General features: G+C 42.2%; 1 protein-coding gene across 2 annotated transcripts; it reads left to right on the top strand.

Annotated features, from left to right (window-relative positions):
• Positions 1-34,106: 34,106 nt before the first annotated feature.
• nrip1b (nuclear receptor interacting protein 1b) lies at positions 34,107-68,263 on the top strand. 2 transcript variants are annotated; one of them, XM_017711912.2, is made up of 2 exons: positions 34,107-34,337; positions 64,215-68,263. In XM_017711912.2, the coding sequence occupies exon 2, from the start codon at positions 64,612-64,614 to the stop codon at positions 67,906-67,908; it is 3,297 nt and encodes a 1,098-aa protein (XP_017567401.2). In that variant the 5' UTR covers positions 34,107-34,337; positions 64,215-64,611; the 3' UTR covers positions 67,909-68,263. The 2 variants fall into 2 exon arrangements, with proteins under 2 accessions (XP_017567401.2, XP_017567402.2); XM_017711913.2 differs by lacking the exon at positions 34,107-34,337 and adding an exon at positions 56,219-56,305.
• Positions 68,264-72,089: the final 3,826 nt, after the last annotated feature.

The following is a 72,089-nucleotide window of genomic DNA, read 5'->3' as shown; positions in this document are numbered from 1 at the left end:
CAGAAAGGGTGACTACCTCCCTTGGTGCCCCCATGGTTGAAAAAGTGACAAAAATGAGAGGAAGTGCCCTATTGGCTGCCCTTCACATGGGAAAAAACTGATTGAGTGCCCCCTTAGGGTGCAAGAATTTATGATATTTGCCTTCTACAGCAAGAAAATTCAATAATGTGTCTTAATGAGTGCCCTTCTAGTGGAAAAATGTGATGCACTGCTGTAAAGGGTGTCCCTACATGCATGAGAATGTGGGGAAGTTTCCCAAAGCATGCACCTCCAGTAGAGAAGATGTGATGCAGAGCCATACAGGTGCCCTCACAATAGGATAAACTTGATGTTCTCTACAGGTGCCTTTCTGATGGTAAAACCCCATGAAGTGCCCTTGTAGATGCCCTTCCAAGTGAGAAAACACAATGAAGTGCTCTTGCAGTGGAGAGAAAACAATCCCACTGAAGAGAAGGAGATGGTGTGCCCTACAGTCTCCCCTCTAGGGCAGGCTTTCCCAAAGTGCCTCTGTGTTGACAGCCTAGGGGTGCTGCCAAATACTTTGATAAGATTTTGAATTCACCTCTCAAGCCCTGCTTACGTTGCATGGCTGTTAACAAATCCTTTCTGCGTTTTTGCAAGGGATAAATTAGGCTAATATCTAGTTAGGATTTTGATGTTATCTCATCTGTATGGTTTATTTTTCAATGTACCCCTGAACCATTAATTGAATTTGATAGTAAAAGACTTATTGGTCAAATAAAAGTAAACTGTTCTCATCAAAGACACAAAGTTTAAAATATTAATTTCCATTGTTAAAAATGTTCATCAATTCCATTCATTTAAGTTTTCTGTTTTAGCCACATCCCCTCTAGAATGTTCAGATGTCAGAGGGGCTCAATACAGCCTGAGCTGTATCACTGACATCCCACTACAGTGTGTGAGGGAGGTAGTACAGCAATTCTTTCTTTGAGGTTGAAAAGATTGAGCTTTGCAAATGATGCATTCTATGCTAACCTGTAGACTCAATTTGAAAAATCAAGCAGAAGTGACAAAATGCTCCCCCACTCTCAGAAAACAGGTGCAAAACTGTCACTAGGGCATTCCACATAAAAGCTCAATACACAGGTGTAGGTTTCTCAGCAATGAGCCATTTCATATCTAACCACTCCAAATGACTTACAGAAGAAATTTGTAAGATCGGTAAAAATAAGGTGGCGTAGTCAGCAGGTTTTCAAAGGCATTCAAAGCTTTAAGGGGAAAATCCTGCAATTTTTCCAAAATTTCTTCATAATTCAGTGCTTGAGAGGAAACAAAGTCATTCTGAGTGTTTTGATGAGAAATTGAGAGAGAAACTTACCAAAATTTTGTTATGATGGTGGTGATAGAGGGCAGCACGGTGGCGCGCTGTCGCCTTACAGCAAGAAGGGCCTGAGTTTGATTCCCCGGCCCGGGCAACCAAGGTCCTTTCTGTGTGTAGTTTGCATGTTCTCCCCATGTCTGTGTGTCTGTTCTCCCACAGCCCAAAGACATGCAGTCACTGGACACGTTAAATTGCCCCTAGGTGATGGATTGGGACCTGTCCAGGGTGTTTCCTGCTTTTCACCTGATGATTGTTGGGATAGGCTCCAGAACCCCCCCCAACCGCCCCCCCCCCTTGACCCGGAAGGATAAGTGCCTTAGAAGGTATTTGTGTGGTGGTGACTGAAACCAGGGGTTGTGATGTCTACAGCACAAACATAGCCATTTCATTTACAATTCAAAATGACCAGTGAACCTACAGGTGTCTTCTTTTTAATACTGAAAAATCTGAAAAATAACTATGATTTCAGGACTATTTTACTTGCGTGTACTCCTCCACCATGGATAGATTTTAGGCCAAAACCTTCTCAAAACTATCATGAACAATGTGTCAGGAACAAGCCAGCATATTCATACCCATTCCATGTAATACCTTTCTGTGAGGGAGCTTTTAAAAACATTAAACTTTAAAGGCATTAACCTTCAGATGTCTGGTTCACCACAGTGAGCACTTTTGTCTCAGTAAGTTTCTCTAGAACTGAGCATTTCAAACCAACCATTCTTATTGACTTTCTCTACGTCTCAACCATTTAACTATGCAGACATTTTGAAAAATGCATGGAATTCACCTTTAAGTGAATTAAGCCTGTGAGCAGCTATACAGTGGAGATAAAAGAGGCATTGGTTTGCAGTTAAATAAAGTGAAGGATGTATCCGTCACCCAGTTCGGAGATGGCAGACGGTCAGTGAGTGGAGAGTCGGTCCAGCGCTCAGTGACAGTCCCTCCACGGGGCTCCTGACCTTTTCTTTTCAGGCTTCACTGAGACTGGATCAATCTTCCCCCAAGGAGATCCACGCACTGCAGTGCTGTGAAGTCTGCCAGAAGAGAATCTACAGCTCGGAGACGTGTGTGTGTGTGTGTGTGTGTGTGTGTGTGTATGTGTGTCTGTCAAAGCCCCACGTCTCGTGTGAGAAAACGACATGGGAAAGACAAAACAAGCCATGACCCTGACAACGCTCTTCTCTCCAGCTGCAACCCATCTGCAAGGCTGAGCGTGACGTCATTGTTCTTTATATCACAAATATTTTGAGCATAAATCTATATTTAATCTGTTTTTGATGTCATTTTGCTGTTGCACAATGAAGCCTGATTTGGTCAGTTGCTGTGCGCAAGTTATTCAGGCGCTTGTTAAGCATGAGCTGTGCAGAGAAAATGAGCTGCAGACGCAACATATTGCGGTTTCTCTCCGTCTCGGCCCAGAGCCGGCCGTCTAAAATTTCGTTCAGATTGATTTGTTGTATTTTTAGTTCCTCTTCAACGTCTCTTAAAGCAATAGTTTGGCTAAAAGCCATTCTCTATTGCATCTAATATACAGTACTATGCACCACCCTTTCATTTATTTCGCTGGCAGTGAATGAAACTTTGTGCCTGCTTGCTGTTCATTTAAAGGGTCAATGCTCAATAAAAAAAGAAGAAAACATAACATAAAAGCTAAAATATAAAATAGCAGGGATAATTTTCCACACCTTCGAAGTTTGGTCTTAGAGGTTGGTTGCACTTTCTTTTTCTCACCATTCATTTAATCCTAAACACATTCAGAGATGTTGAGAGAAACCATGTTGTTCTGAGCACAAGGGACGTTAGAAAAGGTTTTATGAGTCTTGTACAATCTGACAAAATCTGCTTTTCACAACTCAGCTTCCACCTTGAGGAGGCATCCAAGCAGTTAGCTGGCTGGCTATTCGTAGCTCTGTACTGTGGTCTAACACTGAGTGTGATGGCTATTCATTAAACTTAAAGCCTGTTGTGTGTATGTGTATGTGAGTGACTGCTAGCTAGCTACTTTAGTTATTGTACGCTATGTCAGTTAAATTTGCGAACTAATCCTAGTGAAACAGGTACTATGCACTTTTACTACTTTTCTCTTATTTTGTTGTGTTAGAATGACAGTGTAAGGCTCCTGAGTGGATAAGCGTTGGCTCTATCATCAGGAGATCATGAGTTCGATCCCTGGTTGATCCCTGGTGATCCCTGGTGATCCCTGGTGCTAAAGCCGTCCATAGCCGGGAGTCCAAGAGAGCACAGTTGGCCTCGCTCTCTCTGGGTGGGTAGGATGGCCTCCTATTCTCCCCCATTACTGAAGCGATGCTAGTCAGCACAGGCGTCTGTTAGCTGACGTAACAGATCTGGCGGTTCAGCTCGGTTCATCTGGCGGTTTCAACATCGAAAAGAAGCGGTGGCTGGTTTCACAGGTCTCGGAGGAAGCCTGTGCTGCCTTCACCCTCCCAGCATTGGTAGCATCGTGTGATTGGGGGAGTCCTAAGTAGCAGGTGGAATTGTAAACGACTAAATTGGGAGAAAATTGGGTAAAAAAAGAAGAATGACAGTGTAAAAGCCAGTTATTAAACTTAAAAGCTGTTGTGTATATGTTATCGTGAGTGCCTGTAAGCTAACTTAGCTTACTTCAGCTAAATTGGCTAACTAATCTTCACTAAACAGGTGCTGTGCTCTTTTATAATTTCCTTCTTATTTTGCTGTAGTAGAATGACAGTGTGATAAATATTTATTAAACTGTTGCGTACATGTTACTGAGTAGCGGCTAGCTAGCTAAACCAGCTTATGTTAGCTAAATTTGCGAACTGATCCTGGCTAAAAAGGTACTGTGTTTTACTGCCCTTATCGAATTTTGTTATTTCAGAATATATGATACATGATAATTATTTATTAAACTTAAGCTGTTGCATATATGTTATTGTGAGTACCTGCTAGCTAGCTAATTTAGCTAATGGAAGCTAACTTCTGTCAGCTAAATTAAACTAATCCTAACTTCATAGGTACTGGGTTCTTCTAGGATTTTCTTCTTATTTTGTTTTTGTAACAATATTAGTTGCTAATGTTAAATAATATAAGTGTTCAAGATGAGATCATGTGTTATTAGATCAAGATTTTTTCCACTCGTTTGGCTGTTAACACAGTAATATGGTTATTTTAAAGGCCACTGCAGTAACAGTACTCTTACTTATGCAGGGTGTAGTCAGTACTCTTTCCATCCTTGTGTAAGCCTGATCCTTGGTGTCACGTGGGCTGTTAAAGATCGCCTTGCCCCCATGCAGATCATCTCCATCAGTGCGAGAATGAAGGACAAACAGGATGTGACCCGCCCTGTCTGTGTCATTTCTTCACCAGCCCCCCACACCACCAAGACTTTCCATTATCAGTGTGTTTAATATAATGAAATCAATAATGTAGCACTTTGCTCCCAAATGGCCTTAAAGATTTAAGCCCTTTCCGCACCAACCTAATTACAATACCGCCTTGCAAAATATTAGCTAACCCAACATAATGCTTTTTTTTTCACCTCCCCCCCCTTCCAATACATTCATTACTCATCCGTGCTTTCTTTCGAAGAAGCTGCACCTCCTTCTTCCAAAACAGTGTTAATAAGGCTCAATAGCTTTCGTAGATGATTATTTGTGACAGCTTGGTCAGGAATTAGCCCCGCTCTCACCCCTGCGGGGAAGCGCGCCCATGACACTTCCAAACGGAGACGCTCCTGGGGCCCGCGCCGATGTGTTTGTTCAGCAGACACTTTAACCTTCATCTCTGAACAATAAAACAAGAATAGAGAGAGAGTGAGAGTGAGAGAGAGAGAGAAAGTGAGAGAGAGAGAGAGAGAGAGAGAGATGGTGGGGGGACATTTGACACGTCTCCTTAAGCCAACGTCTACTTTATCATCTTTGGCAGGCCTTATTGGTCGCCGCTAATCAAGTGGAAGCGAGGCGCGCCACCCTAATACACAGCGGGTGACAAATATATTATTAACCGGAGGGGGGACGTGCGACCTTGCCCATGTCACCTGAGGACCCGCTGGCACCCGCTCAGCCAGCAGGAAACGACCTTCATATTAAATCCCCACAGAGGTCAATAAACTAAATAATTCACAAAGGTCATTCACTTTGCGCTGAAAACGGTTGAAAGAAAAAAGAGAAGAGTGATACACGCACAATAACACACTCCTTGGCAGCCAACTCGTAGTTTCAGCCTTTAAAGAGGAATCCCACTGAATTTTCTAAATTTCTGCACAATTCGGTTGTTGAGACGTAAACAAAGTCGTTCGGAGTTGTTTGATGTGAAATGTTTAGTTGTAAAGAAACTTTCCAGTCAGCAAAATTTGCCACATCCTTGGGTTTGTCCTCAGCCCAGATCTGGCCTCATGCTGTAAAGAAAAACTAATGGATGTGGCCCAAATTTGGCCCAACTGCATTGTTGGCCCACAACATGCATGCCAGCACTGTCCCAGAAATATAGACACAAAGCAAATATATATGAAGTTGGGTTTCTTCGAGCCCAATTTATGGCTGGGTCCTCAGACCTGATCTAGCTCACATGCTGTAGAGTAGAACTAATGGATGTGGCCTAAATCCAAGATGTGCACCAGTGTTGTCCCACAAATATAGACACAAAACAAAAATGTATGAAGCTGTCCAGCATTGGGCTTGATTCTGGTCTGCATGCCTAATAGTCAACTAACACAACACAACACTCACTTAGGAAAGCCAGAGCTGGCCCAAAACTGTTAACAACTTGGATTTCTTTACAGTGGTAGTGATAAGAACCAGGGGCCACCACATCCACAACACAAATATAGCCATTGTTTTTGTAATCCAAAACCACCAGTGAACCTTGTTGGAAAAGGTTTTATGTAATGTTGATGGTAGAACGTGTTGCATTGATGAAGGTGAAATAGTGGCCAGTTTGTTCACATAAGATTTCTTTTTGGAACTTTTTGCCTTACAACACCCTGCATATACCTCTCCACCATGACTAGCTTTTAAAAAGTACATTTTACACAAACACCTGTCTCAATACAATGTCTTAGATATCAAGCAATGTATTTATAACCATTTCATATAATAACTTTTTGTGAGGGATCTTTTAGAGGCATTAAACTCTTCACATGTCTGGTTCCAATCACCACCACTGTGAACAATTCTGGCTTGGTTTCTGGTGAGTATTTCACCAAACCACTTTGAATGACTTTGTTTACATCTTAACCATTTAATCACACAAACATTTTCAAAAAATCCCCTTTAAAGAAATACCCCACTGATTCTTTAACTCATCTCTATCTGCTACTTCTGTGTCATATCATCTGTTGAGGCTAATTTCATCTCTTTTTCCTGTACTTACATAATAACAGAAATGCTCCTGACTTGAAATCCACTTGTAATAGAAGCCAGTGGACAGTTGATAAATTCCACAAATTAAAGTTTAGGCATGGTGGCGTGGTGGGTAGCGCTGTCGCCTCACAGCAAAGAGGGCCTGGGTTCGATTCCCCGGCCGGGCGACCGGGGTCCTCTCTGTGTGGAGTTTGCATGTTCTCCCTGTGTCTGCGTGGGTTTCCTCCGGGTTCTCCGGTTTCCTCCCACAGTTCAAAGACATGCAGTCAGGCAAAATTGTGTAAAATGATCAAATTGTAAGTCGCTCTGGATAAGAGCGTCAGCCAAATGTAAATATGTGACTAAATAATGCAAATTTGACCAATACACTCTGAGACAAAAGGCAGAGGCCACTCTTCATTTCTTTAATTTCCAACCAAAACAGACATTAACAGATAATTCACTTGCACACAGAAGGGAAAAGTCAAAGGAATAAGGGTTTCCAAAACTTAACTTCAAAAAATATTAAAGATACAGAGATAATGGGACTCTTAACAACCACCTACAAGACCTGGTGGACACCAACACAGTCCCCATCAGATAAACAGCACTAAAGGTGTCCTCTTTACAGAGGGAAGAAAATCAAACTCCACTCTTGATTCAGATGTGGAAACATCCACAGGTGTTTCTGTCCATCCTTCCACTGTGAGAAGGCGACTCAGTCCTGTCCTCAGCATCACTGAATGTGTTTGGAAACAGCAACCGACTTCTAAGACTGAGCTTTGGTGGCGGTGTGGAAAAATATCCCTGTAGATGTTTTATTTGTAAATGATTAATGAGTATGTTGAATAGTTTGTACTTAATTGCTGCTGATTGTTGGTTAAATAAAGCAAAGGTGGTCTCTGACTTCTGCACAGTACTGTAACTTACACATTCATTTCACAGCTTCATAATTTATAGATCTGAGTGACACATCTTAAGGTTAATACCTGAATAATAAGCCTGCAGTTTAAGGTGTTAATCATCCAGCTTTCATTCCCGTGGGTTTCAGATCACAGTGTTCTTACTCCAGCTATAGGAAGGCCGCCCACCAACACAGTCTATTTATGCTGTGGTAAAGCAGAGATGCTGTCCACTAATTGCATCCTACATTATGTAACCTTCAGAAGCTTATGAGTACGGAAGCCAGTGATCATTACTCAATAACAACAACCGTATGTAAGGGAAAACTTGCAGCAGTGTTGCGTTAAAACTTTGATTTGTGTGGGTTATAATCAAAATCCTGACCCTGTGGCTTCAAGCTGTTAATAATGTATGAACTCAAATATTAATGATGTGCATCTCTAAGCGGAGAAGCTTTGCAGCCCACATGTTACCTCCATCTGCATGAGGTAGACACATCAGTGTGAGCTGAAAGGTCGCGGTTAGGGAGTGGAACATCAACACAGACAACAGGGGAAATGCATTCTGGGAAAAGGCCCTGTTGATCATGTTGGAGACCAATAAGTGGAACTGTATCTGGACACTTGGGTAATAGTTGTGTCTGTGTGGTTAATGCTTTCTGGTACAAGTGTTAATATTCTGTGGAATCTACACACAAGGTCAATCTGTTACTATAATGGCTTTTATTTTTCTATTATTCTTAGATGTGAAAAAGTTTGGGCCAAGGGTGCCATGGTTGTCGAACAGCTGCATTCAAGCCTTTATAATCAGAATATGCAATGCCAAGCATCGGCTAGAGAGGTGTAAAGTGTGTTACCTACCGGAATGCATAGCGCCAACAGTAAAGTTTGGTAGAGGAGGGATAATGGTCTTGGGCTGTTTTTCAGGGTTTAGGCCCCTTATTTCCAGTGATGGGTAATGTTAATGCTACAGCATAGAAAATCATTTTAGACCAAATGTAAGGCAAAGTGAGGTGGAGGAATTCCAGTGATCTGCACAGAGCCCTGACCTCAACCTCATCATTCAGCTTTACCTTTAAGATGAACCTTTAAGATGAACTGGAAAATTGATGACAAGACAGGCCTCATTCACCATTACTGCCTAACCTCAAAAATAATCCTTTAACTGAATGGGCACAAATTCCCACACACACTCCACAATCTTGTGGAAAGCTTTCCCAGAAGAGTGGAGGCTTTTATTATTGCCTCAAAGGGTGGCTAATTTCATATTAATGCCTATGGTTTTGGAATGGGATGTCCAACAAGCTCATATGTGTGATGGTCAGTATGTCCACATAGTTTTGGCCATATAGTTTAGCAGTGTTGCTGGGGTTTACAGCTACTAGACCGGGCTATACATAATACCTTGGCCTTTGATCCAGCCAAAAGGGGCTTATTAGTCAGAAACTGATCCCTGATAAAGGGCAAGACGATGTCGAAAGATGAGCATTAACAGATGGATTGCAGTCTCTAACTGTACCCCAGCAAGGTGGAGGATTCTAATAAAGTGGTCGGATGTCTGGATAATCCCCACCATCCAAAGCAGTTTTTCTACGGTAGCAATTCTAGGGATTAACTATTGCAAAACATGTTTACGCTTGCTGTCTAAACTCGTTAGTTGTGCCTACAGAAACACACACTAATGTCATTGATTTGCCCTGGCCGACCACAGCAGGTGTGTCTGGCCTGGAGATTAGAGGACACATGCTGTAATCCATATGGCAATGAAATGGAGAAAAAAAACAGATATGTTTATGTACCCTTGAACAAGGCAAGACTTAGCTAATAATACGTTTATGGGACCAGACTAGACGGTGGTTCCGCTGTTCGCTCTCTTATATTTGGACTTGCTCCTCATTGTGCAAGCACCTGAGAGGATGTAAAACAAGGTTCACATTAGAGTATGTGAAATATGCAGTAATACAAGTCTTATTTGCGTAAATATTTTGCCCTAATTTAAATATGTAATCCTTTAAAATCAGATTTCAGTTACTTTTGCATGTTGTCCTTGAACAGATACAGTCTTATGTGAAATTTTGGTAGCCCCTGATCAAATGTTTTTGTTGATTTTCAACTTAAAAATATGTTAACACATCCTCTACAAAGAAAACACTGCTGCACTTTTCAGTGCACAATTACCATTTATTTGCTGAATTTAACATATTGGGAAAAAAACGACACATATTGTAGCCTGTGCAAAAGTTATGGTACATTTTATATGTTATGTTTTGTTTTTTCCATTATGTAAAACAGATAATTAGAAACTTTAGACTAAAATTTAGAAAAAAAATTAAGTTTGTTTGCTATAGAGGATGTAGAACTTAGTATTACTTAGGAAATCAACTGTACATACCTGATACTTGGCTGTAGTCCAAACCTGATTATAAACCTGACAAAATTATATCTGAACCTGAATGTACTCTGAATAAATTCTGCCAGAATCTCAAAGAATTCTATCTAAACTCAACTTTGGGCCAGCAAAATTCTATTCAAAGCTGACTGTATCCAAACAAAATTCTGCTGTACCCCACTGTATCTTGACAAAAATATGTCTAAATCTGAATGTAGCGTGACAAAATTCAGTCTTAACTCAACTGTACCTGAATAAAGTTCTGTCCACCTCTGATTGTATCTTGGCAAAATTGTACATGAATCTAATTGTATCTAGACAAAATTCTGTCCAGTTGCAACTGTAGCCTAAACAAAATTTTATCTGAACTCAACTGTAGCCTGAGAAAATGATGTGCAGATTCAACTGTAGTTCGACAAAATTGTCAAAATCCAACTGTAGCCTGACAAAATTCTGTCTGAAATCAACAAAATTGTGTCCAAATCAACTGTAGTCCGGCAAAATTCTGTTCAAACTCATGTGTAGCCCAGCAAAATTCTGTCAAAAACCCAACAGCAGTCCAACAAATTTCTTTTTTGTTGGACTACAGTTGGGTTCCTTCCAAACCTGATTGTATCCTGGCAAAAGTCTGTCCAAACTTGACTGCAGCCTGACAAAATAAATTTTTGATAGTGCTTGTTGACTTTGTAAAAGGAACCTTGCAACAAAGACAACCATGATCACAGCATAATAATAAAATAATAAGCCTAATAAAATAAAAGCCTAATCATCAGCTATTTCAACCAATACCTTTAAACAACATTGCAAAAGTTTTTAGTTTGGACAAAGTCATAGATTCGATACAAGTTTCACAGACCTCAGTGGTTAAGTGTCAGACTGAAAACCGTTACGGTAATAAAAGTAATAAAAATAGGGTGCAAAGATAAAGTATGAGAAAAAGTGAAGCACTGGTAAATGCAAGCCAAAATCCATAAAGGTGGGAGAGGGGCTAATACAAACCTGTACAACAATCTGAGAAATGATGTCTGAGCCAGAACAAACCCTGATGTGAAAAATCAGGTCCCATCAGGTTCAGACATATATTTCAAGCTCTGCAACACTCTGATCAGTGGAGTTGCCTTTTCAGATGGATGTGGGTTCTTGAGTGTGCATCACCACCTCTTGTCCAAAGTTGTCGCGCCCATTCCTTCTGCTCTTGCGCCAAGCTGTAATTAGACATTGCATAACTGACATCTCCAAGTTGCTGACGCTTAGCTGTTTTTCAGCCAAGGCAGCAAGTCTTGAGGCATCCTATACATCAAGGGCTCGGCTCACCTGGCAACATGATGCACGTTATTTTGCATAAAGCGTTTCACAGCTCAGTGGAGCTGGTGTGACTGCAATAACTGCTGCACAACTGGATCGAGCGGCTGGCGGCAGCAGCCGGCCCGCAGTAAACATTAATGTTGTAGCAGCTGCCACGGGCCTCTGAACGAGCAAATCTGAGCAAGTGTGCGCAGAAAGGAATATGCTAGAGTTTCCAGCTGGCTCTGCTGAAGAGCTGTCGTGGTGCAGGGAAGTTCTTGGAAAACGTGTGTGGATGTGTGCGTGCAAATGAAAATGTCAGAGCATGCCGGGGTTGGTGGAGGCGGGGGGTGACTGGTTATAGGAGATAGACTTTAATTGCATGAAGGACAAAGTTACTGACCCGCAGCGCATTCAGAGGATTGTATTTCAGCTCCATCCCAAGGTCAGAGTGCTTATTTTACCTCTCTGCTTTCCATAATGCGCTTTCTGTTAGGAACTTCAGAGCAGTTAGAGGATGTTTATATCCAGGCACTGCTGAAAAGACAGAAAGTCATTCTTTATAGAGCTGAAGGTTTTCTCTTGGACTTCGGACCTGAGTGGAGAGAAGGTATCATGTTTAATGATAAAAATAACAGCAACAATAATAATAATACAACTTAATTATTTATTATTTATTTTAAGCACAATTGTTTGAAATTGGACAACAACTGAAACATCAGTCATGGTTTAAATGAAATAGCTGCACTGCATCAACACACGCAATATGCTCAGGAAATGCCAGCCAAAACCTATAATAAAACAGTTTCCTAATGATCTCTGGAATGCTCTGGAATTTAGGAGCTATATAAGAAATCTATATTCCACCAACTGAGCTGTACATGATCCTAGTAGTCTGCATTCGCTAGTCTCTCTTTTATTGAGCTAAATTTTCAATTGAGTTTAAGTTCAGTGGGGCGCTCCCGAGGGACAAAACCAGCTAAGCAATCTCAATCCCCCGCGATGCCACAGCCATCTGCGAGTCGCAAGGATGGCCCTCCCTCTGCTTCCTTCTCAGCCATAGGCGTCTGTTAGGTGACACGACAGAAGTGGCTGTTCTCCTCCAAACATGATGAGCTGTCCAATTGTACTGTGTTAGTTGCTGTATACATGAGTAAACAATAGGGTACAAAGCAAAATGCCACAATATTCAACAGCAAGTTCAGGTTAGCTAGTGTGCAATGTGATTCCTGATGTATTCAGTTGGGCTTAGTCATTGGTGAGCTGTGACTAGGTTGGGCCTTTGGTTTAGACCATAAATGCCATAAACATGTCAAAAATAAATAAAAACTCCAAGTGGATGTATTGTTAATTTCTCCTAGCGTCCCTTTGGGACTATATAGGTACATTAGTGCTAAGCTAATGGTGATTCACATGAACATTTTTTGGCTGTTCAAGATTGAACACAGACATTTGAAGCTAGAAAATGACATTCCATGTTGTATTTGAAGCTTGCAGCAGACTTTAACATGCAATTTAGTTTTGTAGTGCCTAGCTGTCTTGGCCATGTCTTCCATGACTAACAACTAACTAAAACACATTGGTCAGGCTACCACTCATACCCACAATCAGCGACATATAGGACTTCCAGAAGGACTGAAGTGATAATTGTTCACAAAAAATGGTCCCCTACATTGAAAATGAAGGATTTGTTGATTCCATAGTCACTTCATAATTATGTTGCTTAATATGATACATTAGGCCTTTAGTTCAGCTCCTGAAGTCCTGACCAAGTCCTGATAGTCACTTGGCTATATCTATATCCTGATTGGACAATTTTCTATGAAGGCCTCAAAGGTCCAAGTATAGCGCAGATGTATGTGGAGGTGACCAGCATACAGTACACAGCACTAAATGAGATGTGCACTATATTGACATCACATGCATATGAACTTGAGTGACATCCCATTCTTAACCCATAGGGTTTAATATGATGTCGGCCCACCTTTGCAGCTACAACAGCTTCAACTCTTCTGGGAAGGCCTGGCTTGCAGTCTCCGCTGTAATTAATCCCAAAGGTGTTCTATCGGGTTGAGGTCAGGACTCAGGACTCTTGACCGTGCAGGCTAGTCAAGTTCTTTCACACCAAACTCGCTCATCCATGTCTTTATGGACCTTGCTTTGTGCACTGGAGCGCAGTCATGTTGGAACAGGAAGGCATGAAATTGTCCAAAATCTCTTGGTGCTGAAGCATTAAGAGTTCCTTTCACTGGAACGAAGGGGCCGAGCACAACTCCTGAAAAACAACCCCACACCATAATCCCCCCTCCACCAAACTTTACACTTGACACAATGCAGTCAGACAAGTACCGTTCTCCTGGTAACCACCAAACCCAGGCTCATCCATCCATGCCAGATAAAGAAGCGTGATTCATCACTCCACAGAACACATCTCCACTGCTCTAGGCCAGTGGCTGCGCTTTACATTATTGCATTCTATGCTTTGTATTGCGCTTGCATTGCGCTTGCTTGGATGCAACTGCTCAGCCATGGAAACCCATTCCATGAAGCTCTCTACATGGTTCTTGAGCTGATCTGAAGGCTACATGAAGTTTGGAGGTCGGTAGCAATTTGACTCTGCAGAAAATTGGCGACCTCTGAGCACTAAGTGCCTCAGCATCCGCTGACCCCACATTGTCATTCTTTTTACGTCACTGAGAGTTGATTGTGGAATATTTAGTAGTGAGGAAATTTCATGACTGGACTTGTTCCACAGGTGGTGTCCGATCACGGTACAACACTGGAATTCACTGAGCTCCTGAGAGCGACCCATTCTTTCACTAATGTTTGCAGAAGCAGTCAACATGCCTAGAGGCTTGGTTTTAAACACCTGTGGCCATGGAAGTGAACACCTGGGAAATTTCATAAGTACCGTCTTCATAATGGACAGATCATATCAACTTAACTTATTATTAATTTAATTTAAATATAAACACAAAGTGCACAGCAGGATGTAAACAAGGGCTGATAGTTATACAGTGCTAGTAGCTATACATTAAGTGAGTGTTTCTACATTTTTTTCCCTTTACTCCGGCCCAGAAAGGCTAAATGAGGTAATTGCAGCTCAGGACTTTTTGCTATGAAGGAGAAAGTGTCTGTAAGCGGCTGTAGAAGGCCCTTTCATCATTGACACACTTTATGAAACGCTCTGCCCATTGACTCGCTTCAGTGTGAGGGATAAATATGCTAAATCTGCTCCCAGGACGGAGATAAGAGTGGGGCAACTAAGAGATCCAAGGGCATCTCTCTCTGGCTAATGCGGGTCAGGACTGCTATTGACTGGTGCATGGCAAGGCTGATGTCTCTAATTTAAACTCCATTTGTATCTGTAATGTCACTCCACCCACTCCTCACGTTACAGGATAACTCTGCTAATGTTTAGCCTACGCACAGACAGTGGACAGTTATCTGGTTTAACGCATACGTAAACACAAATGCAAGCCATGGACACTGGTATGGTAGTGACATGAAAGACCTGTGGTCAGCAATTATTGATCCCTGGTATATTATACATGCTACTTTAGCTTTTTTTCAGTGAGATGGATGTTTTGACTATTTTTTCTCTTCACATCAGCTTTTTTTAAATGAATTGTGTTCAAAAATCTTAAGAAAATGTTATACTGTCATACCCCTGGTCAAATTCCATGTTTTGTTGATCGATTACATGAAAATAAACACATCCTCCACAGAGAACACACTTCTGTACATTTTAATGCACAGTAACTGTTTGCTGAATTTAACATATTGGACAGAAATAAAACATAAAATTTAGCCTGTGCAAAATTTATAGTAAATGTTCTATTTCAAGGTGCCATAAAATGCATTTATTCAGCATTTTAAATTGTTCTCTAGAAGGTATGTGACTCTGACTGGTGCAAAAATTGCCCAGATGTAGTTTTACAAGCTCATTCACACCCCTTTGGTTTAGCCTGTCTTGGTGGGTTCATAAATAATTTGATGAGCTCTGCTTCAATTTGCTGTTACCACAATGGCTCACAACTTCGAATTAAAGTTGATCCTCTTAGACATGCAGGAGCTGACATAGGCTTCCTATTCACCAGCTTCCGTTCCACCTTAAATGGTGGCGTAGTTACATTCTGGCAAGCTGTAGCATTTAAAATGGATCATGATGTTTGATTAAGAAGTTGGCAAATAGGAAGTCAACCTTAGCTTTCAAATACATGTCCTAACTTTACAAAAAAGGGTGGTAAAAGGGGCCAATCCCAAAATCTATTATGTAACAGTCTTGACTCAATATTTATGCCCCCAAAATTGACATACACCAGCCTCATTCTAGCTCAGCAGAAACAACAACAGAGCAACAGCAATGGAAATGGCAGACTATGTGCAGAAATGTACCATTCTAGGCTGTGAAGGGAATATCAGCCGTTTTTATACCCTTCGTAAGGATCAAGAACTGTCAATGGGTATGAGTGGTGTTCATCTTTAGACATGGTTTTGTGTACTGGGCCATTCTACAGAAACATCCATTTTTGTGTCCCTAGCATTTAGAGATATATTACACTTAGAAAACATGTTAGGGTTATAATTTATTTATAGTGTAAAATAAAACAATACATTATTTTAACAATTACACCTTTTTCAGCCATAAATGTAGCAATGTTGTTTTTTTTTAATCAATTATATAGAATTCCAGTCAACACAGATGCGCTTGTCCCCAAAGCCATGTGTGAAAGGTGAGAGCATATGTTGATGAAAATAACACAATTTTAACTACAATAATCTATACATGACTATAGAATATATGAATTAAATGACATAAAGAAAACAAATATATAATGAAAGTTGTTGTCCCCAGGAGTCGTGTCACTGGTGTTACTGTGTAACAAAAAATCTCTTATTTTGAAGTAAAAATGACACTGATGACACCACTTTAGTTCCTTTAACCTATTTTCTGAGGATCTATGAAGAAAAGCACATGGTAAGTCCAATTTCAGTGATCAGAGATTTTCTCATTTAGCTCATGACTTCATATGAAGCCTTTAGTAGAGGTCACTGGTGTGACCCACTTTATTCTTAGGTCATTGTGAAAAAATAGATTACAAATGGATTCAATTGCATGTTTTAGTGGATATTCCATGATTGACAGCATGTGGTTTGATGCTTTGTAGCAGCCATCAGAATGTCACTGGTGTTACCTTCCTTACGTGCAACACCAATGAGGATTGACAACACCACTGACACCTATGGATAGATAGAAAAGTGGACGTTTCTGTAGAATGACCCTACTATATATATTAGTTCCTGCAAACAGATCCCCCTAAACCTCATACGCTGCACTTGTGTTTGCACTGAGTCACATATGGGCAGAAATCATAAAGAAATGTCATAACACAGCAATGTCCAATGCAGAAGTCTTTTTTTTCCAGCGCTTTGATAAGGCTCCTGGTATGTTCACCATGGTATGTTAGCATCAAGCTAGTGTGGTTAGCTCAGCATGAAACTGGATCTGGATCTTTATCTCAGCTCTAGTTTAAATATGGACATTTTAAGCTTCCAACAGACGTGTCAGTAGCTTCATTTTACTTCGTATGTCTCAGTTTTAAGATAACTTGAACAGGGGGTTCAGGACTTCAGCTGACCTCTGAACTGACTGCGCTAGCAAACTTACAAAATCACATCTGTCAAAATGCGACCCATGGCATTCAGTCTGACATCTAATGTTCATCTTTCTTCACTCAAATGTCATTTAAATCTCCAGAAACAGAGCAGTAAAGTTAAACCCGGCTGTTTGCAGCTCCGTTAGGGGGACATCTGTTTATCTCTCGGCTGTTAACATTAGCAAAAGGCTAAAGGCTAGCATTGTTCACATCTGTGTTGATTAGCTGATGTCGCCTTATCCTTCCTATGATGACAAGGAGTTTTTTCTCCTCTTTATGCAACACCATGGGATCCTTTACCCACCCTGATGTGAAGGGCCGGTGGACTTCTGTGCTTTTCAATGCTTTGAGAGACTCTCAGAACAGGGAGAGGGGTTGTTTATGAGATAAATATAAACATCAGGAAAAGACAAATTTGGTAGATTTCCGCTTGTTTAAGTTGGACCACGAGTTCAGGGGAAACTGTATAAGGATCTCAGCCAAGTTTCCAAAGTAAGGTGAGTAATTTTATCCATCTTTCACCACAAATGTGGTTCATGCGGATCAGCAAAGCCAGAAATTTGGTCCCAAATATGGCAGTCACAACAGAAAGATCATGTGACTGAAATCCTAACATAGCATATATATAAATAATTTGCTTTTCGTGATGTTACAGAACCAATGAAATCGAAACAGGCTGTTTTTGCAGTTTAGTGTCCATTTATGGACTAGACAGTGAATGGTACATTTTAAATCATTAACAATGTTTATATACTGTGTTTAACTCTATCAAATTCAAGGGAAATTAGTTTTTTCATGACATGCACCCTTTAAATTAAGGTGTTTAAGGGGTTACATAGAGATTAAGGGGTTGAATACACAAACCAAAAGAGCTAATATGTCGATATTGTTTGAATAACAACGCCCAGTCCTAATAATGTCCTGTCTGTATGTCCATTGGAGTATCCTTTATAGATCATTTCTAGTGGCCGGGAGGGATTGGAAGCACAGCTGGGACTGCAGTCCTGCCCTCTCCTGTGGGTTAGCCTGAGCTGATGGTGTTTTGAGCTGCAGACTGTCGCTGAGGTCCCGTCCTGTCCACCCCCTCCCACCCCACCCCCCCACCCCCCCACCACCACCACCTCCCTCTCAAACGGCGGGTTTTATCAGCGCGTTGTATGGCCTGTTAAAACGCCTCGGACTGTTCCATGCTGATCTGATAATGAGTAAACAGGGGCGATTGAATGTCAATGGCCCCGTGGGAACTGAGGGAACGTGCCTGGGGGCCAGGGACGCCCCCACATCGCACACACACATGCCCCTCCCACCTCCCCCTAGCTTGCCAGCCCAAAGAGAGAGAGAAAGAGAGAGATAGATAGATAGATAGATAGTGAAAGAGAGAGAGAGTGAGGGAGAAGCAGCCAGAGTGTATAACCTTGTGGAGCTGTCTTTTTGTCCTCCAACTGGATCGCTACGTGCTGGGTGAGGGGGGACTTCTGAGCGTCCCCCACAGGTAGGCCTCAGTCACACAATGCAGATAGAGTTGCTGTAAATGGATATGCTGCACTTTGCTCCCACGATTGCAGCAACTTTAAACAAAGACATTTTTGTGTAATTGTCACTTTAATGTTATAATTTTGGGTATTTGCATCCATGTTAGGCCTGTACATTATTCCATATTGTCATTATATATATATTGTGACTACAAAATGCTGTTGTATATAGACTTTTAAAACACTTTGGTCAACCTGTGATGTAACATAGTTAACAATAGACCTGTCATTAAAACTTGATGATTAATATGATGATGATTAACAGTTGAATTGTCTTTTTTGTTTGCTGTATTCATGTGGTTAAACTGGCTGATTAGCTAGAATAGTTGCTATGCTAGCTCTCAAGTTTAATTTATTTATTTATTTTTACAGTTTTTCTCCAGTTTAGTGCCTAAATCCCATCTGTTAGACGACACTACACAATACCTGGCTGTATTTATTAGCATATAGATCAGCGGTCATGCTAGCAGTCAGGATTAGTTGTTTTTTTTTCCTTCAATGTAGTCATAGCTAATTCTCATATTCACTAGCAGTTAAGGTAAGAATTACACTCAACCTAGCCTTGTATTTAATAGCATGTGAATCAGTTGCCTGACGATTCTAGACTAAAGCTAGCTTGGTTGTATTTATTAGCCTATAGATCAGTGACGATGCTAGCGCTCAGGATTGATCGTTTTTTGGATATTCAACTTTTCCTTAAATTTAATCATACACTATCCATCCATCCCGCGACCCTGACGGAGAAGCGGCTTAGAAAATGGATGGATGGATGGACTATCCATCCATCCATTTTGTAAGCCGCTTCTCCGTCAGGGTCGCGGGGGGGTGCTGGAGCCTATCCCAGCAGTCTTCGGGCGAAAGGCAGGATACACCCTGGACAGGTCGCCAGTCCATCGCAGGGCAGACAGACAGACACAGACAATCACTCACACCTAGGGGCAATTTAGCATGTCCAATTGGCCTGACTGCATGTCTTTGGACTGTGGGAGGAAACCGGAGAACCCGGAGGAAACCCACGCAGACACGGGGAGAACATGCAAACTCCACACAGAGAGGACCCCGGTCACCTGGCAGGGGAATCGAACCCGGGCCCTCCTTGCTGTGAGGCGACAGCACACCACTGTGCCACCTAATCATACACTATATTTCCATAAGTATTCGGTCGTCTGCGTTCACATGATGTAAACTTGAGTGACATCCCATTCTTAATCCATAGGGTTTAATATGATGTCGGCCCACCCTTTGTAGCTATAACAGCTTCAACTCTTCTGGGAAGGCTTTACACAAGGGTTAGGAGTGTGTTTATGGGAATTTTTGACTGTTCTTCCAGAAGCGCACCAAACTCGCTCATCCATGTCTTTATAGACCTTGCTTTGTGCACTGGTGCGCAGTTATGTTGGAACAGGAAGGGGCTGTCCACAAACTGTTCCCACAAAGTTGGGAGCATGAAATTGTCCAAAATCTCTTGGTGCTGAAGCATTAAGAGTTCCTTTCACTGGAACTAAGGGGCTTAGTCCAACTCCAACTCCAACTCCATCTCCACTGCTCTAGAGTCCATTGGCGGCGCTTTACACCACTGCATTCCAAGCTGTGCTGAGCACTTGGTGATGTAAGGCTTGGATGCAGCTGCTCCGCCATGGAAACCCATTCCATGAAGCTCTCTATGCTGTTCTTGAGCTAATCTGAAGGCCACATGAAGTTTGGAGGTCTGTAGTGTTTGACTCTGCAGAAAGTTGGCGACCTCTGTGCTCTATGCGCCTCAGCATCCGCTGACCCCGCTCTGTCATTTTACGTGCCCGACCACTTCGTGGCTGAGTTGCTGTCGTTCCCAATCGCTTCCACTTTGTTATAATACCACTGACAGTGGTATATTTAGTAGCGAGGAAATTTCACGAATGGACTTGCACAGGTGGCAAAGCTCTCTTGGTTTCATACACCTGTGGCCATGGAAGTGATTGCAACACCTGATGAGTGACTGAATACTTTTGGAAATATAGTGTAGCTAATTCCCATCTGCTAGCATTTAAGGTGTAAATTACACTAAAGCTAGCCTTCTTGTATTTATTAGCCTATATATCAGTTGCTCAACTACAACCCCAATTCCAGTGAAGTTGGGATGTTGTGTAAAACATAAATAAAAACAGAATATGATGATTTGCAAATCCTTTTCAACCTATATTCAGTTGAATACACTACAAAGACAAGATATTTAATGTTCAAATGGATAAACTTTGTTTTTTGCAAATATTCACTCATTCCAAAGAAGTTGGGACAGGGGCGTGTTTACCACTGTGTTACATCACCTTTCCTTTTAACAACACTCAATAAGCGTTTGGGAACTGAGGACACTAATTGTTGAAGCTTTGTAGGTGGAATTCTTTCCCATTCAGGACATCCCTGAAAAAGACGCTGCTTGGATGGCAGCATATGTTGCTCCAAAACCTGTATGTACCTTTCAGCAGTAATGGTGCCTTCACAGATGTTCGTTACCCATGCCATCAGAGATGCTGGCTTTTGAACTTTGCGCTGATAATAATCCGGACAGTCCTTTTCCTCTTTGGCCCGGAGGACACGACGTCCATGATTTCGAAAAACAATATGAAATGTGGACTCGTCAGACCACAGGACACTTTTCCACTTTGCATCAGTCCATCTCAGATGAGCTCGGGCCCAGAGAAGCCGGCGGCGTTTCTGGGTGTTGTTGATTTATGGCTTTTGCTTTGCATGGCAGAGTTTTAACTTGCACTTGTAGATGGAGCGACGAACACTGACAGTGGTTTTCTGAAGTGTTCCTGAGCCCATGTGGGAATATCCCTTACAGAATGATGTCGGTTTTTATTGCAGTGCCGCCTGAGGGATCGAAGGTCATGGGCATTCAATGTTGGTTTTCTGCCTTGCCGCTTACTTCCAGAGATTTCTCCAGAATCTCTGAATCTTTTGATGATATTATGGACTGTAGAGAATGAAATGCACGCTGAGAAACGTTGTTCTTAAACTGTTGGACTATTTGCACATGCAGTTGTTCACAAAGTGGTGAACCTCGCGCCATCCTTGCTTGTGAACGATAGAGCCTTGCAGGGATGCTCCCTTTATACCCAGTCATGACACTCACCTGTTTCCAATTAACCTGTTCACCTGTGGAATGTTCCAAACAGGTGTTTTTGAGCATTCCTCAATTTTCCCAGTCTTTTGTTGCCCCTGTTCCAACTTCTTTGGAACGTGTTGCAAGCATCAAATTCAAAATGAGTAAATATTTGCAAAAAACAATGAAGTTTATCAGTGTGAACATTAAATATCTTGTCTTTGTAATGTATTCAATTGAATATAGGTTGAAAAGTATTTGCAAATCATCATATTCTGTTTTTATTTATGTTTTACACAGCGTCCCAACTTCATTGGAATTGGGGTTGTAGTAATCAGGATTGGTTTGCTTTGGGGATTTTTATCCAATTTCTCCTCCAACTAAGTCATAGCTAATTTCCACCCATAAGCTGGTCACCCAACATCACGTGATGCTACCAAGATAAAGGCAGATACACGTCTGCCATCTTTTTGAACTGTGGTTAATGCAACACCGTTGGATAGCTTTACATGGTTTGATGTCATCACTAACTGCTAATTATGTTACATTAGCTAACATAGTTTTTCAACAGGCCAAAATCATGATGTCAATTTATAAAACAACATATTGTGCAGCTTTAACCCACATTCTGTCTTTCGAGGTCCAGACTCCACTCCAGTCCATGACTCTACTTCATGTGTCACTCGTATTTTCAGTTCAAACCCCCTTGAGGGAAAAATCTCGCAATGTATGCAACATTATGCATACATAGTAGATAAATGAGTTATGTGTTAGCCATAATGCTAGCAATTTGACAGGGATGACTAGGCTCGAAGGCTGTAAAACACATGCAGTGAGTGAGTGAGTAACGGGATCGCTCCGACATTAGTAATAAAATCTCACCCAAGACACTTTCTCAACTGTGTCAATTAGAAAACCCTATTGTTCTTGTAAGCCAACACTGTATATTTTATAGCCGGTTTATCTAGATTGGGATCTGAAGGTTGTGATGCGTGACAAGCTCCACAAGGAAATGTGTGCTGCTCGTACTAAAGCTGGCCTACAAAGAAAAAAAAAACACAACAGTATCTCAAGAGAGTGGCGTGTGAAGCTAGAAACAAGGCCAGTGAGAAGCATGGCAGGAAATCAAGTCACAGTTTGTTTAGTCACCTCCAGTGAACTGAGCTTTCAGTATCAGTAGCTGCTGAATTCCAGGAGAGGCAGGACTAGTTTTAGCGTCATGTGACCTGGCCGTCACAAAAAGAGAGCGACGTCGGACTGAAGAGAAAGAATAACAACAGCCGAGGATGTTGTGATGGGAGGATGCATGGCATTCAAATCCCCTCTGCGGGGTGGAAAGTGTTTTTCCAAGTGGCTCTGTCTTTGCTATCTGATATTCAAATGAGACTGTAAAGGAATGGGGTGTGAAGTGGAGGGGGGGTGGGGGGGCTTCACCCAGACCACCCACAGAACACTCAGGGATTAGTCAAAGAGCATGAAGTAGGTCAACGAGATGTGCTGGCAAAGCACACGAAAAAGCCCACCGTGACCCACTTGTCTGTAGCATGCCCGTGCCCACCTCTCTGCTTTTCTGCATGCTCGCTTAAGTGGGCAGTCACACAGATTGGGCAAAAAAAAATCTAATTTTTCCACTTTCCTCAGTTGTCATTGATCAGTCAAAGGCAGGTTTGATGTCTTAAGTTTGCTTGCACTGGAGCTACCAGGCTAATATAGCTAGCACATAATGGAAGCTAGTCCAACTACTAGCATAATAGCAGTCAAGTCACAAGTACCTGAGTGAGAGTTTCTAGTTTTAAGACTAGGAAAACTCTCTTCTGATGATGTATCTTGAAGGTGGTAGGAACCTTTTAAAGAACTATAACTGCGTTAGGGTGAAATTTTAGGATCTGACTATTTTTGAAATGTTTTTCCAGTGAATGCAGAAGGAAGGCTAGTATTACTGCTAGCAAGCTGATTATCTTATCAAAGCCGTGAAACTCTGATAACTGTCTTCAAATCATCATTACAGTGGAGAGAATGGACAACAGAAGTTACTTGAGACAGCAAGCTGAAAGACAAAGTTAGCCAAGCTACCCAGCTATCTAACTAGATACCTAACAGTACTTGTCCATTTGTACTACCGTGATAGATCCCCCTGCTCATCACTGCACAACGTGGTTATTGTTATTGGAAATTAGAAATGAAGGAATATTGAACATATATGGGGCAGTTTCTAATATTCTAATAATCTTTTTATATTTTTCTAAATTTCACAATGAAAAAGTCAGCGACAAAAGCTAGACAATTAGCTCGCTCAATCTCACTAGCCAGCTAGCTACCTCAACAAGTAATCTATGAGCTCTGTACGGTTTAAGTTTTTTTTATTTATCGCTTGAATAATGTAAAAGTCGTCCATTCAGACATCTTCTCTCCAAAGTTTCTCAGAACAGGTAAATGTAAATCTGAATATTTTATTATTATGTTAAACTGTCATATGTTCGAAGTTGCGAGTGGACGTGAAGCTGCAGGTGGACACTTGACATCACTTTTGTGATAAACAGATTTTTCATGGTTTTGTTTAAAGATTAAGGTAAGGGTTTTATTAAGCTCGCTTGGTTAGTTAATATTCTAGGCTAGCAGTCAGGATTGGATGACACCACAGGGAAAGCGATATTGTGAATCCTGTTACATCAGTATGACTGAGGGATACAGTGCTGTTCTACAGAATACTACACAACACAACAAATAATGTATTAAACTAGTTTTATCAGCAGAAATGGGTACAAATGCAAAAACAATGCTGCCATCCACCTTGAATTTTGCTCATTTTAGATAGATAGATAACAGATCATAAAGTGCCAGAAAGCACACATGCAAGTCTATGTGCTCTCAAATGCTGAATCGCAATGGGATCAGCTCCAACCCAGATTTCATATTTGAGCACAGATGCAGATGTGACATGTGAAGTGTTTCAGAAGCCTGCGAATGAGGCCTAAATGACGGAGATGTGAGGCGGCTAAAGGGAATGTAAATATTCCCCCTGCTGTTGTTCGCCAGGGAGGTTTTAAACTTGCTTAATTTATTCATGAGGCATTGCGCTCAAGCCACTCGTCACTTTTGATTAAGGTGGGGAACGTCGTTTTCAAGAAGCCATGCTTATGACATGAATACACTGGAGAGATGCACGAAGGAGGGATGGCATTTCTTCAAGTCGGACGGCTTTCTTCAGTGGCCTCGTTAGAACGCTTTCACGTTTGATGGCCGTGGGTCTTCGACTGGAGGCATTTGTGGCTCGGTTCCTTTTCCGTTCTGCTACATCTGCGGGAGGAACAAAATAAGAGATGAAACAACACACAATGGGGGTTGAAATGAGACACCAGCTCATTATGAGACACATTAGTGGGGCTGAATACGGGCTCGTAACTGCGCAAGAGTGCTTTCGGCCCCTTTGAGTGAAACGTTCATACCTGGAGCGATTTGCTGGGGTGGGAGATTCTGTTTCAAGATAACAGACTGAATGTGTTGCCTTTGCTCTTGTTGAGGCGTTTACGGGTCTCTGCAGCAGCTGAATTGTACTGGTAATCCATGAGCACTTATTTTTGGGCAGCAGTCGTCGTGGTGACCTGTGTCACTGATGGCCGGAATTAAACCAGAGTGTTTGGATTTGGTTTGTCTGTCATGCCATATGCCCTTCCAGTCCTAAGCTCATTATGCACAAAACAGTATTGATTCCCATTGCACTGTCAGAATGTATTGACAGTCATCTTATGCTATTGATTGTGACATCGACTTTTGTCTTTTAAAATAACTTGAATGATTTATTGTTTTCAACCCAATTGAATTTTCCAGAAAGAACCTTAACTCTTGCAGAAAAGCTCCATGTTCTCCCTTTAAATGTCTTATCTACATAAAACCAACCAAGATCCTTCTACACGGCCTGTTAATCTGTGTGACCCAGACGTCCGTTTGTACCAAATACGCAAATTTAATGGTCAAAGTCCCAAGGTGAGAGAGGATTTGATACCAAGTGTTCCTTGGTATTCCTTCAGACTTTCATCACTTTACTTACCTTTTCTAGAGACCCATCATTAGTTGTCCAGAAATAATTTATTCAGGTGGTTAATGTGTAAACCAGTCCTTAGAGGATCCTGGAACCAAATTCACTGGGCTGAATATGTGCACTGAGAGCAAGGGTACAATGAGATATCTGGCTCTGCATATTCCTGTTTGCAGGGACATGGGAAGTGGGGCAGCACTGCTGTGTCTGATCCACTCATACCAGCAAACACACACTAACACAGCACCACCACATCAGTGTCACTGCAGTGCTAAGAAGAAGGATCCATGACCCAAATAACACCTGCTCTGTGGGGGTCCTGACCACTGAAGAACAGGGTGAAAGGGGGCTAACAAAGTATCAGAGAAACAGATGGACTACGGTCTGCAATTGTAGAACTACGAAGTGCACCTATATAGTAAGTGGAGCACCACACACTAGGGGGCAGTGAGCACACTTGCCCGGAGCAGTGGGCAGTCCTATCCGCAGCACCTGGGGAGCAGTTGGTGGTTAGGTGCCTTGCTCAAGGATACCTCAGTCACGTGTTGTCGGCTCACATATATATATATATATATGTGTGTGTGTGTGTGTGTGTGTGTGTATGTGTGTGTATGCAGAGGTGTAGGCTATTTATATGGCCTAATGTTGTTTTTTCAAATAACATAATATCACATATTTTGAATGTGTTATTTTTTTTTTTCCATTGTATGTCCCGCTAAGTGTGTCAAATCTCGATGTGTGGCTTGGCTATGGACATGATACAACAATCTGATATATGCAGTCTGATTGGTTTCTGCTGCTCAGCTCAAGTTTGTACAGGAACCCACATATATGCTGCTTAAAACACCTTCTTTAATCAATTCCCCTCTGTTTTTTGCTTAATAAAACATTATAATTAACAACATTATGATTATAACATTATAATTAACTACAATAAAACAACATTAATGTATTCCTCTACGTCCTGCTGCATTTTTGGGGTGCACACAAATGTTATGTTCCAAGGGTTCTTTGTTTGCAGGGTCCTATGTTCACAGAGTTCCATGTTTCCAGGGCTCTATATTCCCAATGTCCTGTGACTACTAGCTAAGTATCCCAGTATAATGCATTAAGGGAACCTTAATGCCATATGGTCATCAAAGGTGAAACAGGGAAGAACAAGGAGCAGATTTTTCTATAGCAATGTGCTTGTTTTTAGCTAAGTTAGCCTAAATGAGCTAACTAGCTGGATAAGCTAACTTTGCAGACTATTTCTGAGTGTAGGATAGAAACTTTTTAAATAATTGCTTTGTGTGGTGCCCTTTTTATTTTGTTAATGCTAAAGTTGTGAAGCCATTAGGTTGCTAAATAGCAAGTTAACAACTTAAGATGGTGTCTTGAGGTAGCTTAAGTTCTTTAGTAACAAACTTCAGACAGCATCAGGAACAGAAAAGTTGTGAGGCCCATTTGACAAGGCCATGTTAAAGAGTAATAAAATACAAGGTAGACGTTGTCATGGAGGAGGTGCTCAAAGACTTTTAGCATGAATGCTAACTTTGATAACGTTTTGTAATGTTCAAAAAAATATGGCTAAAATATTTAAGTCCTGTCTATCACTGAATGGCTCCTCATTCTTGTCCACAGAAATGTTAATTCAGTATGCGTTTCTATCTATTTGGAAGCAGGATGTACATAAACACAATTTGAGATATTATTTATTGAATATTTATGTATATAACATATATATATAACATAAGTGTATTCTTTATATCAGAGGCATGCATGCTACTCTTATTTTCATGTTGATGAAATGGGAACATGGGGACTTGGCTATTTCTCATGAAAATTTGATTAAAGGAACATAGAAGACTGGATATATATGTAGCAATTTAAATAAGAAAATAAAGGCCCAGGGGATAATCATTTTTTAGCCCCTCATAAAACTAAACCTCGATATTAATTGAGCCTATATTAATTAAGTACCTTGTTTGACTGTTGGCCATTTTTTCCTGACCTATAGCTGCGAATACTCAAATACCAAAATCAGTGGGAATGCACATCGCTAGCACACCCTGGACCACCACTGACTGTATGAAATAGTATCTACAATAACATGAGACTAAAAACAGCCTTGTGCAGACAGTGGCCGACTCCATAGTGTCCACTCCCCACCCTTGTGTGTTTGCACCTGCGTGCCTAAGTTCCTCTCTCTTCTGCCCACCAGCAACACAGTGGCTTATACCACAGAGAGAAAAAAAGGTCAAAGGTTAAAGGTTCCTTCAGCCCTGAGGCCTCGTCCCCTTGAGACAGCTAGGCGTCGGAATCCAGCCTCTGCCCCCGACTGCTCTCCTAGTCCCGTCAACCTGACCCGTCGAAGCTCTGCCCCGCTCCTTGATGCTTTGTTGATGTGTTAGAGGATGAATGAAATTGCATAAAGGCCTATTTTGTTGGCACTGTCAGGTCAGCGCATTCACGGGCGTAAGATGAAATCTCTCGTGGATTTCGTCCAAAGACTGGGATTTTAATCTGCCCCAGTAACCGCTGTGTGAACTCTTGTTTGTGGAAAGTTTAACGTGGCAGAGAGACTGTTTTTTGTCATAATTTCTGTCTTGGTTGAATGATATGATTTACTGATATGGTAAATGTAGCATGATGTTTTCATGCCTTGTGAGCGAAACACCTGCATTTGTTTGTGTCCGGTGAGATTGGGCGCTCCAGAACCCAAGAATTAATATAGCTACACGCAGAAAATATTTACATGCACTTCATTATGTTTAGAGCAGGGGTACCCAAACTTGTCTCCGGGGCCAATATGCAATGTTTATGAGGGCCGAAAAGACAATATACACATAAAAAAGATTGGTATTGAGTTTTTAAAATGTATTTCACAACATTATACTGTGTTTCGTTGTTAAACACTTGCGCTTTGAGTTTAATTCGCTATATACGGTAGAAAAGTATGTTTGTTCTTCCATTGGGTGACGGTGTGGGGTTAGGGTCACTTTCTAGCGTGCTAAATCAAACGTCCTCACAGGCCAACTTTGGCCTGCAGGCCGTGCTTTAGGCAGCCCTGTCTTAGAGGTGTTGAGGATTAAACTGTGTTTGCATACACTGCATATGTTATGCAGTTTCATTCACCTGTCTGGCTTGGCTGAGCCTCTGGGCCTTCTGTTTTCACTCCCAACACTTTTTAAATGTAACACCTACAAACATGTAGCCTTACACGTATAGTACTGTGCAAAAGTCCCCCCCTCATTTATTTAACTTCCAGTCAAAGAACAAGCTGATCATTTATCAGTTCCAGCATAAGAGCAGAAAACATACTATATATTTAACGAATATGACACAGAAGCTTCAATAATGAATTACAGTATATAATATTTTTTTTAATAATTTAGTGTTCACTCTTTGACATCATTACTTCTATTCTTTTCAGGAGACTTGCTCTCAGTTCTTCAAAGAAATCTGCTGGGATATTTTTCTAAAGTTCAGGCTTAGAAGATCCAAGTAATTCCAGACACATTCAGTGATGCACAGGCGAGTCTATTTAAAGCCATGGTGTTGAAGATATGAGGCCAATTAAGCTAACAAACACTAGATAGTCAATAGTCGCCTAAATCTTTTCCATAAATACACCTGAAATATAAAACTTTACTTTCACACAGACTGCATTCATGCCATCATTAATGTGGTACAGACTTCTTGTCCTTTTTAGGACACAGTATGACTTACTTTAAAGTATAAAAATGAACAAAACTCCATCATGCAGCCACTTTATATTTAACAATTTTATTGATTTTGGTTTTAGATTAATACAAAACCACATGTATTTGTATTTTTGTAACAACATGGAATGCAGCCACTTTAGCCAGCTATAGCCAGTTGCCCCAGCTAAACGGAAGTTAGCTTGTAAAGACGATACTAAATAAGATTTTCAGAGTGATTTTTTTTTTCTGGGTAATTTCAGTTGCACCACAGACTCTTCAGGTGCGTTGTAATGTGTAACATATTCATGGATCAAAACACTGTCACACGGACTCTTGGAGCCTGGACTCTGGGGCGGTCAGGTCATTGTTCTGAGAACACCAGCAGCCTCTTTGTTTGATTCGCAAATTTTCTGCTTTTTTCTGTTTTCTTTTCTCAGTAAGGGCTTGTTGACAGCTACGCATCCTTTCAGACCCACAGCACTGTGTTGTCTTCTCATAGTGGAAGGATGGCTGTGGATTTTTTCAGATCTAAAGCAAGAGTGGAGCTTGATGTTCTCTTCTCTCTCAAAGACGACGTGCTGTTTATCTGTTGGGAACAGTGTTGGTGGTCTACCAGGCTTTGCAGGTGGTTGTTAGGAGTCCCACTTTGTATCTTTGAACTTAATTTTTTTTAACTCCAGTTTTGGAAACTTTCTCCTTCTTATGCAACTGGATTATGGTACATCTAATCTTAGAAATATCTCCTGAAAAATGAATGTCCTGTACTTAATGGCTGTTTTGACTGGACATTAAACAAATGGCTGCTTCTGTTCTGTGTTTTTGTATAATTGCCCAATAAATCTTCTCCATGGAAAACTTGAAGCAGTACAGTACGCTAGCATTTACACATTCACAGTGCAAGTCTGCAAAAGTCTTTTGAACTGTTTTAACCACAAAACCCCTCAGCCCCACCCCACCCCCCTACTTAAACAGCATGCGGTGTTGTCTGTGTAAAAGCAGAATCGCCTTGTTGTAATTCTTGGAAAAAGCTGTGAGCTCAGTGGTCAGTGTACAGGATAGCTGTAAAAGCTCTGAACCTCTACAAGAAGAAAAAAAAAAGCACACATGCTCCTCTGTTCGGGGGTCAAAGGTTTAAGTTCCATGAACCACAGTTCTGTGAAAAGCTGAGGGGGCAAAGGTCAGGCGGCTAGCTGGGGGAGGAATGAAAGGGAGGATATTGTATCTCCACTCATGTGGCATCCGAGGTCAGAGTTCGAAGATGAAAGGTCACTTGGGCTCAAAAGTCAACTTGGCCAGATAACGTTCGGATTGGGGGTCCGGTGCCTCCCAGTGACCCCGTTTCAAAAGCTGGAGAGGATCACAGAGCCGCAACATGTGTTTGTCACTCAATTATATTTAATAGCATAGCTGGAAGCTTTGTCTGTGTGTCTGTTAGTCTAGTGCATCATTAGTCTAGTGGACGGTGATGTCTTTTCCATGTGTGTGCAGGTTGATGGATCACTGATGCAGTCATTTGAACTCAGGTGACAGAGTTTTAGCATTTAGCTCATGTTTAAAGCTCTTGATTCATCAGCGTAACTTCACAGCAACTGGCCTCAACTTAGAGCGCTTCCCTCTTTCATAGTGAGAAAAGGTAAGTGCGAAGTCCAAAGGCAGAAATGTACTTACTGGGATTTGTCCACAGTGTTAAAGATCACAGCAATCATTTAGTACATGCTTTAAAAATGTGGGTTCTTAGTAAATGCAATGGTTCTATTTAGAGTTCTGTGTAGAAACATTCCATACTTGAAAGGATCTTGAAAGGATTTTCATGGTGAAATGGTTCTTCAGATGGATGGAGAATGTGTTGGATATGGTTCTATATAGAACCATTTTGAAAATGGTTCTATAGAGTGCCAAAAGGGGAATCTTCTATTGTTACAATGTCAAGCTTGCTCTTAAAAAAAAGGTAGACCTTATTTTTTTTTTAATAGTTCTTTATAGCTCCAAAAAGGATTCTTCTAGCGTTACAAGCTTGGATCATAACAATGGCAGAACCTGTTTTGGTGCTATATACAACCCTTTTCCCAAAAGGTTCTACATAGGACAATATACAACGCATTCTCCATCAACCTGAAGAACGCTTTCGTGATGCAAAGAACGCTTTAATCATGCAAAGGTTTTTTTGGAGTGTTCATACTTCTATATAGAACCATTTTCTTTACTAAAGAACCCTTGAAGAGCCATCCATCCATCCATTTTCTAAGCCGCTTCTCCATCAGGGTCGCGGGGGGGTGCTGGAGCCTATCCCAGCAGTCTTCGGGCGGAAGGCAGGATACACCCTGGACAGGTTGCCAGTCCATCGCAGGGCAGACCCTTAAGAGCCGTCATTTTTAAAGTGTTGCAACATAAGAAGAATCTTTTTGGTGCTGTATAACCATTTCCAAAAAGGTTCTTTGTCAATCTGAAGCATGATTTCACCATGCAAAGAACCATTCAAGCATTAAATGGTTCTAAAGAGAGCCATAGCCTTTATTAAAGAACCTATGAAGAACCATCTTTTTGGAGTGTGGGTGAAACTGTGTTTGGAATTTGAGCTAAAGGTGTACTGATCTGTTTTTTGACCCTGATCCGATCAGAGTAGCAGCAGCCAATACTAGAGATGTTCATGAGTCGAGTCGAATCAATTCTCATTATTAGCTGCAGACATGGCACTGTACGCGTAATCCCCTGCTAATAATCTGTCTGGCTCGTTGTGGCTTCACATAATTCCGTTTTGAAAACCTTCACTCTGAAGGACAGAATTGGTGCTACATGCTAAATGATGCGCCACCTAGCATACATGCTATCCAAGCTAAATGCTAGCCAATGCTTCAAGTTGCCTCTTTCCTTTCTTTAAACACAGCATTTACTACATGTAACAAGGTGAAGGTGGAGCAGTTTGGAGATAAAGCCAGAGAGGCCAGGTTGAGATGGTTTGGACATGTGTTGAGGAGGAATAGTGGATATATTGGTCAAAGAATGTTGGAGATGGAGATGCTGGGTAGAAGGAGAAGAGGTAGACCTCAGAGAAGGTTTATGGATGTAGTAAAGGTGGACATGGAGATGGTTGGTGTGAAAGTAGAGGAGGCAATGGATAGGGCAAGATGGAGGCAGATGATCCGCTGTGGCGACCCCTAAAGGGAGCAGCCGAAAGAAGAAGAAGAAGAAGAAGTTTACTGCATGTAACGCTTCCTTCTGTCCATCAGGCTGAAAGTTTTTCCAGGACAAAAAGCTTATTTGAAGCCGTATTGGACCTAATGCCACTGCAAGCTGTAAGAGAACGGCTCTTTATAATGATTGTGCATGACAAAGTTAGCCTAGCTGTTTTGGAAATGTAAGAGTTCTTTCATCCTGATTTAATCAGTTTTGTGTCTTATCAGTAGTTGTGGATGGAACATGTCTTTATGTGATGATACCGTATCTTAATCCTGCAGACTGATAAAAATATATAACTTGCAGTCCCTTCTTAAAGGGATGCTTGGGCAAAAATCAAACGTGGACCATTTTCCTCATTTACCCCAGGTGTAGTCAATCAGCCAAGATATGTTGTGTGTCCAAATTGTGCTTCTTTAGTTTAGCACAGGATCTGTGAGGCTAATGTTGCTAACAATTGCTAGAAGTCAATAGTCACCCAATTCTTTCCGGTTAATGCACTGCTCAAAACTTCTCTCAGCTTGCTCAAACTGCACCCAGACCTTCGTTAAGGTCACAAAGAAAAAAACTACACACACATTGTTGTCTGAAATAGCTGCCCACAGGGTTCAGAGGTTTTGTTCAGTGAGTCATAGGGCCTATTTATACTTTCTATTAACGTGCATTTTTGGTGATCACTTCATGTTCTGATTTTACTTGACCGCATGAAAAGCCAGGTTTAATTGTGTGCAACCCAGGATTCACGATTGGGTTACTGTTGGATCACTCAACCATGTTCAAAATGGAAATAATATGCAGGTTAATGTGCTTTTTATGCTGGAAATGAACAACTGGATCCTATCTGGTCAAGCTGGGGATGCATTTTAATGATAAGAGTGAATGGAATCCAACCAAAGTTTATTCCAACAAGGTCCAGACACAGAACACATGTAAATGCAAGGTGTAAACAGGCTCATCCTGTGTCGTAAACCACAGTCAGCATGACCGTAATGAAGACCTGAGTGCATTTGGGTGACTATTGACTTCTAGTGTTTTTTAGCAATGTTAGCCTCATAGCTCCTGCACTAAACTAAAGAGGCAAAATTTGGACATTAAATATTTGGTAGCTGATCAAATACGTCTAGGGTAAGTGGAAAACTGTGTACATTAGATTTTTTGCAGAACCATTCCTTTAAATCTGGAGGTTATTTGTAATGTTATTAGTCTGTGTCAGATAATCTATAATAATATATAATAATATTGAAAGTTTTAAATTGATCTCCTATCTGGAGCACGATATGGGGAGTGACACTGACAGTTTCTCCAAGCAGCGTGTTGGAGTACTTTACTGCGCCTTTAAGGCTGCTGTCTGGGAGGAGTTGTACATTGCAGCGGTTTTTCTGTTTTCCCACCCGTTTTCCTAAAAATCCCGCCTCCCTTATGCTCTGATTGGCTAGCGTTGCTCCCGCCTCCTGAGCCAGGATTGGCTAGTAGTTAACTCTCGCCGAATCTGCGGACAGCTTGTATGCAAGAATCACTATCCAATCCTAGTGCAGGCGGGAACGCCGCCATCCAATCGGAGCGCAGCTCGCTCACCGGTTCTATCCAATCTTAACGCGGGAAAGGCGGGTCTTTCCATAATACGGGTGGAAAACAAAAACACACTCGACGGTTTCTCTACAGTTAAGGGGATTCCGAGAGCGGCAAACGAATTCAGTCACAGCCGAGAGAAGGGGCGCGGAGCCCGGCGAGCCTCCGTCCGAAACCCGGGGCTCGTTTTCGTTCGTTTTGGACCCGTCTTTTGGACTGACATATCGTTTTCCCCTATCGAGTACCTTAAACGTGCTCTCACACGCGAAAGGACACTTAAAGACTGTCAGTCAAAAGACTTTGGTGAAGGATTTCCCCCCTCGGTGTGTCGAAGAAGAAGAAGGGGTTTGGGTTTAGCAGCAGGTAAGTGTGGAAGCCTCGAGTCTTGAGACACGGAGGTGGTGTTATTTTCGTGTTTTTTCCCCGCGGTCACACTAAATGTGAGTGAAAATGTCGAAGAAAACGAACCAGTCACGCAATGGTGGCTCGTTTAGTTTCCATTTTGTGCTGTATTTCCCTGCCAGTGTGAGTGTTGCCTTCATTTTCTTTCCCATTCTCTGCGTTTCTCAGTCTGTTTGTGTGAGAGAAGAAGGGTGGACGAAAACTGGCTCTTCTTTTGCCTGTGGATGTGTTTCACCTAAAGCAAAAGTCCAGTTCTGGCTGACTTTTCACTCTTTTAAGATGATTTTTTTCACAAATAATATCGTTATTACAACATTAGTACATGTTTCGTTACACTTCTTTACTTTCTTCTTGGTTAAATGGCAGCTGCTATATTTGCTTGTTGATTATCATTGCGACTGTCACTGTCTGTACAACCTACAGTCTCCACTCAGTCACGCCATCCAGGGCTTTCGCCTCTGCTTTTCTGCAGAGTACCGTGAGACTGTGTGTAAATATGTGTGAAAACATCATTTTTTGGCCTGAAGTGACGCGTCTATGAGGATCAGGGGTTGGAAACGTAGTGAGGAATAAAGTAGAGCTGCCCTCTCGCCGCGCCGTCCGCAGGTCATGGGCAGGGAAAAGAAAAGATCCAGGATCCAGTGATGTCAAATGACAACTATGGATTTTGGACTGTGTGGTGTTGTTTATTGTTATCATGAGGTTTCCTGCTGCTTTGGTCAATAAGAAGAGACTGCAGAGGTCAGAGTCAAAAGGTTGTGGGAGTCACTGAGCAGATGCCACAGTTGGGGCCTGCTACTGTTAGTTCAGGTGCTCGCTGATGCCTTTTTGGAGAAGGAAAGGAAAAAAGAATAACAAGTTCATGATTTGTCGTGCAAAAATAGACTGAATTAGCAGGGGTCTAGCTTGGGTGCAGGAATGGGTCAGTGAAAGAAGTCTAATTTACAGTTTTCCCATTAACCAAATGTAGTCAGTCAGCCAAGGCGCGAAGTTTGCTTCTTCTTTTAGTTTTTCAGTTTTGTACATGAGCTACAGGACTAATATGACTGAAAAGTCATGTATATATATATATATAGACCGATATAGATATATAGGCATGCATGTATATTGGTCAATCAATAACATTTACATTAAGGGAAAAACTGTGTTAACTTGCTGTTGGCTGTTTTTTAGTTGGTTAGATTGGGGTCAAACTCGAGCTTTAGGATTGAGAAGCCTGCCTGTGGTCTATGTTGACCATTAAAAGTCCTGTTGATATTGGTTACAAAAGTAGGGGTCGTAATTCCACCTAATAAGGGTTGGCAATATGATGATATGCAGTTGTTATTGTGATAAATTGCACCATGATACTCCTTTCAGAGTGTATTGTGGGTACCGTACCTCTGAAACATTAAACAGCTGCATAATACCAATCATATTGAGTAATTTAGCCTTTTTCTAATGTTTTTTCTTTAACATTTTATTTTCACAAACTACTGTTTTGCTTGGCATTTTGCCCAGTCTAACTTGTTTGTAGAGTTCGGAAAAACAGCATATTTCATGTGATGCATATTGCATGTGAAGCATTATGATGCCATAATCATAACCCACCTCTACCGTCTAGGTTTCCTAATTTTTGAGTAGGCAATACTTTAACATTGTTGAACTTCTGGGAAAGCTATCTGTGTTTTGGCTTTGAAAGGAAAATATATGGGTATCGTCTGGATAATGGATGTGTTTATAGCCGTGGGTGCAGATGACGCCGATCTGAGACCAGGTATCTGGGTTGATATCAGGGCTTTTGTTTTCTGCCTGTGGGTTGATGTGCATTCGAAAACTATGCTGAAAAGTTTCCATTGTGTTCAGTGCTGCTAACACCTCTGATACATCTCTATGGCCCATCATGGCAGTAGTAGAGTCAACAGTCAAATGTGCATGCAAATGAATTTAGAATTGTTTCAGAGCTTCCCTCATTGAGTCACGTGTACGGGTTCAAAACCATTCGGGTTAATGACCGCTCATGTTTTGTAGTGGCGTGCAGGACCAGTAGTCCTGAACTGATTGCGTGAGGTGTGAGCATTGCTAGTGGGCTTGTTTAAGTGTGAGAATGACTCATGAATGGTGTTGATGGTTGCTCGGAAAATGAAAATGACCACATTATCTCTTCCTTTATACTTGGGAATACTGCCACGCAGAGCTGTGAAACATGAAAACAATGCCTTGCAATTCTCACCTCAAAACGGTCCCATTGGCCTCAGCACCTTTGGAGTCTGTTGGGTGCTTTAAGCCTCTTATGAAGAAAAAAAAAATAGCATGTAGCCCGTATATCTGCAGGTTTCGAGGTAGTTGCAGGTACATGTTTTGTTTTGAGTGCCTCAATGTCAGCTTAGCCTTTGCCCTGGAAAAAACCCTAGAATGTGTCAATGCAGTGCAGGATTAAAACTCTGGTATGGTGCCTGTTCTGTAGTCGACAACATCGGTCTGTATGTCTTAGCATAGATGGCATGAAGATCAGCCGGTTTCTTGCAGCAGAAAAAAAGGTATTCCATTAATCTTTCTGAACGCTAGAAATACAGGCAAGGTAGAACATTAAAACCATTGGGGCAAAGATGAATGGTCAGGACTGTGGCTGTGAGATATGGGGCAGAGGCTCATCTGCTGAAAGAATTTGTGCCTTTGCCTTGGACTAGTGGCAACACTCTTTCATTTATAGCGATGGATTGATTTTTGCTGATTGGTTTACTGTTAATAATTTATAGTTTGCTGAATTTGCTTTCTAGTCTCGGGCAAAGATGCAGGTCAGATAAATTAGGCAGGCCACCCGTACCATCATCACCCATTTAAAAACAGCAGCTGTGAAATATCTGTGCCAGGCAGTGACATCCACCAGCATTCCCAGAAGCAGCTCAGCCTCTGACTCTCTCGTCATTTAAGGTCACACTTCATGTATCGAAATGGAAAGCACGTAACTTAATGCTTTGCATTAGACATCAGTGTTTAGCTTCTAGTCTTGGGTGTAATTGGTAAAATTCAGTGCCACTGTATGGGATGATACTTGAATTGACATACTTCCCGAGTGCTCAGACTCCATGCTAAATGAGTGTCTTACAGACTCCGCCCCACCTGACATAGGCCTACCAGTTGGAAGATATAAGCGATCCGAGATATTGTCGGTATTGGCCGATAATATTGGCGATGAGCAGCACCTTTTTGGTTGCGACACTGAAGGAATTTAAACTAATGTAGTGTCATATAACTGAACTTTAGTTTAGTAGTTTAGTAAGTTAGTAACAATATGACACCAATATAGACTGAACTGGTGAATCTGAAATTAAAATCATTACATATTACGAAAACATATAAAGTGCACCCAAACCTAACCTTTTAGCATGAGAAAAAGGTGTTATAACTCATTTATCTATGAAGAAAACTGACAATGAGAGGTGATAAACGCATCATTGTGGGTAGCTCCTCTCTCAGGGCTACAGTATATTATTTAAGACTGTGAGTTTCTGCTGTTTATTAGATTTGAAAAGTGTGATAACTGAAAACACACAATCATATCAGCCTGTAAAGCCCTGTTTAACTACCACTGTTAGGGTATAAGGTGGAAATCTAACCATGTAAATATCAAATTATTGGCCAATATTGTTGGTTATTGAAATTTTACCCCTCTGAAATTGGTGTCCGCCAACAAATTTTTTATATCGGTTAAGTCTTACTATAAAACCCAAGTTTGCTTGCTTAGACTTCTCTTAAACGTACACCAAAGAAAACCTCACACAGTGCTATAAAAAGCCTCAAAACACGGGCGCCTCTAATCTGAAGAGTAGAATGTGACCCTGGAAATGTTCATTATCTATCAAAGCCACTAATCCTTTATTGCCCTGCACTGGTTACCTCAGTTAAACACAGCAAAGAATGTTTTCTATTCCTGACTACATAAGGTGGCGTCCCTTATGAGTAAAGGTCACTTGTATAATACTTTTGGCCTCCAAAATGGAAAGATGCTGATTATGAGAAACATGATCTCTGCGACTTTCGTAGCATATAATTAAATTTAATACAATTACTGTCAGACCACCATATGTGATATGGATGATGTCCTCCAGACTTGTGAAGTGTCAGGGTAGCAGGCAGAGAACAAGGGTGCGGGTGTGGGTGGGGTAGGGGTCACTGAGTTTGATTAACGTGCTTAGTTTCTGCAGTGTTTTGTGAAGCTGTGCCTTATTTTTAAACAGGTTATAGTGAGAGAGACCAGGCGAGAGAGAGAAGGAGTGAGAGAAGGTCTGGCTAAGTGAAATGTCAGTCATTCCTAGTGATTCCAGAGTTGCGAAGGTTAGTGCCTTGTCTGTGTAAGCTGAAGGATTGATGCATGAGCCTGTCTACTGAGGAATTCAAAGTCCAAGGCCATCGTGGCGCAAGCCTATTACTGGGACTGTCCTTCACGACTTCTTAGCGGGCCTGTCCTTTTGGGAACCTTCAAAGCCGTGGCAAGGACGCAGCGTCTGGCGCAGTAAGCTGTGGCGGGAGAGATTTACGTAATGACCTGACATAAACGCAGGTGTCTGACTCTGCACACGTATGGACAGGGTGGGTTGGGTGGTTTGGTAGGGGGTGGGGGTTCCCAACCTAATTACGTCAGCCCCCTCTTTAAAAGCTTTCCTTTTGGATTGCGTTTTCGGCTCTGCGCAATTAACTAAACAGGAATTTTACAGATTTTATGAATGAGAGATGGATATATTGAGCCAGAAGGTAGACCAAGACTTGCGTGTTGTGGAACTGCGTCTGGAAGATTTATTTCTTTTCCAGTGAATCTGAGATGAAGACAAGGTTTCTTTCATGGAGTGGCGAATAGACTCAAAGCAAAACACTATAAAACATCTCCATATGGGTGTTGCACACTGTTTACCTCCATCCGCACACAGTGCTCTAGATTAAATAGCCGACACACTGCAGAGTAAGTATGGGAGTTGAGGTAGTTGAAGCGATCAGATATTTCCACTTTCTTTTTACCTCTTTACACTTTGGAGTGGGTTCTTTCCCAGTTCGTACATCATAGCCATTTGGCCCTTAAAGTCATTACTGGATAGTGACCTGTTCCATGGTTGGGTCTTGCTTTTGTCACTCCTTCAATTAAGTTAACAGTCTTGTCACACTCGTCTTTTTCCGCGGGGCTGGAGCTCAGAAGCTCGGTGTTCTTTAAGCCTTTCTAGGCACAAAATGGCACATGAAAAAGCTGCGAGGGATGAAGTCGTCTCACTTCCTAAAGCTGAGTGACACCGGGCACCCGCTGCTGGAGCACAAAAGCCTTCACTTAGGGGTTAAAATGAACTGCGCTGTTGCTGGGCAACAAGGGACACCTCTCCGGTGCCGATAGATGGCGGAGAGTAGATTTCTGTCCCTAGGACACAGTCAGCAGTGAGGCGTTGATGAAGTCCCACCGCATAGCCCTGCTCTCTGCATGCTGTTTTTATGCCCGAAGAGGCAGGCGCTGGTGTATTTGAACAGACTTGAGGCGGTGCGCATTGTTGTGAAGGCTGTTAAGGTAGTCACATGTGGGTATGAATGAAAAGGGAGAACATTATGGAGCTTAGCAGTTTATTTTGGCCTTCCTTGGTTGTTTTAGCTTGGCAGGTTATTTTAGCTAGAACTAGGGGTGGTTACTCGACATGCGTCACAGTAGTTCGTTTTTGTTTAGTTGGAACCGAAGTGCGCTAGACATGCCACTAGGGCTGAAAGATTTGGGTAAAATATAAAATCTAACCAATGTGATTATTTTCTATAAATTGAGGTCTTGTGACTTTAAGTTTTTCCCCTTACCCATAGTGAGCTGTGCAAAGTCTTTTTAGGGAAATTTTTAAGAGCAAAGCGATATAAGTCATTTGAAATTGAGATTTCAGTTTAAATATAAATGTATAGCTTTAAACATATCCCTTTATTGTTTAACCCTTAAGATATATATAATAATATATATTATATAGTAATATATAATAATATGTAATTAAGAAATATATAATACTTTCTTTTTTTTCAAAGGTTCCATTATTTAAGCAATTTCAAATAACAAAAACATTTGATCATGTTTAAGTAATAATTCATGCAAGTTAACTTAAGTTAAATATGTAAGATGCTGTGTGCTACTTGCCTTGTTTTCTTGTTTTGGCCAAGAAAACCAGCATATCCTTTTTTTTTTTTATTTAAAGCTTCAGTGCCGAACAAAATGTGCTAGATTGCCAGTTTGTTCTGGTTGCGCATTGGATCCTCTGTTTGGTCTAACTCATCAATAGGCAGTGCAATTAACCTTAACCCAGGTTAAGTTTCTCAAATGTGTTAAGACAATATCGATAATGTGGGCCATAATAAGTATTGCAGCTCTTACGATATGAAAATTGCTCTTTTTCAGATTCAATATAAAACACAATTAATCTTTAAGCCCACCAACATCAGCAACAACTCCGAGTGCAGTAAATTTCTTTCTTCAGCTTTTCATATTCAGCACTGCGCTAAACCTGATTAAACATGACTAAATATTCTCTCTAATGAAACATGCAGCTGTTCAGCGCATGTTCATGTACAGTACTCACAATGCATTCAGGAAAGCATATAATAGCCCCATTTATCACAATAATGATGAAATATCACTATATTGGCCAACCCTAGTCAGAACCCTGCATGCCGTAGTGCTCAGTCCTGCCCCGCGTCTACTTTCTCTGCATCCCAATTAGCTGCAGGCGGCTGGACGATGAGCTGTGGCCCAGACGTGGCTCCTCCAACACTTCGGGAGATATCCTTGGGCACCGTGGGAAGACAGATGCCCCCAGTGTCCTAGAGAGCCACTTCATGCTTATAGATGCTGAGCCAGAGGAAGCCAGCAGACATTAAGATGATCCTGACCTTGACCCCCTTGTTGGAGAAGCTTTTAAATAACACTCCAAAACAAGATTCAATCATGTGACCTCCCCCCTTACAAAGAGGCCCTGCTTGACTAAGTGCACTTGGAGGGTTTGTGTAACATGCTTGTCTGAAGATTTGGGCCTTCTTTTGAAGGATTCTAGCAGCATGTTGCTTTTGGCTTAAATCAGATTGGTGATAAGGTTGTATTGTAACCAAATGAATAGACAGCAGCTTCTAAATGTAAGACATTTTTTAAGTTAACTGTAGATTAATATGATGAGATTGTATTCTCAGTTATTTTGGGCCATTTCTAGTGGTCTATTCATAATGAAATGTTCATACAGTGTAAGGGACAGCTGCATTTACAAATGGTGTAAAACAATAATAAATACAATAACAAAAAATTGAGATTTTAGTACAACAGTGATGATGTGTAGCATAGATGCTCATTTTGTGGTGCCATTTCCAAATGAACTAGTATTTGTTACCCACAGCAACTAACAGAATATCTCTGACAGAAGCATTTGTGCTGGAATAGCCCCTGACTCAGAGCCCAGCTGAAACGGGCAGTATCAGTGAGGTAATTTCTTGCCACTTCATGAATGTTTCTAGAGACTCGGGCTGTTTGAAATATTGGGCACACTCATCTCGAGATTGGAATGCCTGAATCAGTCTCTGGGGGAGCCGAAAGCTCTGGCGCTGATATGAGGCCGCATGCTGAAATGTGCTACTGCTCCACTTGTGTAACTGTGTTTACATGTCTGAGTCACAGAGGCCAGACGACTCCGATTTAGCAGAGCCTTCCTCTAAGCCACCTGCCCTTCCATTCAGGGCTGACCTTCATGCTTATAGGGAGGCAGGGCCTGACCTAAATACATTTAAACGGGTTTAATAAGGTCAATGAGCAGTTTGATTCGACAGCTTAATAATGCCTTTCAGAGGTGTTTGTTGGAAAGGTGAATTGACAGACCTGGCAGAGGAATGTATAGAGTTATAATGGGCAAATGTAACTGATTTCTATATAGACATGCTTTTAAAATACTTTTGTTGCTGAATATTTACAGGGAATCTGCAAGTAGTTTACCTGAGAAAATTAGAATGTAAATATTAAGGTTTTGTAGATATGTGGTTATTTGTGTTATGTACTTTGCTTTTCTAAAGGGTGTAAATCACTGCAGATCATATGAAATGATGTTATTATGAAACAGTATTGAGCCATATTGCAGTTCTATTCTGATAATTAATATTTGTGATATGCTGATCTGCTTCTTCTACACTTTGCTCACCTTCAGCTTTTTTTAACTGAAGAAAAACAGAAGTGTAAAGTAGGTCTGGGCGATGTCTAAAAATAATTAGCGCGATATAGTGTGGTTAAAAAATGACAATTATCCATAATATCAAAAATCAAGCGCTCCACAGCAGCTTTGACCTATTTTCTATTTTAGTCCATTGCTCTTTTTAATTATTAACTGTTTTAATGAAAATCTTTAATAAACCTCATCTATTAAATGTGATACTGAGTAACCCAACATCGTGTGAGAACCTCTTCATCTGTTTTAATAATGAATGTTCCTAAGCTTCCTTTGCTGCGGATTTGTGGCAACTTGCATTCTAATAGCACTCCCTGCTGGAGCAACTACAGACTGCGAGGGATTTCTAGAGCCACGTTTACACAAGGCTTTTTCTGTAATTACAATGGTGTTTTCATTATTCAGCTAACCACTAGGTCACTTAATCTGTAAAGTAAAATAGCTCACACTGGCTGTAGATGAGAATCAGAGGAACTTTCTCTTCAGGTTAGAGTTAACTTCGCTGCCCTACACTAACTTTTAGTTAGTTCAACGGTCAATGTTCAGCATTTGTACTTATTAGCCTGCAGACTGCTTCTACAAACATTAGTGAAAGAATGGGTCGCTCTCAGGAGCTCAGTGAATTCCAGCGTGGTACCATGATAGGACGCCACCTGTGCAACAAGTCCAGTCGTGAAATTTCATCACTGCTAAATATTCCACAGTCAACTGTCAGTGGTATTATAACAAAGTGGAAGCGATTGGGAACGACAGCAACTCAGCAACTCAGGTCGGTCGCGTAAAATGACAGGGCGGGGTCAGTGGATGCTGAGACACATAGTGCGCAGAGGTCGCCAACTTTCTGCAGTCAATCGCTACAGACCACCAAACTTCGTGTGGCCTTCAGATTAGCTCAAGAACAGCGTAGAGAGCTTCATGGAATGGGTTTCCATGGCCGACCAGCTCCATCCAAGCCTTACATCACCAAGCGCAATACACAGGGCTGAATGCAGTGGTGTAAAGCGCCGCCAATGGACTCTAGAGCAGTGGAGATGTGTTCTTTGGAGTGACGAATCACACTTCTCCATCTGACAATCCGATGGATTACCCTGGTTTATGGTGTGGGGTTTTTCCAGAGTTGGGCTCTGTCCCATAGTTCCAGTTTAAGGAACTCTTAATGCTTCAGCACCAAGAGGTTTTGGACAATTTCATGCTCCCAACTTTGTGGGAACAGTTTGGGGACGGCTCCTTCCTGTTCCAACATGACTGGGCACCAGTGCACAAAGCAAGGTCCATAAAGACATGGATGAGTGAGTTTGGTGTGGAGGAACTTGACTAGTTTAATTCACTACACCAGAGGTCACTAATAGGTGGACCATGGTCTGAGTCCACCTGAGTATTTTTAAACCCAAAATATTGTGATATATTACTGTATCTCTAGTTTTCATACTCTTGTTATGCTTGTTTTCGAGTGTAGTTATGGGTCACACTCGTCTGTTGTCAGTGGAATGTCAAACAAAGGTTAATGCACCACTTTTTTTCTCACATCTCTGACACGCACCTGTGTTGCACACTAACCACACTGCAACATGTATCCCCTGTGAGGCTGCTTCTGCACAGTTTCACAGACCAAGTGTGCTGTAGGTGATGAGTATTGGTTCAAATGAACGTTGTGCATTATGTATGTCAGAGGACAGACACATTAGTGTTTTGTTGATGGTGCAACAGGGATCAATATATCTGACCATTTGTCTGTTTGTGTTGTTGGGAAACATGTTCTCACATTACAAGGATCATACGGAGGATCCTTGCCGGGGCGAGAGAGCGTGCTCTCGCGTTATCGGCAAACATTATTGTCTGCACAGCCAGCAACAAACGCCCGGATCGAGAGGTGGCTGTTGATCTGCCCGTAAAGCTCTCAGGATTTGGAAGGCAGGGCCTGTGTAAATCATAAGTTAATGAGTAAAGCGCTCTGTCCGTATGGATGTGTGCTCAAGATGATGTATCTTAAAGCAGGGTCTGAATGCAGGGTTTGAGTGAGGGCTTCCTCTCTTTGCTCTTGGAGCTATTCTCATACTATAAGGAGAAACAGTGCATATAGAGTAGGAGGGGGACAGATTGAAGGTTTCCATTTGTGCAGTAATTACAAAGTAGTTTATGTTTAATTTCATTTTCAGTATAATCGTGGTATGTTTAAATTGGTCCATCAGAAAGTCAAATTTACACTAATGTCATCTTCAGTGTTGTAGATCAGCTAAGACCTGTTCAGTGCCTGAAGTTTATGTGGTTTTGCAACCTATAAGGCTAATATAATAGAAGTCAGTACTTTTTAGCCACATTTGGCTCGTAAGTCTAGTTAAAAAGTAAATGAGCAAACATCCAATTTAATATATTTAATAAATTACATTTGCGATTCTTTAACATGTACTGAAAGTCTCAACTATATTGATAGATTTTGTATTGAATCACTTCTTTTTTGAAACTACCGCCGCCATGTTTTTCACAAAGCAAATTGTGTAGCAGTAGGCTGTTTACTTCTTTTGTGACTTTTTCAAAAGACAATAACTGTCCATGGTTATTAGAGTTGCTATAGATTCATAATATAATATGATTTTCATTGCTTTTTTGTAGAGAACATAGTTAATCCTGTTTTGTTGGCAGCACAGGATGTGAATTATTGAGTAAAATTCTGTTCATCGTTATTGATAACTTCAGAAAAAATACAATATCATCATGCATGTTGTGTATTGAGAAAGTATTGTGATATATTTCTTGCCATTTTGCCCATGTCTACCAGTAACCGTACTAGTCCTGGTGCAGAGAGAGGAATCCAGAGTCCAGGCTGCCCGAGTTTGGCTGCGGGCGCTATTTAATTAAGGCGTGAGCTGCTTCCACACGAGCTGCCTGATAAGGGCTTCATACATCTCTGATCCGAGCAGAGCTTGCTCTCAGAGCGCTGGGGTTAATGAAGGTAGAGTTTCTCTCTCTTGCTGTCTTTCCCACTTTTTCTCCCATTTTTTTCTTCCTCCTCCCTTTTCCCTTCTCTGTCTTCATCTCTTTCCCACTTGCCCTCTCTCTCCCTATCTCGCTACACCTCTCTCTCTCTCTCTCGCTCCCACTCTCTTTCCTTCTCTCCCTCCCTTTCTCTCTCTCTTGGAGGTGCCTGATCAGACTCTGCGGCGCTCTTCACATGCTCTCTTGGAAAAAAAGGAGAGAGAGAGAGAGAGAGAGAGAGAAAAAGTGGGTCATGGCGACCTATTTTTCTCACAGTTCACGGAGGCAGAGGGTGGCAGGGCTGTCGTCAGTCAGATGGGGAGCAGGGCTTGATAGGGAGGCAGGGCCTTGTCTCCAGACGCAGCGACACAGAAGTGGGTCAGCGGCAAAGGCTACATCTTGTAAACGGCTTGTCGTATTGTGGAGGAAGCTGCAAATGAACCATAGATTATATACCCCAGGCTCTGCACGGAGGTCCCCCCCTTCTCCCAGGGCCATCTTACGCACATACATACGCAGAAGCCTGGCAGAAATTCTCCCGGAAGAAACTTAATGTTTCTCTTAGCTCCACAATACACAGTTAACTCTCGAGGATCAATTGAGTCTGTGTGAACATGTATTCTAACTCCAGGTGTCGTTCAGGTGGAGTAGGGTGGAGTAGGGCACAAATTAAAGTGGGATGAAATATAACATGGAATAGAGCATGCTTATAGTTATCTTCTCATATGATCATAGCGGTCACGTGTGAATTTGACAGCAATTGGACAGATTTTTCTCTAAAAGTTTTTGTACTGTAAAGGTAACATTTGTCATTGTAAATGAGCTCAGTGTGTGGTACATAGCATTGACATAACCATGCCATAAGCATGTCATGGCAGATACTTGTTACTGAACAGAACAGATTTTGGTCTGTAACATAACAGTGTTACTATCGGTGGTAATGTCTGTGACAGATTCTATAATATTTGATGTCATGAATTTTTGCTGAGCGTATTCTCATTAGCTGTCGTGACATCAAACATAATGACACCAAACGTGGCATCTGTCATGGCAATTACCAATAATGGTAACACGACGCTGTCATATTACTGAAAATCTCTCATGACATGACAGCATATGACATCTGCTGTGACATGTTTATGGCTTGGTTATGTCGATGGTATGTGGCAATGTTCAATTAAAGTGCTATCGAAAACTGGCCGGCACTATTGCGTGTTTTCAGAAAGCACCGTTTTCCCATGCATGACTTGCCAAAATCAGGTGAGGTTCCTTTTTGTGATCTAGCTCTGAGCTCTGCCAAGCACCCTTTACCCATAGAGACATAAGCAGACTCAGGGCCAAAGCAGAAAGGAGGCAAGCTTGCCAAAATTTACAACACCGCCAGGAGCTGGACTTTGGAACTCAAGAGCCTTATCCTTGGAGCTGTGGCTCTTTATGACATCTTGCCGTGTTTGATCGGACAGAATCCTGCTTAGCCTTATTTCACTGTGTCGACTGAGTGGTATGAATCTTGGAGGGAGCAAATGGGACTTTGACCCTGATGTGTGTGTTTTTAGTGTTTGAGTTATGCTGAAGTGCGATTTGCAGGCTGGGCTGCAGAAGCGCCCACAAGTGCTCTGACTAATGGAACCCAAATTGGCGAGGTTCTGTAGCCTGTGCTGAAAGTGTGCTATATTTACCCAGGTGTGCAGGCCCTCAGATGGAATGGCACATCATCCTGGAGTGGGGTTATATGACAAAGATTTGCATCATGTATTTTTTATTTTTAATGGTGGACACTTGGCCTCAGAGCAGATATCCCTCTCGCTGATCGAGGCATGTGGCAGCAGAGTCTCTAGGCAGCTTGTGCCTGAGCATTGGGGTGTGTGTGGTTGGTGCAACATGCAGGCAGTGATCTGATGGAGTCCGGCTGGAGGTGAGGAGGCCTGCAGCCGGTTCAGGACTGGCTCTGGCCGTTCAGTGGGCCGGCAGCAAGGAACAGAGCAGATGGTTTCCAGCAGGACCACAGATGACATGTGATAGCATTACAGTGAGGAAAGGTCAGCCGATAGTGCCGGCTGCATGGACTCTGGACCGGCAAAATCTCCAGCAAAGGACAAGCTCCATGCTGTCCTGTGCATCCTGCTTACAGCTTGAATTGTTTGAACGCAGTGATACCTGATTGTTCACATTTAGTTTGGACAACATTTCTCAGTTCCAGTCAGGTTTAAATTTCATGTCTGTGTTTCTTGTGTACCATTACATTATTTTTCTTATTATTTCTTCCATTATTACTTCTTTTACTACTGTAAACATTTTTTATCCAGCACGTAGAAATCACATGTATGGAACAGATGTCCATAAGGCCAGAATAGATGTGGGTGAAGTAAAACAGTAGGTACAGGTCAAGTTGGCAAAGAATTTGGTTGGACTACAGTCAGGTTGGGGCTAGTCTTGCAAGCCAGACATGGCTATTGCCAGAGAGTCCTCCTTTAATGTGGCCAAGAACCGCCTACTTTGACAGGAAAGGGCCTTTTAATTGGATTGCAAACTAACCAGTCACAAACTGTTGTTTTCATGTGATGTGTAGCAATTCTGAAACAACCAAAACAAGCCTGTGCACCACAAATTGGTAGGCTGAATTCTTCAAAGAAAAGCCTTGAAGATCTTTTGAAGATGTGATGCCGTCAACTTCACAAACTTTTCTTCAGTCCAGCGACTACATGTCTCTCCAGAAGGCTTGTTGCCACACACAAAGCTGGTGACAATTTCCAAAACTTTGTTTCTCATTGGACAAGGAAAAACTGGCTTCAGAGTAGTGAGTACACACCTGTGGATCGCCAGTCAGAAGGGAACTGACAAAAACTGTTGTGGACAGCTTAATTTATTACAGATATATGCTCTGCATAGGCATATGAGGCTGAGACTAGTTTCTGACAGAAATTTCATTGGGCTGCAGTCTTGTTCAGACCAAATTTTAGAATTTTATAATTATATTCTGGGACAGAATTCTTTCTAGTTCCAGCCGGGTTCAGAGAGAATATTGCCAGGCTACAGTCGGAGTCAAACTCAAAGCTTGGGTAGAATGGTCTCAGGCAATATTTGGGTTCGTACAAAACCTGTTGTCAGTAAAAGCCCTTATTCCAATCGCCCTACAGCGGTTTGTTAAAATGAGAAGACATATACGTCTCACCCCCTCTTCCCACGCTCCAGCGTCACAGCCACGGAGGACAGTCCAAATATTTGCTTAATGCTATGAACCTTGGTGCAGCACTCTGGTGCATCCAAGGGCACCGCATTTGCATGGTGATAAAATTCTCTCCCTCCTCCTGCAGAACGCACCCACTGTAGAATTTTCTCCGGCGAATTATCTTGTCCGCTTTCCACGAGGCATCAGCAGAGAGTACCAAGCTGCTGAGGAGGTTTAAGAATGTGGAGTTGAGACTCAGTTCATGAAACTGCTTTATCGTTCCTCTCCTCCCCATCCTGCTCTCGCATCAAACAGCGTCTGATATAAACCAGCAGTAGCTTGTTCAGCAAATCATGCAAAGCATTTTTTATTTATTTTTTTGCCCACTGTATTCCTTGGCTGTCTCAGGGCCACATCGGTATGGAGGATTCTGCTCATTATTCTCAGATAAGGCGATCGCTTCCACTGAAGCATGCTGCCTAAAGACCTTAAACAAGGGAGTTTGGTCAGGGCCTCTGCATACTTATGTTAACAGGTCCAAGTAATTTTTTTCTCTCACAGCACACTTGCTAAGTTGAATTCCACTCGTCTGAAAGGCATCTTAAGAGAAGTCCACGAATTTCCCCACCCCCAGTGGCACCGGCGCCATCCGGAGTCACTCCACCCTCCCCTCAACCGCCACCCACCCTCTCCTCGCCCTCCATCCACCCACCCGCCCACCACCTTGTATTAGCGGCTGAATTTGTGGTGGAGGTTAAAAATACACCAGTCAGACATTTTGAAATTCTGCCTGTATCTCAGAGTTCAATGGTAGGGTTAAAGATGCAGGGTTCTGATAATGCTCTCCCCCACTGGGGGCCCGATAAGAGCAGCCGCGCAGATTGGAAGAGAGGGGATAAAAAAAGAAAAAGAACGAGAGGGAGACGTTGAAGGAGATTTGAGATGTCTATCAGGCGGTGTGAAGGTTTTTGTCTTGCAGATCCAGTTCAAGGACGCCTGCAGGCGAGGCAGCTCGCGCTGTGCCAGCGATGCCGCTCAAGGTCACGCACACTCGCCCTGTGACATTCAGGAACAACAGGAAACGGGGGAAGGGGGGAGGCACTGTAAAAATCCATCATCCCCCCAGTGTGTACGGAAAACAGGCTTTAACCCCCTCGGTGACTCAGGGCTCTGGGTCCAGATACGGCGTTTTATGTGGCACAATAAGCTTTGTTTCTGAAGCTGTGATCGAGGGCTGCTCCTCGCTCCGCGTCTGGCAAAGCTGAAAAGGAACCGAGGCAGCTTTGTAGTGCCACATATGCAGGCAGAGCCAGAGTTGGGGGAAGGAGAGAGGAGCAGAGGAGAGTCTTAAAGTTATTTAAAGAGACAACCATCCAAATTTGTCCGCTGCGGTGGCCTCCCCAACCAGTTGAACTACATGACTGCCTCTTCCCCCTCTTTTTAACTCCTAAATCCAGCTTTGTCTAATGACTGCCTGTTACCCTCCTGCCTAGCACTGCCTCCCTCAACTTTCAGTATTGGCACCTATGGTGACGGCTTAGTGCTTTGTAGCTTTTTAAGATATTTGCCTGGTTATGACGGATGCATGCAGACAGGCTTAAATCAGCCTGGCAGAAAGTAGTAATAACACAGTACGGAGTCTGTCACCCATGAGGGTGACATGACCTAGATAGGAACAGAGGTAAAGTTCAGATCTAACTGTTTGGCAGAGCACACTTCAGCTTTCACAGCAACTTCTATAGATCCTGTTCATCATTTAACAGTTGGTCACAGAAGCTTTTTTTTTTGAGTTTTCACACCAGCTGCTACATTTCTGACCAGGTAGGGATGAGCAGTATAGCAAAAAAAGAACATCACAACACTTTCAGACACGCTATGCGTTAGTAGTGGGTGCTGTACCAGTCGTGAACGTTACACTGGTGTGCCACAGCAAAATAGTGTCATGTTTAAACAGTGCACAATAGACTAACATTAGCCCATTTATCATGAATGCTTCAGTCACATTGCAAGTGAAAATTAATAGGCAACAGACCCTCAACCACTTTATGTTGTGTGGTTTGTTGCATCTGAAACAGTCTGCTTTATTCCTGAAGCAGTGGATGTAAAGCAATGGTCTATTGGGGATAACCTTAGCCTAACTCAGCTGCCTAACTCAGTCAACTGCATCGGATAAGGACGTGGTGACTGTAATGACCATGAATGTAATATTTTCCCTATTCTAGCAGCATCTGACAGTTGGCAGCACGATGGATATGAGACAGATAAATTGAGAAACTAGGCAAAGCTGAAGTTGGCTTCTTATTCAAATTTCCCATTCCACCTTAAATGGTGCAGCAGTTACATTCAGTCGCCTGTACTGGTGCCAGAATATAACTGCTGCTTCACTTGAAGTAAAAATTTTAACATAAAACTGCAGAATAAGAAGCCAATTCCAGTCCGGTAGAAATTCAAACATGACATTATTTTGCACACTAAAATAATTTCAGATTTACTTTGGTTATATTTATTGTTATATTTATTCATTTAAACGGAATTTATTCATCAAAGGGAAGGGACTTGTTAACCTCTAAAAAGTGGGTTTACTTAAGCATCTAAAATAATTTTATTATGAATTATGAAAGTATACGCATCCCCTGAGAAATACTGCAACCGTTAGAAATTTGAATTATACTGCGTACATTTTTACTTTGAAAAGCATATTGTGACGTAATTGATCGCAGTGATGAGAAGTATTGTTAGACCTGGTGTCAGTTCCTTTATGAACTCAGGTGATCAGTTCTGAGGATCTCTAACTGTCTATTCAGGATTTATCAGGCTTGAACCCTGCCAGCCCGTGACACCTTGAACTTGACTTAGAAAACAGCCCTGGACACTCGGTCAGTCAGCAGGCTGTGAATCAGCTACCTGTTAATATCTTGCCTGTTTTCCTCGTAGGACATTTAACAGTCTTTTTCTTTTTTCTTACTTTACAGTCAACTGTTTGATTAAATGGGGAAACTGTGGAGACCAAACGATCAATAGGCGCCGTCATGAGTCCACATCCGCTGGACCGTAAATCTTCTGCAGGCGGCTGTCCAACTCATTCACTTTCATTTTTGCAGATTAGTTTTCCCATTACTCAAAACAGATGTGTTTGGAGATGATGAATTATCTGGTTACACCGAATTTGTCATCAATTGATATCTGCCGCAGTCTCGGACACTCCGGTGGGGCACTGTTTCTCCTCAAGACTTCCATGACGTGCGTTGTTCTGACAGCACAAACATGAAAAACACACATGAAAACTTGCCGCAAAATGTATTGGTTTTTTGCCCAATGTTCCCCATATAGAACCCAAGCTTTAACCATTATCTCCCGTCTGGGAAAAGGACAAGAGGACTGGAAGCACGATCACTCTTCTTTCTCAATGTGCCTGGCATTCCTCCATCATTTAATTAAGAGTGGGGAGATTACTTGAGTCTGCGGGCTCGTGTAGATCTGATTAAACTTGTGTAACTGCACTGCCGGGTTTTTGTGGGCTCTGCATAGCAGTTAGCCCCTATCAGGAAGGAGGACATTGTAGAGAAGGCAAAAAAGAGAAGAGCATGAGAGAGAAGTGAGGGAGATGTATTGTGTAATATTCCCCTCTTCTTGGGAAGGGAAACCTTCATATTAGTCTTTTTTTCAGAGCAGATAGTGTTTTTCTCCCTGCTAGTGTTTTTGCTGGGTTAAGATGACGAGAGGTGGACAAAAGACTGGGATGTAGGTGCCCAAACAGCAAATCCCTGGCTGTAGCCCCTTTCTTCTGCTGCTAGGCTTGGGCGATTTGACAGTATTACTGTTGTGATGTCAATTATCTTAACCAACAATAATATTTTTGCATAGAGAGGTGATAGACAGCTTCTTTACGCTAACATGTTTAGTGGTGCATAAGACGCTCTTTACGCGTCAGACTGAAATATGACCTGTCGGAGAGTTTACAAAAAATATCGTTTAGGATAAATATGACTGTGTTAGGCTAAACATGACTGTGATGTTATTATGCATCCCTAAAAGGAGCTAGTTATTTTTGGCATTGTTGAAAGTTTAAAATTAAAACAAACAAAAAAACTTTTGCTTAAAAAGTTTGACCGTCAGTTGTGCTTCAGGGACCTGTTCAGCACAACCATGTGGTCAAATCATAAAATGTGGATTTTAAAAAAGCCGAATTATGCCTTGGTGTTTTCTGAGCTGACCGTCAGGGCTCTCCTCCGTTTTTCCTTCATCCCAAGTTGGGTTGGAGCTAAAATGTGGACTGTCCCAGGGAGCCTAGAAGACCGGATGGGGAACCACTGGAGTTCTTTTTGAGTATGAAAGGGAACACCATCTGTTTGGACGTTTAAAATTTGAAAGACCTATCAGCGATTTTGAAAAATGAATATTGCCCATCCCTTCACGTTGCTGTAATTGGCACCTGCAGCTGCGCTGGCGTCCGACAGGGTTTTGGTGGGGGGGATTGGGATGGTTCTACAGCTTTGCGTGACAGCTGCCTAATTGGGCATTCTCCCCTTGCAGCACAGCCGTCTCCTGCAGCCAGGGCCACTGACGAATAGCGGCGGATTACAGATGAGGGCACAGCGACCTGCTCGACCTTCCCTGTGAGCTGCAAAAGGGAGGGGCCCCCGAGGGTTGGGGCCGCAGGGGGGGTGGGGGGGTGGCAGTGAAGGTTCGGTTGTGCCTGGGTCACTGGAGGATGAGGTCATGAGAAGGTGGGGGGCTCTGCCAGGTGGCGGATGACAAAGTGTCACATGATGACGGGCCCATGTCAGTATGTCAAGGGCGTTGCCGTCGGCACTATTGCAGTCTTCTCTCTCTCTATCTCTCTCTCTCTCTCCCTCTCTCTCTGTCTCTCTCTCTCTCTTTCATTTGTTCTGAGGTTTCGTTACGGTTTTACAGCCATTGGCTGTCTTCGCACCTCAGCCTGGAGAGAGAGCAGAAGATGGCAGTTTCCTGAGTGTGGTGATTTCGAGTTCCTGCCTCTCTCGCTCTTCTCTCTTTTTGTCTGTCTCTCACTCTCTGCCCCCCCCTCCCCTTTTCCTCTGCTGTCTCCTCCCCCCAGCTGTGTGCGAGACTGCCAAGGTGAGGTTGTGTCCTCTTGTTAGGAGCGATTAATGGCACTCGTTATGTACATAATGAAATATTCCTGCTGATGCAAAAGGTGCTGTTGACTTGCCAGTCTCATCTCCGCTGCTACCGCCCTCTTTATTGCTGAGTGGGAGAGACCCAGCAGCTAATACGTGAGGTTTTTTCTCAGCAATATAGACAGCGAGCCCTGAATCAGATTTACTTTTAAACGTAAAAAAGTCAGTTTTGTATGGTTGTTTTTTTTCTCCCCGCATATCACTAATATTAAAAAAAATGTTCATATCAAAGCCGGATATTATGATCAGATTATTACTGATTATATATTTTTTTTATTCCCAAGTGACGGTAATATTCCGAACTAAGAATCACAAATGTGCAGCGCTACTGTGTGTGACAGACGGAACTGTCAGAGCGTAAATGGAAAGCTCCAGATCGCCTCTCCAATTTCCTGCCTGAGGTGTATGCGCTGAATGTCTAATGAACGTCATCTTAATGTATCACGCCGGTGCAGAAAGGCCAGCTCCATGCAGCTGACAGAGAGTCTATGACCAACTTTCCCCATTAATGTCTATCACAGCTTATAGCCCAGAACTCTTTCTCTGGCAAATGCAATTTGCTACAGCCTGACTGTATTGAGGAATCACAGAGAGAGAGGGAGGGCGTGTGTAAGGGCTTGTTTTAGTACATTTTCAGGATGAAACTGTTCCAACTGTGTCACACATTTATATATATGTGAATTTGAGACTGATATGTTGGATATTGGAAGAAAAAAAAAAGTCTGGTCTGAAACAGCACACACAGGTGGTTAGCTGTGTATTAGTACTGCACTGAAATAAAATTCCTGGCCAAAACTGAAACTGAACAAGCTGGGCTGAGAACCGAAACCAAAAACCAAAAAACGTTAACAATAGATTACAAGAGTTGGCAATAAAATAACCTTGCTAAAACTATTACAATGTGTCGGCTACAGTTGGAGTGTGTGCCACAAAATCCAACGTTCACGGCAGCAGAGAACAGTTGGTCACCCAAGGCGTTGAATCCCATTTTTTTCGGTTATCATTTGCACTTTGGTGCCGCTGTTTTTGAACTTCTTTGTAACCTTGTAAACTGTGGCTACAGATAGATTATGTGTTCTAGCAAAGACTTTCTTTCCTGCTTCAGTGTTCAGACTTGCAGTGGAGAGGTTTTTGGGTGTTGTTTCCCCCTTGATATGCATGAACAGTGAATATTAACCATTTGTCTAATGCCCCTTATAGAAATTGAGAAAAGGCCCTCTGCTTTCACTGTTGGTCTGCTGCCACTCAAACTGTTTTAGCGTTTCTGCGAAGGGAACAGTGCTTTAATCACAATTTCTCATTTTTATTACCATTGAAATTAGTTGTAAGTTAAGTTAAGTGATACTTTTTTAATCCCACAAACAGGGAAATTCCACCTCTGCATTTAACCCATCCGTGAAGTGAAACACCACATACACACTAGTGAATACACACACACACACTAGGGGGCAGTGTGCACACTTACCCGGAGCGGTGGGCAGCCCTATCCACGGCACCCAGGGAGCAATTGGGGGTTAGGTGTCTTGCTCAAGGACACCTCAGTCATGTGCTGTCGGCACTGGGGGTTGAACCGGCAACCTTCCAGTCACAGGGCCAGTTCCCTAACCTCCAGCCGACGACTGCCCAAAGTCTTATATTTGGGCACTTGATTATTCACTTATTAAATCATTGTTCTCTTTGAGCTGAAAACCACAAGTTTGACCATTTCCAAACAAAAATTTTAGTGGCCAAATCTTCAGTGCATCCCTATTGTGCATTTCTTCCTGTGAGTTAGTGCAGAGAACTCTGAGAATAATAACCCACTTCTTGATGCTCTTTTTAAGTGCTTTAAGTTTTTAACAGAGTTTAAAGAAAGAAATCAGATTCACTATTAGTTTGGGTATCCGAAAAAAAACAAAAGGTGGTATTGTGCCGTCTTCTTATGTAACATGTATGTGATACGTGTGAGTGACCCCATATCCTGACATATAAAGAGAAGTGTGTATGTTTTCATACGGGTGTTGAGGTGGGGGATCCAGATGGGTTGCTGAGGCTTTTAAACGTCTTTCCATCCATCAAGATAAAATTGTTTGAGTTGTGAAAAGTGATGAATTAGTTCACTCCCGTGACTCACCTCCACCGTCCCCTTGAGTGAGTCTGTGATGTGTGTAGATGCGGTTCTGTTTATAGAGTGAGGGACAGGGAGGCGGCTGGGTTACCGTAGGTTTAACAGTTTAACAGTGACCTTGTTGCGCATGTAGCTTTCCAGCGTCTGACGGCCCTCTAATCCTGTGCCCTGGTACACGTAGCCTTGATTAGTGGCAGCACTTATCTGGGCAGAAGACAGCACGCCCTCCTTTAACCATCAGCTGTGGTCTGGGCCATGAGCCGCGTCAAGGCATGGGAGCGCAAGCCAGAGGGGAAAATGGCGAGAGGGGTGTGGGGATTGCAGATATGAGGACGGTAAGTGTGAGTATTTACGTGTATGTGTGCGGAGAAGGTAGAGGGGGGAATCATTAGTATTCTGCCGGAGCTTCCTTGTCAGTAGAGCAAATTGATTACCACACTTTACCTGTATCAGCGTGCACAGCTTGGAAAAGATAGGCTCGCGTCGTGTGACTATACCTGTGGTACAGTCATTAAAAGAGAGTGCTTTTGGGTAGATTTGATCATAAACCACACTCACTGTTAACACACTGTAGTCTCACTGCATTTGATACGTGATATACACCAGTAAAGACGGCCACCTCGGTTGAGTTTGGTCTTCGTTTTGAGTCTGTATTAGAGATTATAGTGAAGAGGAAGCAACGTAAAAGGGAGTCTGTTGAGTTTACGGGGTGTACATGCACAACAAGGTCGAAAGCATTTTTTTACTTTCTGATATCTTTTTTCTTTTTGATATAACCTTGGGTATCAGCTGATACAGATGCCAGTTGGATATTTTCAGGATTGGGTTGTATTCATTATATTTCCCTCCAATATCCAGGATTTTTGCTGATATCAGTCCTATACCAATACACAGTATTGGGTCAGTGCCATGTCTAATATGGACAAATACTAATATTGTCATGATATCGTTGCATATTGTGATTGTGCTATGCCTTTCAATATATTAACCCTGAATTTAGTGTAGTAAAGAAACATACCTCAGAACTTGGTCTAAAGGGATGACATGTTGTGTGGTTGTGCCTTGGATGTACCTATATTACTGTGTATCCCTGCTGATATATAAATATTGTATCTGTATTTTTGTCATTTAGGACTTTTTACAGAATTTGAAAAAGCCAGCTGGCCTTTATAACATCCTTTAATTTCATAATGAATGGACCACTAGAAAACTTCCAGAATGACTTTAAGTTAAGAACGTTTTTACGTCTTTTTACAGTTCCGACACCAGCTATATATTACGTGCAGTCACAATTGAATTGCCCATTTCTTGGTTAAAGTTAGCAATGCCACGTGACCAGAAGACTGAATAGAATATCATTCAAAGTCATTCAGTTATCATTTAATGTAGCTTTTTTTTTATGTCTGGCCAATAAGACAATACTGGAGCATAAATAAGAGCGTCATTGGTTTTGTTTAAGTAGTTTGAGTAGTATGTGAAGTACTGAATACACATGACTGTATTTATAGTGTTTGGTGGTGTTTTTTTAAACATGAATTTACTTTCCAACTTATCAGGTATTAGAAAAAATGAATATTGTGACTTTTTTTTCCATGATATTACATTTTTGCCACATCTCCCACCTCCAGTTTGACTGATTTGGAAACTTTCCTCAGATTTATGGTCAGGCAAGCTCAGAGAACATGTGGAAATTCCAAGTTTCAGATTTAATGAGTAAAAATGTGTTGAGGAATCATAAATGAGTAATGTGTTTAGTCTGGGGTGCAATCATAACACAAGCTCTACCTAGTAAAGCTCTGTTGTTAACTAGTGGTTTTCCCTTGAAAGAGAATTTTATTTTCACTTTATGTAATGTAGTCTCTGCACACACATCACTCATCTACATGCTTTTTTTTTTTAATGGGATTTTTCAGCTATGCTAACTTATCTTAGATCCATGGGTTAGCAAGAGGCTTGTTGTCTGTTGGACAAAGTGGAGCGCACCATCGCCTCGTACTTTGAGCTCTGCCTTCGTGAGGTGTCAGATTGGCAGTGTTGCATGCAGTTTGTTCCCACCTTATTACGTCTATGTACTTATTTCTTAAGGTTGACGTTCTCATTCTCCTCCATAAGACTATAACGAGACCTGATTAAACATAGGCCTGCATTGTTTTGACGAGCTTTTTTCATTTTGCCAGACCACATAAATTATTGGAACATCCTGATTGGTCAGGATGTTCCGAGCATATCGTAAAAACATTGTAATTGATTAATTGGCTCATTTGCATATTGCTGATCTCTACAATGTCAGTATTTCAATAGCCAATGTTGACATTGTTGACAGGTTGAGCTTCAGCAGAACTGAGTAGTGTTTATGTTAACCTGCTCAGTCTCAGCAGAAGCAATGAAGACTGGAGGAGTCAGAACTTCAATGATTAGAGCAGGAGGGAATGTGTGTGTGTGTGTGTGTGTGTGTGTGTGTGTGTGTGTGTGTGTGTGAGAGAGAGAGAGAGAGAAAGTAACAGAAAGCAGTATCAGATGAAGTCTGGAGGAGTCTGAACTCCAGTGATTAGAGTAGGAGTGTGGGAGAGACAGGGTAATCACATTTTGGTGGCCTGGCATTTTATTGGCTGCTGCTCAGTGCCAGCCTTGCCAGCTGGAAAGATGCTCACCCGAGGTTTGTTCCAGAAGGTTACACATAATCATTTTATCTTTAATAGGTTAAGTGCACTTAATTGATTAAAGACACAGCTTGGGCCAACGTATATGCCATTGTATGGTCATGCTGGTAATAGATGTGTCTTTCTGCTGCTGATGGATTCTTCTCATGCTGTTCAGAATTGATAAACAGCAAACTCTCAAACAGTCGTAAAGAATGTATTCAAGAAGTGTTCCCAGCTTGACCACAACACATCCATTACAGCATAAATCAAACACTGACGTTATTTTTTCACTTCATAGAGCAGCCAGGCATACACAGCCACAGCCTTGACTTTCTTCAGTCTTTTTGGATGAAACTTCTGAGGCGATTCATCATCTTATACATATCAGTCCCCTAAGAACGCCTCGTAAAATGAATTCATAATCGACGTCTGTGACTGATATGGGTGTATTGCACCGCCACGGTTCGATTCCAACACATTTTTGGATGGAATTCACATCTTGTCATGAGCAGTTTTTTAAGGGCCAATGAGCATCACTGTGTTGTACCCCTGCTGTTCCATATTCCCCATTGCTGTGTTTATGGTGAGGAGATAGAGGGCCTGAGTCTGATTATGTAGGTCATGCTGATGTTAGGGATGGGCTTCAGTGCTGTAATTGGGGGTAGTAATGAACAGTGTGTTTCAAAGGGCTCAGGCAATAGGCAGGGTGAGTGTGTGTGCGTACGGGCAAGTTATTCGGTCATGCCTCTTTGGAATTAGGTCAGAGTGGCCTAGATTTTATGGTTTTTTTTTTTTTTTTTTTTTTTTATGTTGGTTTGGTCTGATTGAGTGCTTTGGCATTTAAAGCACAGGGCCATTGTTCCTAGCCACATGAGGTCACCGTATCTGTTTATTTGCCATGCGCTTCCCAAGGTGATGGCGGGTCGCATATCAAAGTTTCCTATAGAGCTTTGTTCACTGGCGGAGATTTCTACAATTGCATTTGGTCAGGTAGCAAGCCTTTTGTTTTATTTAATCTTCCTGAGCCATATTGAATTTACAGATACTGCACTGAATGTCTAAGTGAGGTAGGCCTGTTGAGTAGCTGCTGCAACCCCTGCCTCAGATAACATAATCTAAAAGTGTTTAGCCTTGGGTTCCTCCTTTAGATTCCTTTAACCTTGACTTACCTTTTAATGCAGCGCGCGCACATCTGCCAGCCCCATGTCCGATATTAGTGATATACACAGCCAGGGCTGCATTGTCACTTTTTATTAACAGTGAGAGCTTTGCATGGATAGCAGCTGTTGCGTCCATGCAAAAAGCCTCGGTGATGGGGACGACCTTGACTTCCACCACGGATCCCATGGCTTTTTCCTTTTCTATTAATCAAGCATTTTAAATAGCTTAAATGGATTACAATTTCTGACAATGGAAGTAATTTATTAGCTCTTTTTTTGAAGTTGGGGAGGGGGGGAGGGGGGGTATGGGAGGCTATTGCAATTAATCTTGTACCCTGCATGTTGAACGATGGTAGATTGGCTTTTGGATATCAAATCCCTGACATTTGCATCAGGTCCAGCCCTCGCAGCATAGTCCATTTTCTCCTCAACTCCTAGCTGGAAATTGCCTCTCAGCCACTGATAATGTTGTGACCTTCCTGTTCTTGGTGTCTCGGCGAGTGAGGAAAGACACGCTGCGATGATAAAGCATTCGTGCCTGCTGCTGCTTCTTTTTTGCCACCGGCGAGTGAAATCACTTAAAATGCTGTTGGGTGTTATTGGTTGACATTGTCAGAGATAATGGATAATTACTTGGAGGCCGGTAAGTCAGAAGGAGACAGGGAGCGAGGGGAGAGAGACAGAGAGTGAGACACTTCTGCCTCTTGCGTCCAGTGGGGTGGCCCGTGGAAAGCAAGGGCAGAGGACGGATTTACGAATTCGAAAGGTCATTTTCAATATGAACATCGTGAGATCATGTATTACACACGTTATTTCCCTGCCTTTTGTCAAGTGCCAGATCCCATTGACTCCCACGCTGTCTTAATGGGCTTTGTCCTGGGGCATGCAGGGATATCCATACGCTGCCATACACGGCGTAAAGGCGCACTTCATGTGGGCCTATTCACCCCTTCCCCCTCCTGTCATGGTAAAACATATGTAGGCTGAGATTTGATCTGCTTTGATCTGGGTTTAATCCAGCTTTGGTAAGGACTTCGCTCTTCGTTTATTTTCTTTCTTTAATCTGTTTGCTTCGTTCTCTGTGTCTGTTTTGCTCCATTTGGTTCCTGTCCAATTTTTCCTGTTTTTTTTTTTAAATACCCTGATATCCTGGTTACAAAAATACACCAGGCGCTTTTGTGGGCTTGCAACATCACCGTGTACAGTGCCTTTTTTTAATTGAGTTAAGCCAGTGGCAGGAAAATAGACTTAATCCTGCCCATTAAGATTAAGAGGAGACGTCAGATGGCCCTGGCTCTAGCAGGGTGTCTTTTGTTGTTGTCAAATTTGGGTCACTGGCTTAGGATAGCCCCGTAACCGAGCCTGATGGGCCAGTCTGAAGTATTTAATTAATTAATTAATTAGGTTTCCTCTGCTCGGCCTGTGTTTTTTTTTGTTGTTGTTGTTTTTTTTTAAGAGCCTTGGATTTTTGGCTAACCATTCCGGTTGCATGAGATCCAACTGTGCACAGTCTTAACGTGTGGCAGCCAAGGTTAACAGTGGAGTCAATGATCAGGCTAACCTGTGTGTCAGGCCTGCTAGCTTTGCAGCAAAGTGGCTAATGCTGCGCACAAATAAATCCTGTATTTCATCAGCTCTGGTTTGCTGATTCTTCTTAATCAAAGCTGTTCGCAGGTCAAAATCATGCCTCTCTTCCTCGCGAGTCCACTCATAACACATTACGCTGATACCAGGGGCAGGGCGACTTGAAGGATAAGACAGTCTCTGGCAACTGAATGGCACTCGGGGGAAGGTGGAGTGCTCTGTATTAATTAACCTTTGTGCCAGTGGCCCTGACAGTGGGAAGTGAGGGCTGTTTGTGGAGCCAGAGTTGACAGGGATCAGGTCCAGGGTCTGCGAGCACACAGCCACTGGCAGTGTCATGCTATTTGACAGCGCGTGAGCTGTGATGCTGTAGCCCTGTGGAGCCACAGCCTGACAGGTGCACCAGGTCCCCCCCCCCCCCACACACACACACATTCTAAACCCCCCCCCTTACACCTGCCAGCCTTGCCAAGGCACTGCCAGGCGGAGTGTTAGAGACCGATGACAACCAGCTTCAATCCGAAGGGGCTTTCACACCTCCAGAAGCAGCTAATGCCAGGCCGAGTGCAGTAGTGCTAAACATGCACTTGGTATGTGTCAGGAAGAAGACACACTCCATCTAAGTGCTTGGTGTTTTAATCTCAAAAACCTGTTTAACTCAATTCCACCATAATAATCATAATAGTCCTGTGTTTGAACCCTTGATTTGCACTCCATTTTAACACAGTGCACACCTTACTCCAGACCACACGCAGGGATGTCGAGCCTCTTTTAGGCTCAGCTTTCGCATTGAGTTGACACAGTCGGTGTGAGAGAGAGGAGCAGCTATATCTCATGGCATCCCGTAGCCTGTGGCTGAAGGTGTGTGCACTGTGTATGCCGTCTCCGTGTGACAGTGGCTTTAGAGGGAAGTGACTGCTGAGCGGGAGCCGAGGCAGAGGGGAGTGACCTCTCCGCGTTTTATCTACTGACTGCTCAGAGACTGCCACACAGTAAAGTGTGAGATAGGAAGCCAGACTCGGGAGGGATCACGCTGCACACCGCTGGGCTTCACATCTATCCACTGTTACAGTCACTGCCTGAACCGTCAACACAGCCACCCAATCTCACTACTCAACAAAGCTGTGTTTTTACTTTGCCAGCTGGTTTTTGCTGACAAAATACATCTGTGTTTGACGCTGATAAAAGGAAAGACTAGTGCTAATTCTTAAGAGGACATTTTGTTGAAATAGACAGAGTTATCAGTTTATCAGGTACTCTTATAATTTTAGGTAGGTAGACCTAAAGTAGACCTACCATACATGTATACTTGGCAGGTTTATAATGACTGTGGATTATTCGCAGCACAGCTGTGATGCCAACATAGTAGTTGCATGTTTACACTTGGGGATGCACCAATACCATCGTCAAGTACCTTATCGACCCAGAGTATTGATACTAATCTGAACTCTTCCTAATCATTTTGCTTGATAAATCCTAATGTTTAAAACAATCAATTTTTTTATTTTAATTTTTTTTTAGTAAAAGCAGACTTCTGTGTCATAAATAATATAATTATTAATGAGTTATTTTTATTTATTTATTAATTTACCATTAATCATTTATTATATAAGCATGAATGAATGGCATTTGTTGTTTGGCTTCTCTGTTGCCGATACTGATACTAATACAGTAGCTCTGAGAGAATCAGGCACAGCAAGCATTAGGGCTATATGTGGACATACTTTGTGATGTTGAGTATCATGCTGTTGACTATGTGACAATAGCATTCAATTTTCTGAATAACTTTTTTTTGCAAAAGCTCCAAAAAGAAGTAAATATATCTAACACATTGTTCCCACCAGTCTAATTTGATGCACTCTGTCATCAAAGCTCTTCACATTGGCTCTTAATAATATGACTTATGGTGCAGCCCTATTAAATATTGTTGGGTTCTAGGTAGGTGTACCTCATGACAAAAATAAAATATCGGTTTAAAGCTAAAGAAATAAAACAGTCATTGTGGTCCCACTCTTTGTGGAATGATTCTATTTTGCATTGCTCTAGGTTTACCAGGGTTCAGATATTGAAATATATTTGAGGAAGTTCCCAGAGTTTTTTCTCCTTTTTTCTTCAGAAGCTTTTACTCTTGGGTCTGCTACCCTGACCCAATTTGTAACCTTTCCCATTTTAAAGAATACAAAAACTATTATGAAGTCAGCAGAAAGTCTTCTCCCTGTGTTGAGTCGTGTGAGCCGTGCCTTGAGTGCGTGTGTCAGGATAATCCTCAGAAATCATCGGCTGCATGTGTGATGAGAGGCACAGTGCTCAAAAGCCCTTCACAAGCAAAGACACATTTATTGAGAGGTTTGCTGCTGAGTGTCATAGCGTGATGTGCCTGCATGTAGCCGGGGGTCTTTGCTAGGAATTACTGACATCATTCATATAAAGTTAATCTATAGGCCACGGCTGTTTTTGAAGTTAATCCTCAGAAACAGACAATACTTCTGTGTCTTTTCCCTGCATCCACAGTACATAGTTTCATATGTTAAATATTCTGCTGGAAGCAAGTCTTGTTGGCATGTCATTATACTGTAAAATGTAGATTTATTTCTGATACAATTATTTTGTCAGACAATCTAAAAAGGCAGATGAAAAAATATATATATTGCATTTATATTTCTAATACAACCATGACCTTTTTTCCTTTTTCATAAGGAAATTGAAGACCCTACTGTACACCAACCTTGGCCTCAATGTGTCATATGTAACGTAATTATTTGGAACAGACCAGTAGGTTCCTTGGTTGAAAGAGTTCAGCCGTGTGCTTTCATGTGGAACTCTTGAAACTCATACTGTGTTTTCTCCCTCTACTGCAGGTCCCTTGTGGCTCAGTCTGAAGAGCAGGGGAGCAGAAAGACGACACACGGCCCCTTGGGCCTTGTGGCAGACATCCCAAACATCCAGCAGCATGGAATGCTTCAGCAGGGCAGTGAAGGGCTCCTGCTGACTTCTCACTGGCTGTGTTCCTAAGCCCACTCCAGAGCTGTGTGGGTTTAGTAGGTTTGTCACAAGAACAAAGAAATGCCAGCTGGGTTGCCCTGTGATGGCATTTCTAATGCCCAGTGCTTTTTTGAGTAAAACATTCTGACTGAACGAAGAGGAAGTGTCCGTACCCCCCTTGGAGTTTTCTACACTCTTCATACATGGCACAGCAGTCCGTAAGACATTTTCAGTAGTTATCAACAATCACACAAGAGGAGCCTACTATTGAACATGACTCATGGGGAGGAGCCTGGCCCTGAGACACACCAGGATTCAGCTGTTTTAACTTATCTGGAAGGTTTACTAATGCATCCGGTTGCATCTGGGCCTGGTGCCACGGCAACAAGGAGATCAGAGGCTGGCAACAACGATGGGGAGCCAGGAAACCAGGGGACCAGGGGCATTCAGCTACCCAATCACAGCTCAGGCCCGCCAGAGAAAGGCAGCCCTCCTGGAGCGGCCTCTCAGCACCTTAAAAAGGCCAGACTGCTGCGTTCAGGGGCCTGGAGTGAGACAGACAACCGGACGAAAGATGCCCCCAGGATGGAGGTGAATGGGCAGGTCAATGAACACCATAAAGCAGCCCTGGATAGTTCTGCACAGGGAGAGAGCACACTGCTGGCCTCTCTACTCCAGTCCTTCAGCTCACGCCTACAAACAGTGGCCATGTCACAGTGCATCACCCAGAGTCACCAACAGCTTGATGGAGAGAGCAGCGAGAGTACTCCGATTGACAAGGACACCTTCCAGGGCTACTGTACAGCCTCCAGTCGTCTCAAAGGCCTGATAAGGAAAAACAAGCAACAGAGCCACAACAACGTGCCTTATAGTCGCCGCAACAGCCAAGATCGGCGCTCTGAGTCCCCTCGTAACTCACAGAGCTCTGCATCTGACTCCATGTCCTGCGCAGAGCGATTGAAGGCTGTGGCCACACTAGTGAAGAGCAGGTCCAGTCCTGCGCCTTCCCCTAAGCCCAGCGTGGCCTGCAGTCAGCTAGCCCTGCTGCTGTCTAGTGAAGCCCATTTGCAGCAGTATTCCCGAGAGCAGGCCTTAAAAGCACAATTATCTGGCCGATCAGCCAGCGAAAGGCTGGCAGCCATGGCTACGCAGCAAACGATGGAAAAGGGACCCCCCAGCATGGGAGAGTCACTGATTGCCCCAGACATGCTAAGCTCCTTACACACCCTAAATGGAACACTCCCCTCACCAACATTGAATTCCAGCAGGAGGAGTCCGTCACTAACCCCAGGCCGAAGCATATCAGCTGGCTCCCCTAGACCGTCTCCACAGCCCCTTAAAGAGAAACGCCCCTTTGACAGGCACAGCAGCCGGCCACCGCAGAACTGCAGTAGTTTGCTCCTGCTCCTCCTCAACAACCACAACTCCCAGAAGCATCTTACCAAGAACGGTCACCTAGACGATGACTGCACTGCCCCTGTCAGCCAAGCCTCCTCTCATCAGTCAGACAGCGAGTACTCCAACCAGGAGAACAGCCTGACCAAAGACAGCAGTGACGCAGAGAGCTGCTACTCCAGCTGCTCCCCTATTGACCTCTCCATGAGGAGCCGAATTTGCAGCCAAAAGTCAGAGCCCCCCTCCTCAGCCTCATCTTTGGACAAGCTCACAGAGACACTTATAAACAAGTGGAAGCCGGAGACTCCCGGGCCAAAGGTCCCTGAGGCCAGGGAGCTGGAAACAAGCCCAGACATGAAATCCCATCATAAGGTCACTCTCATGCAGTTACTGTTGGACCGGAAAAATAACGAGAAGGTAAACAAAATTGCAGATAATCCAGATTTGCAGCATGACGCAACCCTTAGCAACATGGCGGGAGGCCCTCTTAAACGTCTTGGCACATTGGAGGAGATCAGGAACCAGAATGCTCTTGAGCGGCTGACAGGTAGGGGTCTGTCCACATTCTCTCATAGTAGGGAGACAAGCAACACTCCTTCTCCTTTCTCTTACTCTTCTTCCCTTGTTCAGTCCAGTCCACTGGACCTGTGTAAGTCTAAACCTCACACCAATGAAAAAATGCTGGAGCCTGCATTCAGTGCCAGTAAGCTATTACAAAATCTGGCTCATAGCGGTTTACAGAACCCATCCCCTTCACCCCCTTCCCCCCAAGTCCACAGGCCCCCAAGCAAAAGGCAAAGCCCAGAATGTGAACCAGACAGGCCTCAGTCTCTTCTTGACAGGCTAGTTCCTCCAATCAAAAGGAACAAAACTCCTTTGTTTGAACCACCCCCTGCCAGTTTCACACTTTTTGGACGAGAGCGGTCACCTCCAGCATCCACACAAATTGAGAATCTCCTGGAGAGGCGCACTGTACTGCAGCTACTGCTAGGCACTGCCTCCCACAAGGAGAAATCCAGTGGGAGGAGAAGCACAGAGGCAGCCATGGGAGCTTTTGAAAAGCCTCCTGGGGCCTCTGTCATCTGTGACAGCTCAAACGGACCTTCATTGAATATTAAGATCAAAACAGAGCCAGGAGAGGAGAGTCTTCTCTCAGACAGCTCTGATGATGGAGGATGCCGGTGGAGATCGGGACATGAGAGATACAGTCCCCTTGCTGAAGCACACGACAATGTCAAAGCGGAGGAGTGTCCCACGGAAGCAGCTGCTAAATACGGCCTTCTCAGCCAGCTGTTGAAGCAGCAGACCACTACCTATCACTCAAGTCCACGTACAGAGCCGCTTGTGAGCACAGTGAAGGAGGAGCAAAAGGATTATCAGGAGCCGCTTCCTAAAAAGAGAAAACTTTGCTTAGAGCTGGCTGAACACCTCAGCAATGAACTCTGCACGAGACCGCTGGATACTGTGAGTGAGCGCCTGGTGTCTGGAACACCTGAGGAACACAAAAGCAGAAGGTTACTGAGCCCAAAAGAAGAGGACCCTTTCATCAAGAGTCCTGCGGGTAAAACTCCCACGAGAGACAGCCAAGGCTTCAATGTTTTGAAGCAGCTCCTTTTGTCAGACAACTGTCTGAAAGAGCTATCTCAGCCTCGGGGGACCCCCAGCCCTTTTCTCCCTCAGGCAAACTGCAAAGCCAATGGGAACTTTTCTCAGTCCACTTACAATCCTGAACTCATGAACTTGCCATGGTTCCCCCAGACTCTTAACTCAGGCACTGGTAATCTCAAGCCACTTTCATCCCCACCGGGAAACAGCACCCAAGGATCACCCTGGGCTAAGGGCTCCCCCAAACCCAGTCCCACACCTGTGAAAAAAGAGTCAAAAAGCTCACCAAGGTGGGCGCTTGGTGGGGAGGAATATAGCCCTGATTCTCCACCTCTAACGAGATCAAATCCTATATTGTACTCTATGCTTCAAAGAGGGAATGGTCAGCTCAGAAAAGAGATGCAGGACTGCGTGCAAAGGACACACTGTGGGGTTAGAGTTAAAGAAGAGCCATGTACCGAAAGCAGGTACCTTGAGCACAGACTGAGTGCCATGCAGCACTCTCTAGTCCACAACGAGCGACAGAGTGGTGGTATTGAGCACCTCAATGGCTCGTTACACAAATCGTAAACCTGAACTGCCAAAGACTGAGATTTGTTTAAGTAATGAGTGTGAGCTACTTTATTAGTATGGTTAGTGTTTTTTTTCCGTTTTTTTTTTATTTCTTTTTTTTAATGATAAGCATATAATGCACGTTAATCCAAAATCTGATATCAAATCTGTTAACATCACCTACATTTTCCTCATACTTCTGAGAATTGTTTTGCCACCCAAGTGGAGACATGTTGAGCATTACATTGTTGTTGGAAGAAAATCTTGAATCTCAAAATTAGTGACTTTACAGGAGAAGGGAAAAACCAACTTTACTTTTAATGCAAGTCAGTGGAACCAGATGTTTTTCCAAGTCATTTTGGGCTGTTTCTTTTGGTCCATTCATCATGAAATTTATAGACAATGTAAAGAACAACCAGCATTTTCAAATTATGTCAAAAGCTGAAAACAACGAAAATGTAGATACGAGGTTTTCTTCCGACAAAAGCGATAAGCATCTTATCCTGTCTTATCCTGTTTCATTGTATGTTTTATACACATCCCGTTTCTCTGTCCTTCACACTATAGAACTATCGAAAGCTTTCTCTCCTTCTACATATAAAGCATTCATGAGGAACATCCTTGTGTTTATTATTGATGACTCCAAAAATGTTACTGCTGGATTTGTTTTACATTTATTTGTATCTAAATCAGGACCGTTTCCTGTTTTCTGAAACCGACTCAATTATACAGTGATAAGCACAACGCTATATCAGATGCATTCGTGGCATTCGCACGTCATGTCACTACAAAGACTATAAAAGATGTAAAATTACCTGCTTAACTTATCAGGTACCTTGGATCCTATTATAACTGAGATAACCGACTGGTCATGCCACAAAATCGAGCCCAGTAAAGACGTATCGATGCAAAGGATTTTTTACGGGATGATATTGCTGGCGAAGTGAACACATTTGTAAGCTAATGTCAAATTTACAGTGCTTTAATATTTTTTCATCAGGAATGAATCTGTAGGTGTTGTTTGGTGTTTAAGGCATGGATAAAGAAAACTGAGTGTCATATTTTTAGCTGTTAAAGTATCTTTTTACGGTTTTGTATCATTCATTGTTTTGTACTTTATATACATATACGTAGCATTTCACAGGCTTATGGTGTCAAATGCGTTTTTTGGAACGTTAGTACCCCCCCTCCCCACCACCCACCCCCCAAAAAAGATGTGACTACAAGTTTATGAACTGTGGGAATGATTTCTGTTCTGTTTTATACGTGGCTACTATATGGTCAATCATAGAAAGCATAGTAGTATCGTGTGACCCTGGGACTCTACTGTGAAAAGAAACTCTGTAACTTCTGAGCAATGAAATAACTTCCAGCCCCGTTTTTCTTTTCCTGGGTTTATTTTTTGGACTAAAAAGGCCCCATCAAACCGCTCAGTCTTAAAACATTATCAGATGAACTGTTTTATTCCATCTTTCCTCTGTACGATGGATACGTTTTGACAATGATTAGATACGTTTGTGTAAATAGTGCTTTCACGATGAAAGATGACTATTTTGTATTGTTTAAAAAAATCCCTAGTTTTTATTGTCTTGGATTGTAAATATGATATCTGTGTAATAATGTACATAAAATGACAGAAGATGACCTACTCTTTTTTGCATGTCTATGTTGTGAGCTAATGATAATCTTTGTTCTGCAACACGTCGTGTTATGTCTGATCTCTACACTGCTACCTGTTGCATGCAGATGCATGGGAAGCACCTGTGTATCAGTACTGGGAATGGGGAAATGTCAAGTCTTAAAGTAAATGTTTTCTTTTTTTCCCCATGGATAAATGCTTATTTAAAGGATCACAGTCTACAAATGCGGCCATGGAGCCAAGTGCTGAAAATTTGCATTGGTTTATCTTTTTTTCTTTCTTTTCTTTTCTTTTTTTTCCCCTCTTCTGTTACTGGTTCAAACTGCTGTGCATCTCAGAAATACATTTGTAGCAAAAATCTGTTTCATATATCATCTTTGTGACAACCATAATGTTTTACATTTTTTATGTTTATTTTCTGGTGTTTATTTGCACTGATATAAATAAAATATTGAAATGCACAAAATTACAAGTGTCATTTTGTAACTACAGTTTGAATATCTCTATTGAAATTGAATATTTTTTTGATTTACCAAGGAAAATAAGTTGACACGTCATCTACAGGCAACACACTGAAAAATAACATTTATCTGCAACATTTCAATTTAATTTTTTTTGCTGAGTTAAACTAAAACATAAACATAATGTGCCCAACAGATGCATGTTTTTTTCCCCTAATATGTTAAATTCAGCAGTTAAACAGTAACTGTGCATTAAAATGTGCAGAAATGTGTTCGCTGTAGATGATGTGTTAACTACTTTTAGCAAATCAACAAAACATGTCACTTGACCAGGGGCACCCAAACTTTTGCATATGCCTGTATACGGTCTCTGGAAGATTTGACGGTGACTACATAAACTGAAAGTACAGTGGAGGTCAAGTTTAAGGAGACATATGTGACCCGTGAAGAGAGTCATTATTAAGAATCACTTTTAAAGTGAAGTAACTTCAATGCTGGGCATGAGCTGATCACACTTCATGCAACAGACTTGTGACTCTTTTTTAACCCTTTTCAACAAACTGGTTCAGGCTGCCTTCAACAAATCACTGCTGTTGAAAAAAAAATATATTATTACTTATTTCCATTTTTGACGTTTTTACATTTTTACATAATTTGAAAATGTCTGTTGCCCTTTACATGGTGTATAAATATGATGAATGGAGCAAAAGCAATTACCCGAAATTAGTTGGATTCCATTGACCACTGGGTTCCATTCCATTGGGTTCCAGGGTAAAGTATGTTTTTTCCTTCTCCTGTAAAAGGTAACATTTTGGAGATATGAGGTTTTCTTCTGGCAACCGCAATATGCTTTAGTATAACAAGAGACTATGACTGGTGGAATAGAGCTCTGGGTGCCTTCTGCTTTGTGCTAGAAGGTCAGATGTGGCAATTAATTAATATCCTAAGTGAAAATAAGTTCCTAACACAACACAACCTCTGAGTTTAACATATTGGGAAAATATTAAATAGAAAATGTGTCATAACACTTGCACGAGGCACATATGCTAAAAAACCAAATTAACAGCAGTTTAGCACCAAATATTTTCTTAGAAAGAAAATAGCATGCAGTCCTTGACACTTGTAATAAGTGTTTTTGGGGTCTAGATGAAAATGAAAGTACAGATATTGGAAGTTTAGTAATATTTGAATAAAGTCCAACTCAGAACTTAAGGCTTCTGAGTAAGTGGAATCAAGTATTTTAGCATGTTGATGTATTTATAAGATACATACAGATGAATGAGTTTTTAGTTTATCATACAGACTCTGAGTAAATGAATATCTAGTCTTCACTGATCCTGACTGAGAAGAATTGGAAATTTGAAACTCTGGCTTGCGCATTCAGTTTTTCAGTTGGCTACCGTAAAAAATTAGCTGCCCCATTATTCTCACACTAAAACTGCAGAATTCTGACCACTTCCACATCTTCATCTATCTGTTCCTCCTTAAATCTGATAAGTTATGTGTATCATGGTTTAAACCAGAGTTCCTCAGGGTACAATGTTAGGGCCTCTGCCAATTCCCAACAATGACAGGAAAAGAGATGGCAAGGAGGATTTGGCGACCTGTTGACGTGCAGTTCAAAAAAAGCAAAGAATAATTTGGCATTCATAATGAAAAGCGGATTGTTTAATGACTGTTTGACATGGATATTGTTCTACCATATGCGCTTCCTTTGGGTGACTGTAGACAAAACAAATGCTTGAATCAAAAGAAATCAAGCACAGCAGATGTTCTTTGTGTCGATTTTGCCAAAGCAACTAAATGACTTTCTGAAAGTTTTCATGCCTAGTCCTATTCATCACGGCCTTCCGAGTGAAAGCATGATTGCAAAAATAAATAAAGTAGTTTAAAAGAATTGCTTTAATGTAGGATGGAGACGGGTTGTTTCGGAGGTTTAGCGTACTTCTCCATCTCTTGTCTGCACTGCAGTTGCAGACTTGCTACCCAAGGCCTGACTTCCCCCTTTGCTTAATCCTCTAATGAGTTCCCTTTCCTTCAACTTCAAATAACCTTTCCTCTCCGTGAACTCCATGCTTAGATTCTTATCATGCCTGAAC

This window comes from Pygocentrus nattereri, chromosome 18 (assembly GCF_015220715.1).
Source record: "Pygocentrus nattereri isolate fPygNat1 chromosome 18, fPygNat1.pri, whole genome shotgun sequence".
Taxonomy (NCBI): Eukaryota; Metazoa; Chordata; class Actinopteri; order Characiformes; family Serrasalmidae; genus Pygocentrus; species Pygocentrus nattereri.
Note: the sequence above shows the minus strand (reverse complement) of the source record. Positions and strands in the feature narration are given on the sequence as shown.

Coding starts and splice junctions, on each gene's coding strand:
- nrip1b (XM_017711912.2), top strand. CDS start 64,612: ATGACTCATGGGGAGGAGCCTGGCCCTGAGACACACCAGGATTCAGCT.